The 71,222-nt window shown below is 51.3% G+C and overlaps 1 pseudogene across 1 annotated transcript; it reads left to right on the forward strand.

Moving 5' to 3' along the window:
- The first annotated feature begins 36,461 nt into the window (after positions 1-36,461).
- LOC308640459 (nucleolar MIF4G domain-containing protein 1-like) lies at positions 36,462-52,143 on the forward strand (annotated as a pseudogene). Its single transcript, XR_014024350.1, has 11 exons — positions 36,462-37,348; positions 37,563-37,690; positions 39,144-39,339; positions 41,901-42,219; positions 43,623-43,733; positions 44,372-44,539; positions 45,685-45,796; positions 47,404-47,536; positions 47,978-48,109; positions 49,857-49,966; positions 50,491-52,143. The product of XR_014024350.1 is annotated as a nucleolar MIF4G domain-containing protein 1-like (transcript).
- Positions 52,144-71,222: the final 19,079 nt, after the last annotated feature.

Consider the following 71,222-nt stretch of genomic DNA (forward strand, 5'->3'; position numbering starts at 1 on the left):
AATGTAAAGAAAAGCAGTGGACACTCTGAGACAGGAAGTCAGAGAAGGGGTTGTTGAGAGGCATTTGGGACTACAAATAGATCAACAATGCTCTTTTGAAACTCAAGTGGGTAGCTCACAGCTCTGTGGTGCTGTTGTTCTTTGCATCTTATGCATAATGTATGAACTTAATACTTAGCATTTTAATAAGCATCACCCTCTGGTAGCCTAAATCGTGGGTTTTCTATGTCAGCTTGGCTTATGGCTAAAGACAGCATCTTAAAGGGAAATAAACCCCAAGCAAGGATTCTGGAAACTAGGCTGCAGTTGTTCCATGCATCAGCCTTTGAGGCTTCAGTTAGATCAAAGATGCCTGAGTTCCTTCCAGCACTGATATTCTGTTTTGGGACTTCGTCCAATTTCTGTTGTTAAAACAGAAGATCACTGAAGATCTCTATATAATGGAAAGAGATTTATTTTAGCTCAGGGTTCTGGAGAGTGGAAAGCCCCAGAGCATGGCATCAGAGAAAGTATTGGGCTAGTTCAACTCTGGAAAGCAGAATGACAAGTGACTTGTGCAGAAGAGATGTCCCTGACAGCAGTCTGAGGAGGTCCCTCCAAAGAGGAAAGTGGGACCTCAACCTGGCCCATGTGGGTTCTTGACTTTTGTCTCTGAAAAGAATTTCAGGGCACATCAGAAACAAAGCACAAGCAAAGATTTACTTAAAGACAGCAAAGATGTGCACACCTGAAGGTGGGGTGCCCAGGCCCCTCACTTCTCAGAGAAGACAAGACAAATGGCCAGCCCAGGGTAGCACTCTTTGTTTCTGGAAGAAATGTGCAGGTTCTCAGGAAAGCTTCGTGACAATCAGGACCACTGGCAATCACTGTATTTTGGGGGTTCAAAATATTTCTCTTTGGTCAGTTATGAGCACATTTGAAGTCTTTGAATCTGATGACATTTAAATTAATTATGTTTTTGCTCTAATTGATCTGTTGCAAGTATACACTGTGGGTTTTATTATCTGACGAAGAGCATGACATCATGATGTTAGGTACAAGTCTCTGTCCACTTGGGTCTCTCTCCCCAAAAGCCCCCCTAGCTCAGAGAGCAAGAGAAGTTGAGGAGGTTAACCAAGGCTTTCTGACAAGCCTCCCTTGAGATTACCAGTCTTCTCCCTCAGGAGAACCCATGAGCTTGAGAAAAGAGTCAGTACTCATGAGGACTTTACCCCGTGACCCACACACTTGCCGCTAGTCCCCACCTCTCCACATGGCCACCAGGCAGTCACATTTCCATTGGCTTTTCAGGGGGCAGACCTGAGCACCCTCTTAAAACTGAATGTGGAAGAGGTCCACACCAGCTGGCGTCTCTGGGCGTTTCCACAGGCTATAGATGGTGAAAAGACAGCCCCAGAGCGTCATCCCGAATGACGTTTTCCCTAATATCCCCCGTCAGTCCACCAGAAGCACCATGGGCCCTCCACCAAAGCACATCTCGATGCCGGCTGCTGCTCCCCACCTGCTCCTCCATTGTGATCTGGTCCAAACCACCCCACCCATACATGGTCTCTAGCTGGTCTTCCTACCCCCTCGTTCTCTCCTCTCCTATTCCCTCCCTCATGATAAGCACGTAGATCAGAGGGGCCCTCCCCTACAGCCTCCCATCTTTATTAGCCTCTGACTCCTTACCAAAACCTATAGAGACCCTAGGACCTGTCCCGTCCACCTCTCCAACCTTATCCCTGCCCCCCCCACTGTGCTGGTCACTGCCCTCTGCCCAGGGAGCCATCCCCACTGCCCAACCTTATCCCTGCCCCACACACTCACTGTGCTGGTCACTGCCCTCTGCCCAGGGAGCCATCCCCACTGCCCAACCTTATCCCTGCCCCACACACTCACTGTGCTGGTCACTGCCCTCTGCCCAGGGAGCCATCCCCACTGCCCAACCTTATCCCTGCCCCCCACACACTGTGCTGATCACTGCCCTCTGCCCAGGGAGCCATCCCCACTGCCTCCCCTCCTCCCTCTCCTCACGCATTACATAGGACAGGGCCTTGGAGCTATCTGGCAAGACCAGAGCTACAGCAGCACCCAAACAAGTCTGCTATGCTCACCCCATCATTGATCCTTTTCAAAATAGAACCACGAAGTCATGGACACATGGGTGGCTTTCTGTCTGCACAGTCTGGACATAGCACGGTCTCATTTGCAGTTTTTCCAACACTGGGAGCACAGTAAGTCTTTGTTGGATAAATAAGGCATTAAATATGTGGATGAGCTGGGCACCATGGCACCTTCCTGTAATCCCAGTGGCTCAGGAGGCTGAGACAGAAGGATCACAAGTTCAAAGTCAACCTCAGCAAAAGTGAGGTGATAAATAACTCAGTGAGATCCTGTCTCTAAATAAAATACAAAATAGGGCTGGGGTGTGTCTCAGTGGTCAAGTGCCCCAGTACCAAAAAATATAAATATATGTGGATGAGAGCAAGATAGGGTACTGGGGAATCAGCTTTTGTGGAAAAACTACCGTATTCCAGGCACTTTGATGAATTATCTAATTTAACCATCACATGACCCTGTGAAATAAATGTTGTCAGCTCCCCACTACCATGAAGACACTGAGACTCAGAGAGGTTAAGTAGCCTGTTCTCGTTCACATAATCAAGAGTCAAACCCGGGGCTGGGGATGTGGCTCAAGCGGTAGCGCGCTCGCCTGGCATGCGTGTGGCCCGGGTTCGATCCTCAGCACCACATACAAACAAAGATGTTGCGTCCGCCGAAAACTAAAAAATAAATATTAAAAAATTCTCTCTCTAAAAAAAAAAAAAAAAAAGAGTCAAACCCAATATCAGGCATGGTGGCACATGCATGTAATTCCATCTTCTCAGGAGGCTGAGGCAGGAGGACCTATGCCGGGCAATTTAGCAAGACACTGTCTCAAAATAAAAATAAATAAATAAATAAAAAGGGCTGGGGATGTAGCTCAGTGGTAGAACTTCTCTATGTTCATCCATAGTTAAAAAGAGAGAGAGTTGAACTGAGATCTACCTGACTCATTGCTACCTGTCCTCCTCTCTGCCCTAGGCTTCCTGTCATGCAGTAAAAACAAAAACCTGACATCCCCATACATGACACAAAAGGCAACTCTCAGGTCCCTCTGCTGGGATTCTACCCTAACTGCCCACTTTCCCTTTCCCTACATTTTCCTGCACTCAGGTTCAAGGATGCAGATGAGTACAAGTGTCCCCTCTTCCCGGATCAGTGTGCTAGGGCTCTCAGAGAAGCAGAACCTGAGGATGCCTGGGCCCATATGTGTGGACCAGGATTCAGCTCACACAGTTTGCAGGCTTCCAAGTCCCAAGATCTGCACTCTGCAAGCTGAAGGCCCAGAAGAGCCAATGACGGGGTTCCAGTCTGAAAGCCAGCAGACTTGAACCCAGGAGCAGGTATTTCCTTTTGAGGATAAAGACGGTCAAACAGTCAGTCAGGAGTTCCCTTCATGCATTAGAACTCCTCAGGCCTCACCTGATTGGACAAGCTTCACTCACATCAGAGAGTGCCATCTGCTTTACTCAGTTCCAAAGTTCACATTACTCAGAAATACCCAGAACCACGACTGACCAGGGCCAAATGAAGTGGACCTATTTAAGCATGACAAGGTGAGACGCCTAGTTTTACTCCACTCCTCTTAATAGGTGTGGGGAGAAAACAGCCCCTGGTGCTTGTGCCCCCTAGGCCCTTGCTGTGGGGCTACCTGTGCATCTTCCCGAGGGTGTTATATGATTCCTTCACACCAACTAACAGGACTGCTGGTCATAAGGAACTAAGAGTACCATTTCTAAAGCTGATATCACCCAGGGACATTAAATGCGTCCCAGGTTGGTTCCAATCCTTTTGTAGCTCATAATGAAGTCAGTCCCATGTCTTTCTCCTCAGGCTTTACTCATCCATCTGCACCCTTGTTTTCTTCCAGCTTCAACACACACAATTTAGGAGGGGGATGAGACAAAGGTTGTAACAATCAGTGGAGTGAAACTTTCATATTTCCAAAGGAGCAAGATATGTGTGGAGCACCAGAGAACCCACAGGAGTGTAAAGCCGAAGGATGAGAGATCTCCTAGCACCGCAGTAGCCACAACCCAGAGAAATTTAGGGGGTTTCTGATAGACCCAACCTGATCTTTTCTTAAAATTGGGCATCTCGCCATAAAACCATGAAAAGATAATTTCGGCTTTACTATAAATTACTGTAAATTCTGAACCTACTTGGAATGCCTGCCCGTGCCCTGAACTCACCCATGTCCAGTTTTCCCTGACCAGATAACAACCCTTTCCTAAACCTTAGTGATGCCTCATAAATTCTGGCCTTCCCTGGCTGGATAACGACCCTCTCTGAGTCTCTAAGATCTCCATAAATTCTGATGCCAGGGCCAGCAAAAATGTAAACTTGTGTTATGCTCCTCAGAGTGTTGTTATCTGTAACCCCCCTTTGTGTAACTTTTTGGGCTATAAAACTGGGCCACAAAGAGGCCTCGGGGCTGTCTTGTTCCCGCTGTTTTGGGAGGGAAAGGCAGCCCGGCCGGTCGAAATAATAAGCTTGCTTTAATTTGATTTTAATTGGAGTCAGTGGTCTTTTCTTGCGTCCTGGTCTAACATTTCCTAAAGAGACAACTGACCACCCAGACAGCCCAGACCCGCTGCCTCCTAGCCCATCATTCTTGCCACAGCACCCCTCTGGAGGAAAGTGTGTGCCTCACCAGCCCAAACCCACTCCCTGGAGAGGCCCTTTACCATTCTAGCCCCAGCCCCGACAGGAGGCACCTCCAAACCAACCCTCCCCCCATTCTTACGAAGGGCTTGGGTGGCAACAGCTGCTAGAGTGAAGGCCGGCCTAGAGTCTCACATGTTTCCCCTCGCAGGCACCTCCAGACCTGCGCTGCTGTCACTCCGCCATCTCTAAGACCTCCCCACATTGCAAACTCATTTTCCAGTTGAAATGTTGAACATTTTCCACACCTGCTGTTCCCAGAACCACGCTGACAGCCGTACATGTACTGTCCAACTCAGTGTCCACTTCCCGCGGCCACTCTGCAGGCTTGAAGACTAAAGCCTAGAGGAGGGGCCAGGAGTTGGCTCAAGGTCAACCAGCAAATAGATGAAAATCCCAGAATTGAACCCCGCCCCCTATTCCAGTGCTTCCACCACTGTCACGTCAGCCTCCTAAAGCCCAGTGCTCCCAGAGAAGGAACACAGACAGCAGTGGAGGTCCCCCGCCAGCCCGACTTTACGTCTCCTTGGTGGAGACTAGGTGTGATTACCTCACTCCTCAGCAAGCATTTGAGGCAATTATAAAGGAAACAGATGATAGATGACAGGTAGATGATAGATGTATAAATAGAAAAGATGGTAAATATTTTTAAAATAAGACTCAAATAAGATGCATATTAGAATAGTTAATGAAGGAAAAATTCAACTTAGCAGATTATAAAGTAATCTGATCACAATTTCTGCATTTCAAGTTTCTGAGCTTCATGGCATCAAAAATGAAAAAGAAAATGAGATTGATTACATCCTTCTCTGTAGCCACCAGGAGGCCTCTCGGCTCCTCTGGAGAAGCAAGGCTGTTCCCAGAACTGTACTCCAAGAAGAAATAATTTCATATATCTCACATAGGCCTTCAGGTCAAGAACACTACAAGATGCTGTGGAAAATATCCTTAAAAGTACTCCATCAGGGGCTGGGGTGGTGGCTCAGGGGTAGAGTGCTTGTCTAGTATCTGTGAGGCACTGGGTTTGATTCTCAGCACTGCAAATAAATAGATAAAATAAACATCCATTGACAACTAAAAAAATTTTTTTTAAAGTACTCCATCAACAAATAAAACAAAAACTTCATAAAACTGTTTAGTGTACCATTCTTTAATTTTAAAAAAGTCAAAGTAATAATAAGGTAATAATCTCAAAACAAAAATTATTGAAAGCAATTATGTGAGCAATTTTATCACAGTTCTCCTTTACAAGCAATAAAAATTAACCCTGACTAATTTAAGCAGAAAAGAGACTTATTAAAAGAATATTTCCTCACTCCCTACACAAGTAGACACAAAATGGTGTCTGCCAGAATGTCAGAATACAAGACCTCCGAATCACCTCTCCTCCCTAATAGCAGGGGCGAGATGGCTCTCCAGGTCCACCTTCCCAGCCTTCCGGGAATCAGTGTGAGAGTTCACAACAATTCGGAGAACACTTGTGCAGGAAAAGAGCTGAGCGTTGGAAAGAACGGCAGGCTCCATTGTGAAGAAAACCCAGGGTAGGTCTTCATCACCTTCTTTCTTAAACACCAAAAGCAGAAGCCACCACAAACGATGAGTCAGACTTCAACACCTAAAACACGTGCACAGAAGACACTGCGTGACAGTGAAAAGGCCACCCAGAAAGGTCCCACAGGAACCAGCACTCGGCTTCCCCTGGCACACAGGGACAGCTGTACAAGTAGTGTCAGACACACATGAGCAGCGGATGCACGTGCTCCCTTGCCCTGTCAACCAAGAGGCAGGAACAGTGACACTCCAGGAGTGATGAACACTCATGGATGCAGATCATGGTTTCTAACACCAAGCTCTATAGAGACACCAGGCTCCTGGGAGAGCAGTGGATTCTAGGACTGAATCTGAGAACAGACAAGATGAACCCTGGAGCACCATACAACGCCAGAAAATAAGAAAGCAATAAAAAGCCAAGTCACTGAGAGTGTGGGGGCTAAGGGTGCAGCTCAATGGCACAGCACTTGCCTAGTGAAGGTGAGGCCCCAAGTTCCATCTCCTGTACCGGGTAAAAGGAGAGGGAGAGAGAGAGAGAGAGAGAGAGAGAGAGAGAGAGAGAGAGAGAGAGAGAGAGAGAGAGAATGCCAAAGAGACACAGCAGCCAACCTGAATGAGCCCCCAACAGTCAAAACTAGAACAACATGAAAAACAAAATGAATATCAAAGCATTGGATTAGAATCCGCAGTATAAAATAAATATTCATGAGTCAATCTGGGCAAAAATATGAATGGTTGAATAAATAATACCTTAATTTAGATAACTCCCTCCGCTGCATGGAAGTGGAACTCAGCTCCCCACCCAAGTGTGGTCTGAACTTCCTGAGCTGCTTCCAAAATTTTAAGATGAAGCAAAAGTATCTTGAGAGTGGAGAAGCTCGGCAGACCCTGCCTGGGCTGGGTGGCCAGGGTGACAGGCTCTGGGAAGCCACACCCACAGCTGGCACTCTAACCAGGGGGACACGGGGTCTTGCAGTGTGGCTTCCTCTCCAAGCCACACCCTCCTTCTAGCCTTGAGAAAAATTCACATAGAAGAGCATGCTAGGAGATACCAGACCAGGACGCCCCAAGGTCGTCAAGGCCGTGGAAAACCAACTCCGAGGCCCTGTCCCCATCCAGAGGTCCAGAAGAGCTCATTATTGTGAGGAATGTTCTGCAGCAAGATGTTGACAAAGGGGAGCCTGGACTGGGGAGTGCAGGGACACTTCCTACTGTCTTTGTCAATCTGAAACGATTCTAAAATCTCTAAGTGCGCTCAGGCAGCTCCCTCCACTGACTTCTCTGGCCCTGTTCACTCCTAATCTCTTCTCACTTCTGGACCCTGAATGTGGCTGCTGCTATGAGTCCCACATGGTCTCCTCTACATGGCTGGAGAGGCATGTCAGGATGGAAGGGCCTAGATGCTGGGCATACTCTCCAGGGGCAGCAAAGGTAAGCGTCTGCGGTTCTGAGCTGCTGTCTCTCCCTGCACCATAAGACGGGGATTCCCTTGACAAACAAGAGGCATCAGATTCTGTTCATCCAGAAAGAACTCTATGGTCCAAATGCAAGGTTCTCTGAAGATCCAGCAGAACCCAGGTACAAAACCTAGACTCTCAAAAGAAATGAGCAGACTTGAGAATTTGGCAGGGGTGAGCAGCCCGTGCTACACCAGAGACTGCTCACTGGCTGCAAGAGCTGGGAACTGATTTTTAGGAATTTTTCAAGTCAGCTGCCCAATGCAACGCTTATTGGAAATCACATTATATTTTTACAAGGTAATAAACACACAAGCTCAGCATGTCCTGATCATCTTGTTATGCTGTGCACTTACCTGTGCTCTTAAGGCCATTTACGTCCACTGTATCACGGTGCGCTCCTCCATTATATCCAATAATGTCACCTCAGAGCTACAGCTGGCCACAGGGAGGACACTTACAGGATGGAAATCACCTAAGGCCACATATCAGGGCCCTTTGCCCCCAAAGAGGCAGTCATTAAACTTGTCATCATGGCACACCTTGGAGCCAGAAAAGCCTGCAGAGGCACCTGACATGCAGATTCTCCATATTGGGGTTTCAGGTTGAAAGACCAGGTAGTGAAAACGAGCATCTCTGCTGGAAATGAAGGGGATTGGACAAGACCCCCAGTGGCTGACCACCCCACATGTCTGCAGAGGTGCATCAGGGGAGTCCCAAAGGGAAAACCAGTTCCAGATCTGTCACAGTCCAGCTGAGTTCAGAAGCGCCTCCCGTCACAGCGTAGAAGCTCGTGTGAGCCTTTTGGGCCCTCTTTCCAGGGATGAGCCAAACGTGTTTCTCTACTGCAGCAGGCAGTGTGTGCAGACAGGCAGGGGAAGGCACCTAGGAGTGGTGATGCTTGGATCAGCTGGCCAACCATAATGTGCCCCAGACTGGGCAGCTTAAACAGACCAGCCCACTTCCTCACAGTCCCAGAAGCCTGAAGCCCAGGGTCACAGAGGTCAAGGGCTGCAGGGCCATCTGTGGCCTCTTTCCTTGGCTTGCAGATGGTGTCTGTGTCCTCACGTGGTTGCCTTTCTGTGTGTCCTGACTGCCACTCCCTGTAAGGACAACAGTTGTTTGACCTACCCTGATGACCTCATTTCAACTTGGTCTCCTCTGTGAAGACCTGTCTCCAAAGCAGCTGCATCCTCAGGTGCTGAGGGCTTGGGGACCCCACTCGGCCCACGACAGGCAGCATGCACTCTTTCTCCTCTGCTTGCTGCTCTTTTCTCAATGAAGTAGGTAGCAAGGTCAGCCACCACAGGGAAGGACTGGCAGTGGGAGAGTCCTGCAGAGGAAAGGTAAGAGGTGATTTCGGGGGGAAGTGAGAGGACCAGGAAATGCACAATGATTTTCAGGCAGCACTGAGGTTCCTGCTGTGGGACAGGCACCTGACTCGGCACTAGTGGCCCATTCACCCTGTAACTCCTGGGGCCGAGCTCAGCTTGGCATCGTGGAGCATGCATGGGCAGCATCGAACACAAACATTATTAGACGAGCAGACACTCTGAGGACCAAGCAGGAGAGTTGTTCAGAATGTGGGCTCAGAAATCCGAGTTCTGGGTCTGAAGTCCAGCTCCATCACCTCTCAGGGCCCGGACCCTGGGCATGCTGCTTATCTCCTCTGCACTTCTGTTTTCTCATCTGTAAAATAGGGGTGGGGTTATCTGATATAGTAATTGTAACTATGTGATATAAAGTCGTCTGTTGGTATCATCATTATCATTGTATCTAAAAACCCAGATCTAAAAATCAAAGGGAGATCAGTAAAGGAAGGGACGGGGGAGGGGGAGGCCAGGAGGAGGGAGTACTGGGGAGTGATCTTAGTCAAATTGCATTGTTAATTGTGTGCATGTACAGATATGTAACAACAAATCCCACCAAATACACAACTATGATGCAGCAATAAAAATGTGGAAAGAGGAAAACATATTTTTTAAAACCTGAATCTAACATGGATTGCAACCCAATGACATACATTGGGTTATTATGCAGATAAGTAAAGTGTTCAAAAGTTTCTAAGAAATTCATGGCAAAGACTAAAAGCGCACTGAAGAGGGAAGGGAGGAGCTTTGATTTGTGAAGAAACTTGTGGAAGAAGTGCTCTTATGAGCTGAGATTTACAAGAGCCATCAGAGGAAATGGATGCAGGTGGGACTGGAGCTGCTCACGGAGAGCTACCAGAATTTAAAGGCACACATCAATTCACCCTCCTCAATGTCCATGTCAGCCCTCGGGGTCAGTCTCTGATTTTAACAAGATTTTTATCTCAAGACTACTAGTGTAAATTTCACCTGCCCCTGACTATCTCTCAGTGAAGTATAAAGAAACACATGATAGAGATTCTGATAGCAGAAGGAAAAAAAAAACAGAGTCGTGTACAGGTCATGTGTGATCAGAATCTGAAGCTATCTGCTTCCTGTGTGGCTCAGCTTAACACCTGCAGCAGGCTGCAGATGCAGGTCACACCACAGCACATCGAGTTGCCTCAGGAAAGCAGGACCCCACCAGATCTCAGGTAAGAGATTGGCTAGACCTCATTCACCCAGAAACGCCTTACTGAGCTTCAGCCTTAGAGAAGCCTCATTTCTTCACAAGTTAGCAGAACAACCTGGGTCCATATGCCACAAGACCATGCGTCAGACTCACAGGGAAAGGAAGGAGCACGGCTGTGGCAGGCTCCCCAACAGCCCCTGGCCCTCAGAAGCCTTGTCCCTGTCGGCCTTCAACTGTTGGGGTGAGTGGAGAAGGCTGCAGCTGGTAGAGGTGGGCCCGGGGCTGCTGCCGAGGCTGTCCACCTAACGTGTCACACTCTCTTGTCACTGTGCCAGCCAGCACGGTGAGCCCTTTGACCTTCTTCCCTGAGACGCTGGCCTCTGGACAGCCCTTGGATGAGGTTCAGGCTTCCTGTGGAGGCCTGTGGACAGGGAACCAGGCCTTAGGAGGGAGCCAACTCCCCAGTCGGCAACTGTGTCACTGAACCGACAGCCCCTCCCTGCTCTCATGAACACGGCTACTGTGCATCAATCCCTCCTCCGATGGGCCTCAGGTCTTCCCCGCCATAGAGCTCTGAGCCGGGAAGCCAAGGGTCTGAACCATGAAAACGCTTCCAGGTGAACGAGCCTGGCCTGGAAACCTCCCTTTGCCCACTTGCCCATTTGCCTGGCACCAGGGCAGGGCATCGCTTCTCAGAAGCCTCAGCCAGGAGCAGCTGTCAAGGCGAGAGACAGGGGAAAGAAGCAGGTACGGTAGGAAGACTCCCTGGCTCCGCACACCTCCGCAGGGATGACTTGGGGACCTTACCCTGACTCCAGGGCTTACAGCCCTGGGCCTGCTGTCCTCCTTGGACCACCTCCCCCCCAACCTAACCCTTTCCTCTCCTCAAATGCTCACTGCCACCCTACTGGCTCTTTTTGTACCCATTTGCACATAAAGTAATGCTACAAATAAAATCTAAATGGGGAACTTAACCAGAAAAAAATAGCAGTCAGAATATTCCAAACCACTTAAGCTCTTCTGGAAAAGTTGAAGAGACAATTGTAGAAGTTTAATGTTAATGCTCAATTGAGACCACATTTCAAAATGTCAAGTTTGTATGTGATGGTGCAATGAATTTAAACTGAGGAATCATTGTAACTGTACTGTAATTTACGACTGTACCAAAATAAACTAGTAAGATAAATAAATACTGTTGCTTATGCCCAATTGACTAATATGACCCAAATGGAAATAAAATATTGGATGAGAATGAGATGCCAAGATTAAACTAGATTAGTGACAGAATCTCAGTGTGCTGTTTTGATATAATTAAAGTGGTGATTTAATGTGTTTTCAGCTCAGAATCATTGTACAATTTTTTTTGTAATAACATAGAAATGAATACACACTTGCCCGAGCTGCAGAGGAATAAAAGGTTGTAATATTTTTGAGTTTTCTGGCAGAGTAATCCATTCTCATCAATCTCACACACTGCAGGAGGACATGAAGATGTTTTTCTTCTAATCATTCATGGTCATTATTTAATGCAGGGTAGCAGCCACAGTCTTCATTAATATGTTAACCTATGACTCCAAAAGGCCTTGCAGTAAGCTACCGACAGCTCCTTGTGACAGGTTTATGTCATAGGGCTTGGGGATGTTAACCATCTGAAATGCTGGCCTCTGGGAGAAGCCCAATGTTAACACCCACTGAATATGGCTTACTGGCGTGGCTCAGTGCTGTTCTAGAGGAGCTGGTCAAAATGTGCGTGAGCGAGGTATGGTAGTGCATGCCTATAATCCCAGCAACTCTGGAGGCTGAGGCAGGAGGATCACAAGTTTGAGTCCAGCCTCAGACACTCAGCAAGACACCGCTCAAAACAAAGTTTTTAAAAATGACTAGACCACATGGTAAATAATTCACAGCTTCAAATATAGTAGCATTGTATGTCCAAAAATGGAACAAGTGTCAATAGATGTGTTTACATGAGAAAGACGAGTGTGTGTAATGGGCTCTCGTCAGCATCCAGGCTGACTCCTGGCCTGGTCCCCCAGAGCAACACCCGCCACGCTCCCTGGAAACAGAGCAGGCTTCTTGAAGTCTCCAGCTTTGAGCCACACTGTCACCAGGCCGTGAGCTTGTTTCTGTGGGATCCGTCTCTTTATTTCCCAGTAAATCACAGTGCAGGGCTCGTCACATCCTGAGCCCAGAACAAACATTTGTTAGCAAGGGAGCAGACTTGAGGAGGCCGTTGTCCCCACCCCATCAAGGCAGGTGCTGTGCCACATGCCCACAGCCATCACTGGAAAGGGCCCTGGCCACCGGCTGACACCAGAGGGGCCTCCGTCTTGTCTAGTCCATCCTGGCAAAGGGCCTGCCGCTGCCCTCCCTCAGGTGGCTCTGCCCACCCCCCGGGAATGCTCTGTGGGTTCCAGGAGGTCCCTGTCACCTGTGCCTATCCCTGCTGTAGAAACACCTGAGCTCTGGTTTCAACAGAGCTGTGGGAACATGGTCTAGAATGTTCCTCACATTAAGAACCTGGCATGGGGCCAGGGCCGGGGCTCAGCGGTGCAGCGCTCCCCAGCCCATGCGAGGCCTGGGTTCAATCCTCAGCACCACATAAAGATAAGCCAAATAAAGGAATTGTGTCCACCTACAACTAATGATGTGTGGCATAATAGGCAAAAATAAATATTAACAAAAAAGAATTGGCGTGGTTCCTGTTTCCATGGATGACAGACAGGGAAACCACGCACCCTCTGGTGATGCTCTTCTCAGGACCCTGCAGCACCCGCCCCGGGCACCTTGGGAGTGGGGTGGAGCCAGGCCCTGACAATGTGCTGGGCAGCCCACCTGCCTGGGCACAGGGACCCCTGCTGCCAGGTTGGCAGAAGCAGTGAGGCCCTCCCAGGGCTCACTCTGCTGCCTGGAGCAGGGGCAGGTCGGGAATGACCGTGGCCATTATTGCCGTGGTGAAGGGGAGGAAGAAACTCTGCAGGGCTGATGTGTGGGGCCGGCTTCCCCTCCTCCCGATCTGCGCCCGGGCTCCACACGCCCCATCTCCAGGTGCCCAGAGCCCAGGTCACTCCCCTTCGATGTGGGCCTTACCTTCCATCTAAGGCGCCACTGGATGTTCACACCTGGGGCAGGTGCCTTAGTGTCCAGCAGAGACCCAGGAAAGCCCTGGTCCTAGACCCTGAGCAGGGGGTGGAGGGGCACTTCCCCTCTCCCAGTGGCTGGGCTGTCTCCCACACAGCTCACTCTCTCCTCTCCCTGCTGAGAGGCTGCAACTCCCTCAGCTTCAGGACCGAAGGCCGGGGATTCACAACCCCAACCAGCTGGTGCCAAATCCAGATGGCTGCACCCAGCTGCCCGACTGCCTTCTCCCTGATGGGTCTTCTCTCCCCTCCCTCCATCCTCCAGAGCCTGATCAGCAGGCCAGCAGCTGGGCACTGCCTGGACCTTCCCAGAAATGCAGGGGAGGGGCTGCAGGGAACAAGCACCCTTCCAGGACGCCCCCCAAGCTCCACCTCCTCCCGCCACGCCCTGCCTGTCTAAGCGGCGACCCAGTCAGTCCTCTCACACGAGGATGGAGGTCGTAGCTCTCGCCATGCAGTCGGCTCACCTCTGAACATTCCTGTGTTATAGGAGCTTGGGGGACACCTCAGATCAAAACCATGACCGAGCTGTTCGACTGTCCCACCACAACTCAGGGTGGTGAGCTGTCCAAACAGAAGGGAGCCCGTCAGCCAGATGGCCAAGGCTGACGACGCACACCTCCCACACTGACAAGAAGGAGGTGTGCTTGTGACAAGGCACCTGGAACGAATTACGTTTCCACCTGCGAACCAAGTCAAGGCACAGTGGTGTGCCACTCAGCCTTTACCTGCTTCTCCCAATTTAATAGCTTGCAGAGCTAGAGAACAATATCCCAGCCAGGTGTTCACACTGTACAGCCACAGGGCCACCCACACTATGTCCCCTGCCCTGCAATGCCCACTTCCTACCCCTAGACCCACTGACCCGGCCTCCACTTCCCTACCTGTGGCACTGCATGGAGGTCTGTGGGAGGGGTTGTGGTGTGGGAGGTTTAAGGGGGGCTTGGCTTCACTCGGAACAAGTTTGTTTCTGCTTTTCCTCTTTATTCCTGTGTTTTCACCCGCCTTCCTGTGCGTGGCCTGGGGATTGTTTGGAATTTCATTCTGTTTCCTGCGCGGTGCTTTGAGTGTGCTTGCTGGGCCTCACTGTCCCTCCCCTGGAGTCCGGGAGGACGTCATCTTCCCATGCAGTGCCACAGGACCCTGAGACCGGGTGTTGTTGCTGTTGTTGGTTTGCTTTGCTTTTCCTTCTCTTGTTCCTTAGCCCATTGCTGCCTCTCCGTTCTGCTGGTGGGCACAGCTACTGAGCCTTTAAATTTTGGCTACTACATTTTTCATTTCTGAAATTTCCATTTGGTTCTTTTTTTTCCTTGCCTACTTTCTGAGTTCTTTATTTTACCTGTTGAAGCAGTTACATCAGAGCTGTGCCTGACAGGCATTGTGACATCTCTGCCAGGCAGATGCAAAGTCCAGGCTGCCCACGCGGCCTCCTCCAACACCTCGCAGAATAGACACTGGGCAGCTCCTTGGGCCTGAGAAGGAATATGAATTCCAGTGACCAGCATGGACACGGGGCACCTCGTTATGGACAAACAAGGGGTCATCTTCACGCTCACTCCACAGGGGCCACGCACCTAGTTATGACCTCACAGGGAACACCTAGGCCCCCACTCAGCATGACACATGTCCCCTCCTGTCCCAGCATTGGGGAGACTCGGCATGGAGTCAGCCCGCACTCGGCTCCTGCCTACGGCATCAGAGGACAGGACTCTCGGCGTCTGCGTGACCGCCCTCAGCTCTCCCGCCTCACTGCCTGGACATCCCCCTTCCTCCTGCGATTCATGGGCAAAGGAAGTTTTTTGGCTCCTGGCCTCGAGGCTGGAAGTCCAAGCACAGGCCGCTGGCTTCTGGTGAGGGCCTGACCTGGCAGAAGAGCCGCAGAATCTGCAGTCGGTGCAGAGAAGAGAGGGCAGACCCCGGCCTCGCTCCGGCCCCCACGGCCACGGTGGCTTCCTCTGTTCCCAAGGGCTCTCCTCCCACCACCTCAAGGTCCCACTTTATGTCGTGTTTGTGTGTGTGTGTGTATGTGAGTGTGAGTGTGTGTGTGTATGTGAGTGTGAGTGTGTGTGTGAGTGTATGTGTGTGTGTGTTTGTTTTGTTTATGTCTGAGTGTGAGTGTGAGTGTGTGAGTGTGAATGTATGTGTAAGTGTGTGAGTTTGTGTGTGTTTGTTTTGTGTATGTGTGTGGTGTGAGTGTGACTGTATGTGTGTGTGTGTTTTGTTTATGTCTGAGTGTGAGTGTGAGTGTGTGAGTGTATGTGTATGTGTGTGTGTGTTTTGTGTATGTGTGAGTGTGTGTGTGTGTACTGCTGGGGTTTGAACTCAGGCCTTGTGCATGTGAGGCAGGCACTCTACCAACTGAGCTGTGTCCCCAGCCCCCATTTTATGTTTGAATCCTATTAAATTTCAAGCTGAGTTTTGGAGGGGACTTCACACCCCACCAAGGAAGTGACATGGAACTCTTCCACATGGCTGTCCTCATCCAGTGACGGTGACAGGGATTCAAGGATGGTCTGGCTCCCGTGGAGGGTGAAGGAGGGCACCCCCTCAGGCCCACACATCTCCACAGCCTCCACATCATGTGGCTTCACCAGTGCTGCTGCCCAACACCTGCAAACAAGCGTCATGGCTTTGCAGCAAAACCCTGCTTGAGCTCTTTAAAAGCTGGCAGCTGGGAGTGGTTGTGCACACCTGTAATCCCATGGCTCAGGAGGCTGAGGCAGGAGGATCACAAGTTTGAGGCCAGCCTCAGCCACTTAGCAAGATACTCACCATTTAGTAGGATCTTATCTCAAAAAGGGCTGGGGATATAGCTCAATGGTACAGCGCCCCAGGACTCAACCCCCAGTACCGAAAAAAAAAACAAAGCTAACTGGCTTTCTATTTTTCCATCCATCTCTAAAATTCAAATTGATTAAGTGAAGTGTCCAAGTAATCCGGTGTGTGCATATTGACATCAGCAACACTGTAAAGCCATTAGACAGTATTGTCAGCACAGTGGGCTCTCCACAGTCCACACTGTGGGTGCCACATCTGAGGATCCAAACAGCCCTGGGTTGAAATACTGGAATAAAGTGTTGGTACTGAGCATGTGCACAGTGATTCTTAAACAATCTAGCACACAGATATCTACATAGCCCTTAACATTGGATCAGGAACTGTAAGTGATCTAGAGATGAATTAACGCATACGGAACAACAGACATATAGGTAAGTCATATGCCAAGTGGACACCATTTAGATAAGAGACTTGAGCTTCCATGTTTTGGTCCCTCAGGTGTCCAGGAATCAATTATCTGCAGACCCAGGGGTGGGGGACTAGCACCAGTTAAGATGCCAAATCCAGCCGGACAAGAACAAGTGTTTTGATGTCAGCAAAACTGACATTCTGCTCTCTCTCTCTTTCTTTCTTTCTTTCTTTTTTTTTTTTTTTTTGGTACTGGATATTGAACCCAGGGATGCTTAACTACTGAGCTACATCCCCAGCTCTTTTGACATTTTATTTAAGACAAGGTCTCGCTGAGTTGCTTAGGGCCTCACTTTCTTGCTGAGGCTGGCTCACAATCCTCCTGCCTCAGCCTCCTGAGCCGCTGGGATTACAGGTGTGTGCCACCGTGCCAGGCTGCTGTTTCTTTTGCTGATAGTTGGCATAGGGTTAGTGGCTTCTTGAGGCCTTCTGGGCCCACAGCAGAAGCTTTGTGTTCTCAATATGGAGGAGGGTCTCCTACTTATTTAATTTTAGAAGCCATGTGACCAGCTTGGTGAGAACAATTGTGAAATCATGAGGTGTAGGGCCATGTAAAGAAGAGCCATTGGAACCTGATGAAACATGGAATTTAGTGTCAGAAAACCCTTCCCATCCACTCTAGTTTTCTGGGTGACCTTACGACAAAAGCAAAAGGTGCATTGGACGCTTTGGATCTGTGAGTGCCTCCTAAAGCTGCAGCCATGGACACTCCTTGTCCAGGGACAGGCAGAGATCAGACGGAGATCAATAAACTCATGAAACGTTCAAAGACAGTCCCAGGCAACTGCTCTGTGAAGCTGCGGTGAGTGCTCACTGGTGGAACAGAATCAATCTCTACGGGTCTGTAGTGACCCCAGGCCGGCAGATGCTGGAGACTTTACTCCTGCCTCCTGAGGTTACAATCTGATGCCACTGACCTGATATCTAGTGATGGCAAGTGTTTGCAATCAGAGAGATGCCTCTATTATTGCAAATCAAACGATTGTCAACATGCCAGAAACAAAACAGAACAAGATGTGGGTTGGTGGATGTTCAGCCTGGATCTGAATAGACTGGAGTGACCCACTCTGAGTGACACCCATGCAGGTTTCGGTGGCTCTCCAACAGGCAGCTGGACCCAAATCAGTGGGAGCCATCATCCCACTGTCCTGAGGGACTCTCCGATCCACACTCGATCTCCCCACCAGGAAGCACACTTTCCTGGCAGCAGCAAGGGCACCCATGCACTTCACAGAGGAGGCTGAAGCTCGGTGGTGCCCAGACCTTGATTTACATGGTCTCCTGAAGTATTGTTGTGTACTTCTGAACCATATGTAAAACAGCTATTTCAAAAGCTAGTGTCCAGACACAACTTGATTGTTGCTGCAGGCTTATTCTATGCCAATAGGAAAAGGTATCCTGGATGGGCTGGATGGCAGATCAGAGGCGCCCAGCACACACCTGCTTCTTTCTTCACCATGTGCAACGAGAACAACAGGCGTGGAGCCACAGGCAGAGGGTCGTGGGAAAGCTCTGGAGAGAGCCAGGGCCAGTTAGCAGGTGAAACCAGAAACTTTGGCTCTTAGAACAGTAAGAGAAACAGAGCACCCAGCACTGAGTGCCGGTGGCAAGGGGCTGGAGGTGGAGCAGCCCTTTGGCAGGAGCACAGATGAAGAGAGTCCTGGCGGTTCCCACAGGCACAGAGCCCAGCACACTGCAGACGTATGGTCCAGACAGCCGAGAGGCCTGGGACCTGCCCAGCCAGCTGGCACTGCAGGATCCGATCTCTGCACCCGGTATCCACACGGGGCCGACGCTGAGAGCCACCTGGAGAAGGGCACCGTGTCTGTGCCCAGTGCTGGGCGGGTCAGAAGCCCTGGTGCTTTCTGTCTCAGGTCTGCTCAGCAGGAGTCACTGACACAACTCTGCTGCGACCTGCGTGGGAAGGGGGTAGAATGGAGGGAAGGCCAGGTGCTTCCCTTCAGGGGCAGTCCCGGACCTGCAGAGGGAAGGGCTGTGTGGGACTCTACACAGGATCTAGGTCTGGGGGCTCCAGGATTGTGGGTGGAGGGTCTCACAGAACCTGCCACACACCAGCATGAACCTCTGTGGACCCGTGGCCTCTCCCCATCCCAGGGACGTGGAGAGAATCCTTACCAACAGGCAAAGCAGCGGAGAGGAAGAGCACCAGCCATGGATCCCGCCTGCAGTGCCCGGCCAAGGCAAGCAGCCCTGAGCCTCCATTCTATTGCTTTCTGTTTTTGTTTTTCTTTCTCTCTCTCTCTCTCTCTCTCTCTCTCTCTCTCTCTCTCTCTCTCTCTGTCTCTCTCTCCCCCCCCTCTCCCCCCTCCCTCTCCTCTTTCCTTCTTATTTTTCTCCTGCTTTCTTTACCCTTTAAAAAATGTATTGAATATGATTAGCTGGGCATAGAGGCACAGGCCTGTAATCCCAGATACTCAGGAAGCTGAGGCAGGAGGATTATGCATCAGATCACACGGCAACTTGGCAAGACCCTGTCTCAAAATAAAAAAGACTGGGATGTAATTCAGCGTTAAAACGCCCCTGGGTTCAATTCCCAGTATGCCAACATTTTATTTTCAACTTTATTTCATCTTTGTATTTGATTCTATTTTTTCTTTTTTTATTTTTTTATTTATTTATTTTTTATTTTTTTTATTGGTTGTTCACAACATTACAAAGCTCTTTATATATCATACTTCATACATTAGATTGAAGTGGGTTATGAACCCCCAATTTTACCCCAAATGCAGATTGCAGAATCACGTCGGTTGCACATCCACAATTTTGCATAATGCCCTATTAGTAATTGTTGTATTCTGCTACCTTTCCTATCCCCTACTATCCCCCCTCCCCTCCCCTCCCTTCTTCTCTCTCTACCCCATCTACTGTAATTCATTTCTCTCCTTGTTTATTTTCCCATTCCCCTCACAACCTCTTATATGTAATTTTGTATAGCAATGAGGGTCTCCCTTCATTTCCATGCAATTTTCCTCTTCTCTCCCTTTCCCTCCCATCTCATGTCACTGATTAATGTTACTCTTTTCTTCCTACTCTTCCTCCCTGCTCTGTTCATATTTGCTCTCATTATATCAAAGAAGACATTTGGTATTTGTTTTTTAGGGATTGGCTAGCTTCACTAAGCATAATCTGCTCTAGTGCCGTCCATTTCCCTGCAAATTCTATGATTTTGTCATTTTTTATTGCTGCATAGTACTCCATTGTGTATAGATGCCACATTTTTTTTATCCATTCATCTATTGAGGGGCATCTGGGTTGGTTCCACAGTCTAGCTATTGTGAATTGTGCTGCTATGAACATCGATGTGGCAGTATCCCTGTAGCATGCTCTTTTAAGGTCTTCAGGGAATAGTCTGAGACGGGCAATAGCAGGGTCAAATGGTGGTTCCATTCCCAGCTTTCCCAGGAATCTCCAAACTGCTTTCCAAATTGGCCGAACCAATTTGCAATCCTACCAGCAATGTACAAGTGTACACTTTTCTCCACATCCTCGCCAGCACTTGTTGTTGTTTGACTTCATAGTGGCTGCCAATCTTACTGGAGTGAAATGGTATCTTAGGGTGGTTTTGATTTGCATTTCTCTGACTGCTAGAGATGGTGAGCATTTTTTCATGTACTTGTTAATTGATTGTATATCCTCCTCTGAGAAGTGTCTGTTCAGGTCCTTGGCCCATTTGTTGATTGGGTTATTTGTTATCTTATTGTCTAATTTTTTGAGTTCTTTGTATACTCTGGATATTAGGGCTCTATCTGAAGTGTGAGGAGTAAAAATTTGTTCCCAGGATGTAGGCTCCCTATTTACCTCTCTTATTGTTTCTCTTGCTGAGAAAAAACTTTTAAGTTTAATTAAGTCCCATTTGTTGATTCTTGTTGTTAACTCTTGTGCTATGGGTGTCCTATTAAGGAATTTGGAGCCCGACCCCACAATCTGCAGATCGGAGCCAACAAATCCTCAATAAAATTCTGGCGAATCGAATACAAAAACACATCAAAAAAATTGTGCACCATGATCAAGTAGGATTCATCCCTGGGATGCAAGGATGGTTCAACATACGGAAATCAATAAATGTTATTCACCACATCAATAGACTTAAAGATAAGAACCATATGATCATCTCGATAGATGCAGAGAAAGCATTTGACAAAGTACAGCATCCCTTTGTGTTCAAAACATTAGAAAAACTAGGGATAACAGGAACTTACCTTGACATTCTAAAAGCTATCTATGCTAAGCCTCAGGCTAGCATCATTCTGAATGGACAAAAGTTGAAGGCATTCCCTCTAAAATCCGGAACAAGACAGGGATGCCCTCTATCTCCACTTCTATTCAATATAGTTCTCGAAACACTGGCCAGAGCAATTAGACAGACGAAAGAAATTAAAGGCATAAAAATTGGAAAAGAAGAACTTAAATTATCACTATTTGCAGATGACATGATTCTATACCTAGAAGACCCAAAAGGGTCTACAAAGAAAGTACTAGAACTAATAAATGAATTCAGCAAAGTGGCAGGATATAAAATCAACACGCATAAATCAAAGGCATTTCTGTATATCAGCGACAAAACTTCTGAAATGGAAATGAGGAAAAACACTCCATTCACAATATCCTCAAAAAAAATAAAATACTTGGGAATCAACCTAACAAAAGAGGTGAAAGATTTATACAATGAAAACTACAGAACCCTAAAGAGAGAAGTAGATGAAGATCTTAGAAGATGGAAAAATATACCCTGTTCATGGATAGGCAGAACTAACATCATCAAAATGGCGATATTACCAAAAGTTCTCTATAGGTTTAATGCAATTCCAATCAAAATCCCAATGGCATTTCTTGTAGAAATAGATAAAGCAATCATGAAATTCATATGGAAAAATAAAAGACCCAGAATAGCAAAAGCAATTCTAAACAGGAAGTGTGAATCAGGTGGTATAGTGATACCAGATTTCAAACTATACTACAGAGCAATAGTGACAAAAACAGCATGGTACTGGTACCAAAACAGGCGGGTGGACCAATGGTTTAGAATAGAGGACACAGAGACTAATCCACAAAGTTACAACTATCTTATATTTGATAAAGGGGCTAAAAGCATGCAATGGAGGAAGGATAGCATCTTCAACAAATGGTACTGGGAAAACTGGAAATCCATATGCAACAAAATGAAACTGAATCCCTTTCTCTCGCCATGCACAAAAGTTAACTCAAAATGGATCAAAGAGCTTGATATCAAACCAGAGACTCTGCGTCTGATAGATGATTCTATTTTTTCTTACCCTTTTTTCCCTAGGGTTTGAAGCCCAGTCCTCGCACATCCGGGTGCTCGGCCACTGAGCCACACCCCGGCTCAGCCCTGCGTCCAGCTCCAGGCGTCGCCAATCCTGCCTGAGCCTTCAGCTCAACCACAGGGACTGAAGCTTCCAGCCAAGTGGGCACAGTCACCCCCGTGACAGCAAGAAGAAACGAGACAACTGTGGTGACTGCCACCCCCGTGAGGGTCCTTGGCTTCTGTGAATCCTACTCCCCATCAGATAGTGCCTCACCAACAAGACCCAGTGCTGCGGGAGAGCAGATGAGCACCGGGAAGAAATCAGAGACCAGGGCCAACTGGTGGTGCTCACAGAGCAGAGGATGGACTGACCAGCCCCAGGGGTCCAGCCAAGTGGAGAGGAACCACAGCAGCAGATCCACGAAGGCGAGCACCAGAGGGTCCTGAAAGTCTGCATGCTAATGAGTTGGAACCTCGAAGAAGTGGACGGATTCCTGGGCACATGACCTACCAAAACTGAACCAAGAGGATATTTTTTAAAAGCCCCAATAAATCAATAACAAACAATGAGATCGAAGCAGGAGTAAAACACTGCCCAGAGGCTTCACAGTACCTGACTTCAAAACACCGCAGGTCCGCAACAAGGCCACAGGAGCTGGCCGCAAGGAGGCCAGGAGACCAGAGGGGCCCGGCCCAGGACCCAGAAATGAACCTCTGCCCCTGGAGCCGCGGGCTGCTGACTGCGGTGCCAACGACCCAGGGAGCCAGGACGGTTCCTCCACAGACGGCGCTGGGCAAAGGGGCATCCATGAGTAGGGGACCAGGGCTTGAGCACCTCAGTCGCCCTGTGCAAACCAACTCAAAATGGATCCCAGACCTTCATATAAGACCCGGAATCTGAAGCCACTGGACGAAAACCAAAGGGGAAACACTTCAAGATACTGGCCCAAGCAGTGATTTCCTGGGTAGGACTTCAACAGCTCAGGGACAAAAGCAGGAATTGACAAACAGAATGACATTAAATTGAGACCTTTCCCTTCAGCTAGGACACAATCTGAAAGGAAAAGAGGCAACCTGTGGACAGGAGGAAATGCCGGCCAGCTCTCAGCTGACAGAGCATTCGTGTCCAGAATACAGACATGAAGAGCTCAACAAACAGAACAGCAAGTCGTCCCATCGAAAAAAATGGGAAAGTACTCTCAATAGACACGTAAATATACGAAAAAGATGATCTGCATCTTTGGCATGAGGGAAATGCAAATCAGAACTACACTGAGTCCACACCCCAGTGAGGGTGGCCATGATGAAACAAATGCTGGCAGGAAGCGAGAAAGAAAGCCTCATACAGCTGGGAGCAGGAGTCAGGGAGGACGAGCCGGAAAGCAGCGTGGAGGTTTCCCCAAAACCCAACAGAGCTGCCAGGCTCCAGCTCTCCCACTCCTGGCCTCTCTCCGCAGGAGATGGAGTCAGGGTGCACACCAGGCTTACCATGGCACTCTGCGTGACGGCCAAGTCGTGGAGTCAGCCCAGGTGCCCGTCAACAGCAATGGGAGCTGGATTCCCCTGCGTGGAGTGGGCTACTGAGAAACATGGTGAAAAATCAGACAACACAGAAAATAGTTATAGAGTGGGGGCAGGCAGCTCTTCGACCTTAAGGGTCGAGCATTAGCTGTATGGGGGAACTTCAAAGGCTTCCTACAGAATGTTCTTAACCAATTAAGGTAGGAGATGGACTGTCCAGTTCCCAGTGGGTCCCACCCAACTCCAGAGCTACGAGATCAGTCTTCCTAGCGGATGGGAGACAGAGGTCACATGCATTGTGCAATCCACTAGGTGGGAGGAGCCACAGAACAGCTTGCAAAGCCAAACCAAAATCTCTTTGGCTCCAAGGCGGAATGAAGGCACTCAAATAGCTCAGGGTGGTTCCCCACACAATGTGGTATATTATCCAGCTGTGAAGAAGGACAAAAGCCTGTCCTTGGCAGGAAAGTGGGTGGAACTGGGGGAGACTGATGGGAGGTGTTCACCGAGTGCAGCATCATGGTGACAAGCGGAGGCAGACACAGACAACGTGCGTGGTTTCTCCCATGCAGAAACAAAGACCTGAAAATACAAGAGACACTCCAGGGGCTAGGAAGGGTTGGGGGAAGGGGGACGGGTGGGGCTTCGCATGGCAGGAGTGTGACATGTGCAGGTGCACAGTGGGACCCTTCGCTGTGCAGCTGACGCCTGTGGACAGCGGTGCTGAGCAGTCCTCAGATTAAAAAAAGAGAGAGCTTCCTGGGTCCTGCTCCTCTGTCCCCACCCCTGGACAGAGCCCACCTCGGACAGAGTCCTCTGCCAGGGATGGACGCTGGTGATCTGGCACTTGCTATTTGGCCTTTGTGTCACCAGCACAAAGGGAGCATGTAAGCCCTGAGGTGGCCTAAAACGGGCCTTGCACCCCATCCCTCTTCCTGAGTGGAGAAACTGATGGTCTCCATGAGGGCCGGCGCGGAGCCTGTCATCCGCGTACCCTGCCGAGGGGGCGTCGTGGGCCAGGGTCTGCTGGCAACACACCACTTCCTCTGGAGGCTTGGGGGGCATTAGAGGGACGAGTCCTTTGTTTGTCACTTGGTAGAATAGTGCTTGGATCGTAGTAAACACACACTAAACATCAGGATTCTTACGGTTGACACCAAAAAATCAAATTCTACCCAAGTACATTGTGTGCTAAATATGGTCAGTACCAGACACTGCGCAAGACTGTTCAAGAATAAAGATGGCACTGAAGTGGCCCCCCTTTCTCCTCAGAAAAGCCCTCTTCACCATGGCTGATTTTGGGACTGTCAGCAAAAGAGTCTCTGTGAAGGAGTCCAATGTAGATAAACTTCCTATTTTTGTGTCGCCCTGTTTACTTGGCCACTGGACGAGAAGATACCAGAACTCCAGGTGCTGGGCACCCCCTTACTAGTTTTCACAAACGTATCCAGTATAGTACTTTGAAGAAATGTGCAAACAGGCCTCTGGCCTTGAGCTGGGCTTCACAGAGAGGGAGGCCTACATTTTAAGATAAGTTACAATTGGGCTCATGGTAACAGCTGCAGGGGGAGGAAAGAAAGGGGAGAAGAAGCTCTCCCCCTCTCAGGTGTTGTCCTGGAAGAGTTAACTTGCCCAGAACAGTGAGAGAAAAAGCTGCTTTTATGTGAACTTCTGCAGACTGGGAACTTCTGAGCCCCTCCCCTCACAGGCTGGGTATAAAACTCTGAAACTCCCTGAACTCGGGGTTCAGGGAATTGATGGATCCCAGTAAAAGCTGTGCCCTCTGAACCTGGCTGCAGCCCAATGAAACTGTCTCCTGCTGTCTTCGGAGCCTTGCCGCGTCTGTCCCTACCACAGCACCACAGGCCAAGACTACTCTAATGGACCTGTCACACTTTTCTAAAGATTTTTAGATATTACAGAGAGAATAAGTAGAATAATTAGAAAATAACACACCATTTCCCATATGAACCTCGACATCAACCAGGGGTCAGGGATTCCCAGCATCGGGAATTTTTATAAAATTTAGAATATATCCAGTCCAACCACCCAACAAACACATGCTTTCCCAAGGCCCTAAAAATACAGAAGCCTGGAGAAACGGAGGGCAGAGAGAAGCCCCGTGTGGGTGGTGGGTCCTAAGTGCGCGGCGTGGGCGGGTGTTGAGCCTCTGAGCGAGAATGACGGCTGGGTATTGAGGGGCTGCAGGGGAACATGCCCCATGACACATCAGCAATGTCATCTGCCCACCCATCCTTCCCCACCCTCTAGGAACTCATCCCCCGGCTTCCTGACGCCGCCACCAGCCAAGGACTCCTCACAGGGTGGCTACCTTCACCATGACCTGGGCACAGGGAGCGCTCCAAGGAAATGGTGGGGCTGAGATGCAGTCTCCCCCCTTTTCCTTCAAAACCGTGTGAGCCTGTGAGAAAGAACCTTCCTCACCAGGTAATGACTGTAAAGCTGGCTTGTGTAAGTCAGCCACCACCATCTGCCCGGGAAAACCATAAGGCACAAAGTGATAGATGACTTACACCTGTCAACCTATCAGTCGGAATCAGGAGCACCTGGACTCAGGGCCGTCCTAAATCATGTCAGGAATACCAGCCTCTGGAGTCTACCAACCTCACCAGGGGCAATCCCCTCACCACAGACCCATAAAAGGAGGAACCCCACAGGACTGTCCACAGCGGCACCCTGACCCCATCACCTGGTCACTACCATGAGCCCCAGCAATGACCCTCCAATGTCCTGTGCCCCAGGCTCCACTCTCCTGCCCATGACGCTCATGCCCAGCCCACTCCAAGTGGACAATCTCAAACCGACACTGCCCTCCGTGGAGACCCTCTGCCTTGACGACTCTGCAGAACTGCTTGGCTAAGATCCTCACCTGACCACCCACAGTGGCTCTGTGACTCTGCCTTCAAGCCTCTGCCTGTGCTCCTGGCTCAGCATCCTGTGATCTTTTCTTCTCTTTCTTAGTCTATGTATGCCATCGTGTGAAGTCTCCTCTGTGACTTGAGAGTTAGAGATGTTAGAAGTGAAGGCTGTAATAGAAGAACGCGTCACCTGCTGGTGACCGTCAGCCGAGCATTCGGTGACCTGCCACTGCTAGGTGGTGCAGCCTGTGACATGATGGTTCCCAGTGAATCCTGCCATTGTGGAAAGACACGTTGGGGGTGTGTGTTGATGGCACAGCCACCTCAGGACGCTGGGGTTTGGGATCTGAAGTTGCTGAGTCAGGTGAGTCCTTCCAGAAACAAGCCTGGGGACAAACGCTTTGATGCAGGCCACCAGCTACACTGCTCCCAGAAAGCCCTGACACGAGGTGGGAATGGGGACAGGGAACAGAGAGACTCTGGAGGATGTGCAACGAGATCACTTGCCGGTGGTCAGCTGGAAACATGGGGACGGACCTCAGTCAGCCCAGCACAGGGGAAGAAGCAGGGGTCCTGAGATGCCCAGCCCCAGGGCTCGGCCTGCCAGGCGCTGGCTCTCCAGAGAGGAAGACGCTGCTCACACCACTGGGTGCTGCATGGGAGCCAAACCTTTAAATTGCCTGAAAATCTTATGGCCTCTCATAACATAAAAGAAAAAGGTGTTCTCCCTCAGGACAAAGGAGATGGGCCTGGACATTACCACGGTTTCTGTTTGGATGCAGCGTGTGATCTAAGTGATTCTAAATGGTGTGACTTTGTCCAGGGACAATGCCAAGCAGTGTTTTATGCAATTTGAAAGAGCTGCACTCAAAGCCGTCAGTTCGATCCAGGCCCAGGGAAGACAGCCCCCAGGAAGACTTCGAGGGCTAGGGAAGCAGCAGGCGCCCTCGGCCGAACATCGTGACATGGGCCACACTCAGAGCAAGTGTCCGCACTGGGGTCAGCCGTCCCCTGCGAGAATCCTAACAGGAAACAACCTGCATGTGAGGCTGCCCTGTGTTAATACAAAAGGCAACAAAGTCCTGCTTTGAAACAACAAACACAAAGAAACCAGTGAAACGGCGTGAGAAAGCTTTATGACTAACAAAACAGCCCTGTTAAGGAGAGGGTAATACATGCATGTGTTCAAATCAGAGCTAAGGTTCATTCAAGGGCTTTTAGGTGGTATTTGCTGCAGATGGGGAAAGCATCTCTAGATAATAGAAAAACACAGAGAGGGAAGGAAAAGTGTGCGGAAGAACAGGATGATGCATCTGAAATTCAACCAGAATTAGGTATAACTTTGTGCTTCTCAAATGTGTAAGAACAGGCCAGTGGGCCTGCACCGGGGAACAAGAACTTTGGTCATCAGGGGTGAGATTGATAACCACAATGAAAGCCACAGCATTAGTAATAAAGGGATCAATGACACACATAAATATATTTACAGATCATTGCCTCAACTTGAGGCCTGCAAAGGCCCAGATGTATCACTGCTTTCAAATTTATTTATAGATCCATGTCCTAATGTGATAAACAGTTGACTTGTAAACTAAAAATACTGAAGAGCACAACACAAAACTACGGCTTTTTTTCCTTCTCCGAACTGTGCAAGAGATGTCAGCACAGGCCGCTGGTGCGTACAGGGACAACTCTTACTCATCTGATGAATGGGATGAGCAGTGTCAGAGATGAGCTACCCCTCAGCCAGCCCCTGACGAACCACGGCTCCAGGCCTGGGGACACGCTCAGCAGAGACGCTGAAGTTTCACTGGACGCTCTGTCCACAGAAGTGTCCTTCCCCAGGTCTAACGCGCTCACTCTGCTGCTGGCCGAGCTTGGGGGGGGGGGGGCTGAACCTCCCAGTTCTTGTTTTAGCCATTATTCCACAGGCGATTAATACACTAAGAGGAAAGGTGTGTCCAGCTCTCGGTCCATCCAGGTGTGAGCTGCCTGGCACGCTCCCCGAGTCAGCCCGGCCTCTCCCTCCAGTGTCCACCCGGTTGTCATGGGCTGCTGCATGAGGAGTCGAGGCCCTGGAATGGAAATGGGTGGCTGTGGCAGGTTGACTAAGACCGTCTGGGCCTCCTCTTCAGACTCCAAGTCTGACCAGGGAGACAGGTGAACGCAGAGGAAGCCTCCCAGCAGGGTGCTTGTCGGTGTGGGGGAGCGGCAGGGGCAGAAACAGGGATGACCACCATGGGCAGAGTCAAGGCTGATCAGGCGCAGGGGCCAGGGCTCCACCAAAGGGCAACCAGGAGCCGGAGGCCGGAGCGTATCGGTCCTGCAAAACACAGTCCATGGGAGAAAGGAAGGTCCTGCACTCCAGCCAGGAGTGGCACTGGTTTGGAAGACCTAGAGCAGGGGAAGGGCAGGGAAGACAGGTTGGAGAGAGCTGTGGCAGCCAGGAGCCTGGGGATGGCCATAGGCAGGACCGTGGGTGAGCGCAGCTCTGGAGGGAGACACTGCTGGAGCGTTCCCCTCAGGGTGGGCAGATGGCTGCCCCAGAAGGACCTGAGGATACACACACGTCCCTGGGGGTGGCAGGGTACAGGGCGGACACTGAAGAAGGGGTTTGCTGAGCTCTGGGCTGCTCCCAGAGGCTGGCTTCTCTCTCCCGTGGGCAAAGATGAAAACACGTGAGACGCCTTGGGTGGCTGGGGGTCCGGCACTCACTGCCCTGGGAGTGCAAATCAACACAATTCGGGGGTCAGCAATTTGGCATTGTCTGTTAAGTTTAGAAATACCATTCATACGCTTTCCCTAAGCAATCTCCCTGGTGAGATCCTCCTGAATCTTCGCCAACTCTGCAGGCGCTCCCGCGGGGCGCGCTATGTGTGTCTTAACAGGAGACTGTCAAATCTTGGCCCTGAGCAGACAGGTCACACCTGGAAGGTGTCCCCAGTGCCCGCAGGCTGCTGGTTAAGAAGCAGGTCACCGTGAGCCTGGAGGGGGCTGGGGTCGGCATTTCCTCCATCCTCTAGGTGGAGCGCTACTGCCCGGGACAGGATCCACACAAGCAAAGGGAGACGTCTACGTACTACGTTCTGTGCATGCTGGAAAATGGAAAGCTACATATATACTCTATGTGGGTTAAAAAAATCGTAATGCGAGAAATAAATGTGTAAATGCCCAGAAGATGTGTTTCTGGAAGGGAGAGTTTATGGTGGGCTCCCCTCCTTGTGCTTCATATGAACTGAATCTTCCAATTTGTGTGGTGAGTGTGTTATTTTTATAATCAGAAAAAAAGACAATATTTTTAAAGTAACCATTCAATAAATGGATACACCAGAACAACACCAAAAAGTCTGTGAGCCTGAGTTCAAAATCACGCTTTAAATGGCACATCCGCCCACTCGTGCTGTCACTTTTAACAGACTGTGGCAGGCAGAGCCCCAGCCAGCGACTCCTCTCCAGGCCGCTGGGCAGCTGTCCCGTGCAGCCCACCTCAGTCTGCGCCTCCCTCAGCCCCAGGGCGCCTGGGTGATCCCTCGAAATGCCAACCATCACGGCACGCTCCAGGTCTCACCCTCACGCCACCTAAAACACTGCAGGGGCTCCCCACACTCCCAGAAGAAGTCGCCACACAACTCGGTCACCAGGTATTGGTGCCTGGAGCCTGCCCGCCTCCCACCCCCACCACAGCACTCTGGCTGCTTGCAGCCCCCCCCCACACTTGCCATAGACCCTCCCTAGCATAAGTCAGCCCTGGGTGGGCAAGGGACAACCTGGTGACGTTCCTCATCTTACCAACAGGCGCAGTCCCTCTGTCCCCGTCCCTTTGGGCAGCACCAGGGAAATAAGACTCCTTATGCTTCTCTGCACAACTGTCTGAGGCCCAGAGAGAGGAGCTGTGGCTGGTGGGGCTGGGATGCCAAGGCCTCCAAGGGAGAAGCAGCCCAGATCAGCACCAGGGCCTCCCTCGCGTGAGGACTGGGCTGGAAAGGTACCCCATGATTGGCACACACCAACTCCAATCCAAGTCTGAGAAGTCTGACTTCAGAGCAAAGAAATCTGCACCCCAAGGAAGTCGAAGGGACTTAAATGGATGGCTTCAGCCTGCCTGGCCTCAGAGAACGTGAGCAAGTGGAGGACTTAAGCCAGCAGTGGACTGGGAGCCAGCAATGTTTCCTGGGCCAGACCCAGAGCTGAGCACTTTGCCTCAACAATGACCCAATGCTTCGGTTCCCCTCACAGTGCGACAGTGGCAGGTTATTGGCTCCTTGTCCCCAGTTTGAAAGCTTATTGAACAAGAAGAGGTGTGGCCTCCTGAGGCCCCTGGGAGGCTGGGCAGGGGGGGGGTTCTTGCTCTGCACCCTCCTCCCCACTCTGTTGGTGCCCTGCAGCTCTGCAGAACAGTCCACAGCACAGGGCAAGGAGGGGTGTGTTGGGCCCAGAACACAGGGGCGGGCTCCAGGGCCTGGGGCGGCCACAGCAGGAGACCCCCTCCGAGATGCTCCCAAGAGGAGTAAGTGGGCAGGGGACAGGTGCCAGCAGTGGAGGGTCCTGCAGCCCTGCAGTGGGGTCACCACGACACAGGCTCACAGCATCAGCCTCTGAAATACTGTTTCCAGGGACCTCAGCCTGCTCAGTGGGTGTCTGGGAGTGTACCTGCCCCAGGGGAAGACAGCCAAGAGGACAAGGGCCAGCCTGGGAAACAGGGGGGAGGGGACCAGAAGGGGCCAAGCTGGGGAGCCTCTGCAGGGGGTGGGGACTGGCTTATGTCCCAGGGTGGAGCATTGGGGGCTTTGTTGCTTGGGTTCTGAGAAATGGATGTGACAGGGTGTGAGTGACCTAGGAAGTGGCAGAGCCCCAGCCTGCTCTGAGAGTGGTTCCCTGGTGGTCTCCTGCCTGCGGCTCTCTTCCCTGGTCACCTCTGAGCCCTGAATACTGCTCCCCCCACATGCCATCCATCACAGATTCCTGAAGGACCCTGGTCCTGAGCAGTCTGGGGGACCTCCTCTGAGGCCCCGACTTCCAGGTGGCGCATCCTGGGGAGGCGCCAGGAGCCCACGTGTACTTTGATCCTGCAGAGAGCAGGGCCACGCCCGGCTGCCACCTGGACATGACAGTGGGAGGGCAGGCGAGACCCAGAGGGCGCTGCGCAGATTCGCCGCCTTCCCTTCCCACAGCGCAGCAACTTGGGCCATGCCTCGTGGCATGTCATGGCCCTCTGCGAACAGGAAGGCTGGAAGGCGGGCACAGCACATTCTAGAAAGATGGCCATGGAGACAGATCACATGATGTGTGTAGAAGGCAGCCTGTGCCAACCTGCTAGATGCAGGGGTCACCGTGTCTCATTTCCACTCTCAAGGTCTGCTCTTGACCCAGAAGAGCAGAATGTGGTCAGAGGAGGTGAGGGCTGCAGGCCTTGAAGTGGTCATCAGGAGAGAAGGCACTTGGAGCCCCGGGAGGAGCTCCTACCTCTACTTTGAATGGGGGGGGGCGGGGGGGCATGGTGGAGGGGCAAGTGGGAAACAAAGTCACTTCTCTGGCACCTGGAAACGTCCGTGCACACTTCCCTCCCCCTCTGGACAGCGCCACAGGAACCTCAGCTCCCTGCTCCTCAGCTTCAGGAACAGCCTTGCGGGCAAGGTCCAGCCACATGCGGATCAAGATCTCTTCTCTTCGCCTGCCCAGACCCCCTGCTCAGGACTCTGCTGGGAAAGAAGGTGGGCACCTTTTCTTCTCCCTCCCCTTTTGGCTTCCATGTAAGTGCAACTGGAGTTGGGATGGGGCTGGGTGCTGCCCTCTCTCAGAGCCACCCACCCCTGGCTGAGACGCTGCCCCCCACTCTCCCCCGCTGCTGTTTCCCACCTGGGGACAGGGAAGGGGAAGAGCCCCAGGACCTTCGCCTCTGGCACACTCCTGCAGCTGTTCTGTGAGCTGTTTTAGATGAAGGTGACACGGCTCTGGAGGAAGGTGAGCCTGAGGCTGAGGACTACAAGTTTGAGACCAGCCTCAGAAACTTCAAGATCCCATCTCAAAATCTGAGAAAATTCTGGGGGCGGAGAATGGAGCTCAGTGGTGGAGCACCCCTGGGTTGAATCCCCAGTACCTTAAAAAAATCAATGCGGTCATTATTCTTCCACCAAAGTGGCAATGGACATTCACTGATACAACCTCTATGAATAACCCTTCAGCCATGTGTATCAAACTTGCAAAATACTCACCCTTCAATTCAGAAACCATGCATCTCAAAATATAGCCCTCAAATTCTACTCTGACGAATGTAGGCTGCTGTGTATTCAAAGATACTCACTGTTGCATCATTTTTAATATGAGTATGTTGGAACCATAATGCCATGGGGGCCCAGGCTGTGGTTCATGGTCCTCAGAAGACTGAGGCAGTAGATCACTTTAGTCCAGGAGTTCAGGACCGGCCTGGGAGGGGAAGATGGAAGGAAGAAAGGAAAGAAACGAGGTCAGAGAGGAAGGGAAAGGAAAGAGTGCAGTCAGTAAAGAGCAGCCAAGCATCGTTTCCCATCGTCCACTTACCAAGTGTCCTTTGGTGCCAGGCTCTCTCAGGCCTGGAGACAGACCACAGGACAAGAACCCATGCTCGGGGGGCCCACGAGGTCGAGGGAGCAGACAGTAGCCAGTGAGGTGCACAAGCAGGTCTGAATGGGGAGTCAGGGTAGCTCAGGGAGGACACTGACAGAGAGGGACCAGGGACCCAGGAGCTGGGAGGAGAGCAGGGCAGACCTGGGAGAAAGGGAGGGAGTGAAGGCAGGTGGGCAGGCAGAGCCTGGACCCCGCCGGGCTGATGAACCGCTGGGGATTGGAGTGCTGGTGCCGAGCGATGCTATTTTTGTATTTTAAAAGTGTCACTGTGGAGTGTTGGTGAGGATGTGGGGAAAAGGCACACTCAGACATTGCTGGTGGGACTTCAAAATGGTGCAGCCTGGGGTGATTCCTCAGAAAACTTGGGTTAGAACCACCATTTGACCCAGCTATCTCACTCCAGAGTCTATACCCAAAGGACTTAAAATCAGCATACTATCGTGACACAGCCACACCAATGTTTATAGCAGCTGAATTCACAATAGCCAAACTGTGGAACCAACCTGGATGCCCATCAATAGATGAGTGGATAAAGAAACTGTGGTATATACACAATGGAATATTAATCGGCATTAAAAGAGAATAATATTATGGCATTTGAGGGTAAATGGATGGAGTTGAAGAATATTATGCTAAGCAAAGTAAGCCAATCCCCAAAAAACGAAAGGTCAAATGTTTTCTCTGATTAGTGGATCCTGAGCTATGATGGGGGGAGAACACGGGAAGAATGCAGGGACGTTGGATTGGGCAAAGGGGAGGGGGGAGAGGGGTCACATGGATAGGAAAGATGGTGGGATGAGATGCACATCATTATCCTAAGTACATGTATGATTGCACGAATGGTGTGTCTCTACAACCAGAGTACTGAAAGGTTGTGCTCCATTTGCGTACAATGAATTGAAATGCATTCTGCTGCCAAGTACAACTAAGCAGAACAAATAAAAAAATTTTTAAAATACAATCTTATGTAACCAAAATGCTTTTTAAAAAGTGTCACTGTGGCTGCTGTGCTAAGACTGAAGCAGGGGGCTGAGCAGGGAGACCAGAAGCCTTTGCAATGGCCCAGGGGATGGCCAGGAGGGCTCTGGTGGCCTCTGCTGGAGGGGGGTCTCCCAGGCACACTGGACAGTGAAACAAAGCAACCATGCAGAGCAGTCTTCAGTGGGCTGTCAGGAAAGGCAGCACATGTGCCCCGAGGGCCACTCGCAAGATGTCTCAGGGCACAGGTTACTGCTTCCTGGAGGAGAGCTGGGTGCTCAGCTGGGTGCTCAGCAGCAGGAACAGGAGGAGAAGGACTCTTATTCACATCTTTTTGCACCTCTTAAATTTTTACTCTGTACGTAGAGTGCATTGTCTATTAAAATTAAGTGATTTATGTTTTAAAGTATCTTGAATATTTGAAGGAGGAAAATATTTACACATAGGAGAGACAAAGGATTGTTCAAATTTTTTCCTTGTAAAAATTCCTAAGATGTCAAGGGCTGGGGTTGTATCCCAGTGCTAGAGTGCTTGCCTAGTACATGGAGGCACTGGGTTCAATCCTCAGCACCACATAAAAATAAATAAATAAAGGTGTTGTGTCCAACTACAATTAAAAATGTTTTTAAAAAAAATCCTAAGATCTCTAAGGAACTCATGTTCATAACATATGGCAAAGGTTATAAGCCAGAGAGAAAATGTGAATTGACAAGGTACATATAAAACAACACTCACAGAAGGAATTAAAATAATGAGATACCAGTTTGACAGAAGTGGGCAAAAATTTAAGACTTTTTAAAAATATCATGGAAGAGACATGGAAGTTCTCAAACTGATTCTGAAGTTGTACAGACACCCTGGGAGGAAACAGACCTGTAAGGCTGGACACCCCAAGCCAGCAATCCCACTTCCCCAGGAAGACGCTCAGACCAGAGGGCTCCATGAAGCAGCGTGTTATAGAGAGACACTGGAGCCAGGCAATCCCAGGGGCTTGGGCAGGAGAATCCTGAGTTCAAAACTAGCCTCAGCAACTTAGCAACGTCCTGAGCAACTTGGCAAGACCCTGTTTCAAAATAAAATATAAAAAGGGATGCAGGGTGTTGGGCAGTGGTTAGCACCCCTGAGTTCAACCCCTGGTACCTAAAAAAGAAAGAAAGAAAAGAAACACTGGCCACACACTAAATGTGTTCATTAGATCACATTAACACCTCGGTAGGAAAGACCTGGTAACAAAGTACCACAAACTGAATGGTATGAAGCAACGGAAATTTCTCAGATTTGGAGGCTAGAAATCCAAAATTGGATGGCAGGGTTGGCTTCCTCTGGGGACTCCCAGACAGGACTTGTTCCATGCCTCCCTAAAGAAAAGGGGAACAGTAAGACATGACCCTGGACGCCCCTTTCTCTTCTCCCCAAACCTGCCTAGTCAAGGGGCACCAGGGCAAGCCTGGGCTGCAGTGTCAGACACACACCATCTTGAAGGACTGGCTTTCCTCCTGCACAGTGGGAACCAGGGCCGGTCAGTGTCCCCTGGAGAAAGCCACTTTCCTGCATTGCCCAGGACAGCTGCTCCTCGGGATGCTGGTCACACCGGCAGACTAAGCAAGCTGATGCCCGTGAGGACAGCCCTCCCCCGTGGTGAGTGGGCAGACCTGCAGGCACTGGGTGAGGACAGGTGTCACTCATCCTGCTGGTGTCCTTGGACAGACACCACGAGGGACAGAGGTGCTCCATTCAGCCTGTTGCCACCAAACTCTTCTTGGGGCAGTCACTGATGTCTAGTAAGTGCTCCCCAATAAATCTGTCTCACAGGCTGCCTCTGGCACGTTGGCCTCCCACTGCCCTGCCACACCTGGGCTGTGGACGAGACATGAGGCTTGCAGACACATGAGCCCCATCTCCACCCGCACATGGCCAGCTCCCTGGGCGTCCAAATGCCCCTCTTCTAAGATGCCCCAGTCCCTGGATTGAGGGCTCACTCCAAATCGGTATGCCCTCATCTAAACTTGACTACAACTGGAAAGACCGCATGTCCACATAAGGGCACATCACAGGCTTCAGGTGGACACTGATTTCATCTCAGTGCACTACCAACAGAGGACCGTTGAATAAATGTGTCGCATCCTCTTAGGCAGGACTACACTACTCTCAGGAAAAATGAGTCCTTAAGGAGCCCCAAGGCAGAGCGCAGGGAGCAAAAGGCAGAGCTGTAAGGCTGAGCACGCTGCTCCTCCCTAGGATACAGAGAACCTGCACGGGGCCTTTCCCCTCGGGCACACGTGCGTACACGCCACCGCGAACACGCACGGCCCCGCGACCCGCAGCCGCCGCGAGCTCTGGGAGGGTGTGGCCTGACACAATTCACAAGTTCCCTTTGAGACCCACTGTTCTTGTGTCCGCTGCTGCGGCCCCCCCGGCCGGCAGGGGGCGGCACCCGCCACGCCCCGCGCTCGCTCTCGCCCGGAAGTCTCGCCGCGGCGGAAGTTGTGGTCCGAGATCGTCCCGGAAAATGGCGGCGTCCGTGACCGCGACAGCGGCCAGCTCGGGAGGCGGCCGAAGGCGAGTAGTTCGTAAGAAGCGCGGCGGCGGGCGCGGCGGCAAGGGCGCTCTGCAGCGGCTGCGGGTGGCTGTGGAGGGGTTCGTGCGGGCCACCTCCGGGGGAGAGGCCGAGGGCGCGGCGCTGCGGTGCGCTCCCGGTCGGGCGGCAGGAAGAGCCGCAAGGAGCTGCGGAGGGAGAAGCGGCAACTGAGGAAAGCGCGGCGCCTGCAGAGGACCGCGGGCGCCGCGGCGGGGAAGCAGGAGGGCAGCGCGGGGGAGCCCGCGCCGCCCCCGGCCCAGGCCTCCGCCCCCGCCAAGGGCACGCCGTCCCCGTCCGTGGCCACGGCTGTCCCCGTGGCCACGGCTGTCCCCGAGGCCGCAGCCCCAGCCAAGGCCCCGGCTCGCCCGGGCCAGGCCAGCCCCGCCGCCGCCGCCCGCAAGCGGGCGCTTCTCACGGCCAACGAGGAGGAGGACCGGGAGATCCGCCAGCTGGAGCGCTGCCTGGGCCTGAGCAAGCGCAGGAAGAGGGCCGAGGGCAGCGCCGTGCCGCCCGGCTTCGCGCGCGACGGGCTGGACTACATCCTGGGCGTGCTGGGGTCGGGGGCCGGCGGGCTGCACGCGAGCAGCGGCGACGAGGAGGAGGAGGAGGCGGGCGCGCCGCTCCCCGAGAGTGACCTGGACAGCGACTCGGAGCCGCAGAGTGCGGAGGACGCCGAGGACGCCGCGGAGCCCGAGCCGGACAGCCGGGAAGAGCCCGAAGGCGGGGCGCAGGAGAAAGCCGGGAGGAAGAGAGTCCGTTTCGCAGAAGACGGAGAAGAGAGGGCAGGCTCTTCGGGGGCGGATGGCACGACCCCGCAGGTACCACGGAACTTCCCTGGGTCCGGGGATGGCCGTCAGCCCCGGAGCCAGTGCACTGCAGTGGGGCGCTCGGGGTGTGTTAAACAGTCAGTAGAAACAGCTGCGCCGAGTTGGTAGTTCTGTGTATGAATATGCACATAGCAAGGGAACTGTGAGGTTTGTCCAGTGTACTTTTTTTTTCTTTTTTGTGATTATATTATTCTCTTTTTTCAAGGAGAGGCTTTGTGAAAGTGGCGAAAAGTACATCCCACCTCGGCTGCGGCCAGCCCAGGAGACTGTGGACGAGCGCAAGAAGGAGGAGTTAGAAAGGCTGAAGAAACACGTCAAAGGCCTAATTAACAGGTGACCTTCCAGAGTTGTTGCGCTCTCTCCCTTGGAGCAATGCTCTGTTTCTAAAACACGGAAACTGTCCCAGAATGACAAGATGCAAGTGATGGGCAGGACTTGTAGCTGTTTTCAGATCCTTTCTCTGCCTACCTTAGGGCAACCACATCCTTATGTTGAGGAGATGTTGCCCAGCTGTTTGGTATGGTGAGTCCTTACAGGGTTTGAAGGCAGCAGGGGACTCCTACTGCCACTCTGAGGCTGGAATGGGGCAGGGAACATCCCCCCAGGAATAGTGGAGGAAGGCCTGGCAGGGATCCCCCCTTGCAGAAAAGAGTGCACCTGGTCAGGATGCTGGTCCTTCATCCCCCTATGTTGGCATTTAGACTCTAAAAGGGTAATTGGAAGCCATGTAGCTGGGACCACACCACTTAACCATCTACAGTCAGCCTGTGGTTTTAAGAAACAAGTTCAAGTCCTTCTTGCACTAATGCTGTCCTCCAGTTCTCCCATAACTCTCACCAGAAGACCCTCATGCCCCTCTTCTAAATCCTCGAAAGGCAGCCACTCTTTTAAATGTATATTGCTCTTTTTTTTGGTAGATTCATAGGGTACAGGGCATTCCTGCATGCTGTACACCTGCTTTCTCCCAAAGGTTACATTTTCTGTAGCTAGAGTACCATTGAGAAGCAACCAGGGGCTGGGAGTGCAGCTAGTGGTGGAGTGCTAACCTAGTATTCATGAGGCCTGGATTCCATCCCCAGCACCACACACACATATCAGGGAACTGATGTAACAACTCCTAGAGCTTGTTCAGGTTTCACTGTTTTTATGTGCTTGTGTTGTTTAAGAGAAAGAGGTTCTGTGTAGTTTATTACATGAAGATTTAGGTGACCACTGCCACAATCAGGATACAGAACCTGTCCTTTGTGCCGCCTCTTCCCCTATGTTACTTAATTGAAATTGAAACATTGTCAGTGGAGTGTCCTAGAAGTTTTACTGAAGCATGCTGTTGTGATGTCCCTTTTAGTAGTAGCACAGGTGTGTGGTGAATAGTCTTCCTTGCACAGTTCTCTCTCGCTACTCATTCAGACAGAGCACCCTCTTCAGTGTAGAAACCGTGCATGTGTGCCATCTAAGAAGTGGGTGAATTGGTGGTTTTCCTAATGATACACTACTTAGATGGTTCCTACACCTGGGAATGTCAGATCAGGATACCCAGGTTTCTGCAGACTCACAGACCCTCCGTGGCATACCTCACTGGTTACATTTCAATTGAAAAGACAGTTGTATTATTTCAGAACTCCATAGTGTTCTGTGGTTATGAGCAGAATATGCTGGGTTATTGCAGCAGGGTCAGTTGTTTCCGGGTCAGAAGCATATGTAAGATAGGATATATTGGTAGTATTGATAACTGAGTTTGAACTGGAAAATTATATTTAATTGTGTTTCTGTGTTTACATTCCTGCAGGTTGAGTGAGCCAAACATGGCATCCATAAGTGGGCAGCTGGAGGAGCTATACATGGCCAATAGCAGGAAGGACATGAATGACACACTGATGGCTGCCCTCCTGGGTGCCTGCGTCACTCCCTCAGCCATGCCCAGCAGGCTGATGATGGAGCACGTCCTCTTGGTCAGCATCCTTCACCACACTGTCGGAATTGAGGTACGCTCCCACCTTTTCTCCACCCGATGGCCCTGTCGCCTGGGATGGCCTTGGTCCTCCATGGTGTAGGTCAACAGTTACTACATGTGATGACCATAGGAAAGAGGCTGGCTCATTAAGTGCTTGCTGAGCCCACTTACAACAGGGAAGGAGATTTTCTTGTTGCAATTCTGCTCTTCCCCTTTCCCTGCTGCCGCACTTCTCATTGCTCTTCCTGGGAAGTTTAATGAGCCATGGTTTTCTTAGCCAGCAATGGCAGCATTGTGGCAACATTTGGAAAGGTGGTGGCCTTACGACCAACTGGGCACAGGGAAGCTGAGTGCAGAAGAAAGTGGCCCAGGCCCCACAGCTGGTTCAGGAGTCTGCTCAACTGTCTTGGGATCGTTTGTGGAAACTCTGCACCACCTACTTGGAGAATTGCTCTTTTTTAAAAGTGTTTTTTTTTCCCCCTAAGAGCCACACTCGTGTTGACATATAAGTGTGAAAGTCCATTTTTTTGCCATTACAAAACATAATGGAAGCTCTGGACATCTTTGCTGGTGCCCCATGATGACCATAATTCAGTGCTGTTATGTGGCTAGCTTAGTCCGTCCCCCATCCTTCTAGATGTCTCTGGTGTACTTTAGCAGACTTAATAATCAAACTGTGTTATAGACAGTATTTCACAGTGAGTTACGTAAAAGTCATGACCCTGATCACCCGTAGCACGTGGGTAGTCAGCTTGATGTGAAAACATGGGGTTAGTGCTCCTGCTTCTCATTCACACCTTCACTAATAGCACGAAGGACAATGAGGTGGCTTGTTCCAAGGGGAAGTCCTTATGGTACTTCAGCTAATGACAGTCTCTAAAACTTCTGCCAGATAGGACAAGCGCTCAGGATGCTGGTTCCATTAAACTTCTTTCAGAGCTATACTAAAAAAACACCTCACAGAAATTCATGGGAAGAAAAAAAATGTGTTAAAGATCATGGTGTCAGCTGCTGCATTGCTCTCATAATCATTTACAAGGAAACAATCAGATCTGTATGGGTTGGTGTTAAAATTTACCAAACTTAATTTTAGAAAAATGAAATGTTTTTTTAGTTGTAGATGAACACAATATATTTATTTTTTATGTGGTGCTGAGGATCAAACCCAGTGCCTCACACATTTGAGGCAAGTGCTCTAGCACTGAGCTACAGCCCCAGCCCCTAGAAAAATGAATTTTGAACACATTAAGTGGAATTATTTTTGTGGCTGTGACGCACCTGCTTTCCCACCGCACCCTGCAGTCTGCTGGAGCTCCTCCTCCCACGGACATTTATGCCTGTGCACGTCTGCAGCCTGACCTGCAGTCAGAGTGTAGTAAGCTCACACAGACAGTCCAGCACCCAGCTTCCTCCCCACCTGCTTAGAAGTCACCCAGATTGAAAGCCTGGAAATCACACACACCTGATGTGTCGGATCAGGCCTGCCACACCCTGCCAGTGTTCCTAGGGATCACTGGCACCCAGCCCTTCCTTTCTGACCCAGCATGGCTGCCCTGGTAAGGCCATCTCTCCTGTGGATTGCCGGCATCACTGGACATCCCCGCTCCCATCTGCTTCCTCTGGTCTCAACTTGAGTTGGGATTTGAGAGAAAACACTTACCAGATAGTAATATGGCAAGATGACAGCTGCCAGTTTTGAGTTAGGTCTCAGTCTTACAGAGTGACAGGATGGAAGTCCTTCCTCCTCCAGGACATACTTAAGGAATCTGGACTAGAATGTGCCAGAAGAGCAAGAGGATGGCTCTCTGGTGAGCTTGCCCTGTTTCACCAGGCCACTGCTACTTCTTGGCCTTGTGCTCTCCCCTCTTTGTGATGGTCAGCCTACTTACTGGTGCCCCAAAGAACAGCACACCCACATCTGGACCCTGAGAGTGGAGCTGAGCCATTAGAGCTCCTGTCCTTCCTTTAGCACCCTCCTGGTGATGAAGCACTTGCCTGTGGGGACCTTTGATATCTGTTGAGAATGTGCTGTTTTCTTTAAAGTTCACTTACACTGCTTGCTTATTCAGAGGACATTAACTTGAAATAAGCAGTTCTGAGAATGAGTGTTACTGGGTGGTAGAGCATTTTTAGAGATACAGTTGTGTTTTAACATTTGTGGGGGCAGGTACTGGGGATCGAACCCAGCAGCACTCTTCCACTGAGCCATATTCCCATCCCTTTTTAAATTTTATTTTGAGACAGGGTCTCAGGCTGGCCTTGAACTTTCGATCCTCTCTCATTTCAGTCTTCCAAGACAGATATGGCCTCCACACCTGTCTTAACACATTTTTAGCAAGTTTATTTTTCCAAGGAACCAGCATGGCCATTGCCCCCCAAATTACGACTTTGTACTTGGCCTAAAGCGGAGACCCTTTCAGCACAGGTTGGTGCTCAGCTGCTTACCGTGTGCTCTTGTGGGGCAGCCGTACTTGAGTTCCTGAAGGCTGCCCTGTTGGAGTTTATGTCCTGCCTGTGTGCAGGAACTTATTCAGTGTGTTGAAGGAGAAGTCCACAGAACATGTGCGACACGCTTGCTGTTGTCCTGCTCAGGTTGGTGCTTGCTTTCTGGAGGCCGTGGTGAGGAAGTTTGATGACGTCTACAGAAATGGAGGTGAAGGGAAAGAGTGTGATAACCTTTTCACCATCATCGCCCGTCTGTACAACTTCCACGTGGTACAGTCTCTCCTCGTCTTCGACATTTTGAAGAAACTTAACTTTCACCAAAAAAGACATTGAGCTGATCCTGTTGATGCTGAAAAATGTGGGCTTTGCATTGAGAAAAGATGACGCCTTGTTGCTGAAGGAACTGATCACAGATGCCCAGGCCAAAGCCAGTGGGGCAGGCAGCATGTTTCAGGACCAGACCAGGGTAAGAGTGCCACTTGACCTGCTTCCTAAGTGCTTAACAATGAGTCCCTGGGGTAAATAGGACACTTCCCTTCCTCAGTGGTCTCTCTTTTCAGCCTTCTCTAGCCCCTGTGCAGCAGCGGGACCGAGTCTTGCGGGCCTCTGTTTTCCCATCTATAACTCGGGGCTCTCGGCTTCGCCCCTGCAGTCGTGAGGGGTGGGGAGCAGCACCTGCTGTGCCTGAGGGGAAGAAGACGTGATTGCTGAGGAGGAAGGAGAGGGCCATGTTAGACCTGGGGACACCACCAGGAGTGAGGAGGGCCGGGCCTGGGGAGGACCCAGAGGGTTCTCGGCAGGTACTCCAGGGGTGGAAGTTGTTTTAGGAGTCACTTTGGTGACAGTGTAGAAGAGAGGGGAAGTGGCTGGAGGAATTGGGGGGGATGCTGTAAGAGTCTGCGAGATGGTGGTGACATGGGCACCCTGGCAGTGGATGTGGCCTTGGGAGTCAGAAGCAGCCGAGTTTAGTGGGGAGCAGGGCTGAAGGAAGTAAGGGCAGAGGGCCCCCCTTCAGGTGCACGGGAGGAGGTGCAGGAGGAATCCACATCTCGAAGGGCAGTGAGCCAGGGGGGATTTGGGGTCACCCTCATGCCGGGAATCCTGGAAGCCATGGGGGTATGTGGGACCCCCACTAGGGTGAAGGGATCCCTGTGGTTACAGGCAGCAGTGTGGAGCTTCAGGAAGGAAGAAGAGCTGGTGGGCAAGGTGGCAGGATACTGGGGGGTGGGTCACAGAGGCCAGAGTCCTGAGAAGAATTTACTCTTTAGGTAGGATGTTGAGGTCAAGGGAAAGGGACTGGATTTTCATTTTGGTCATTGTCTGATGAGGAGCATTATTGTTAGCTGCTCCTTGTGCACCAGGGCAGCATGTCTGCATAGGCAGCAGGGAGTGAAGTGGGGAGTGGGTGGGGTGGGAGGGAGTGCAGATTACACTCTTGCTGGCTAATGCCCAAAAGCTGACAGCAGAGGTGGCCGCCTGGGCAGGGAGGTGGGGAATGCCAGCGGCTATTGAGGGATTGGAGTTCCTCTTCTGGGCATTATGCAGATTCTAAAGTGATTGTTGCCTAGCTTGGAATATACCCGAAATCACCTACTTGTTTATTTTAAAGAGGTTGATTTTATGATGTGGAGATTGTATCAAGAGTTAATATTTGAGGAAGGTATGTAGACAGACTCTGTGCTGTCCTTGTAACTTTCCTGTAAGTGTGTTACTGTTTCCAGTTGATAAGGATTAAAAGACCACCCAGTGGTCCTGGAGAGGCTGAAAATCCAGCAAGGGGAAGATGTCCAGGAATGTTCAAACTGCTTGAAATAATGGGAGATTTCATTTTGGTTTTGGGTTTATTTCTCCCCTTCCTTTTCCTTAAAGGTTCGATTTATGCTGGAGACGATGCTGGCCTTGAAGAACAATGACATGCGCAAAATTCCAGGCTATGATTCCGAGCCCATGGAGAGACTGAGGAAGGTGCAGCGAGCTCTGGTGAGTGGCCGCCTACTACCTTGCCCCGAGCCTCAGGGCAGCACGGCCCCATTGGGAGAGGGAGCGGGACTTGTGAGTTGGGGCCTGAGAGAAGACAGAAGCTGCTCTGTGAGTGGCCCACGCCCTCCTGCACAGCCCCTGTAGCTGGTCCTCCCAAGGTGCTCAGCTTGCTGTGCAGTAGGAGCCTATTGTCACGACTGTGCCTAAGAGACGTTACTTGGGTGGCAGACCCACAGACCTCACACAGAATATGGTGAGTTGACTGCTTATTTTGGCATTATTCCAAACAGACTAACTATCCCAGTTGCCAGAGACTCATTGCAATGTTCATGTACCAAAAATTCCATTATCAAAAATATGAAAGTGAGCCAGGCACAGTGGTGCACGCCTGTAATCACAGTGGCTCAAGAGGCTGAGACAGGAGGATCTCGAGTTCAAAACCACTCTCAGCAACTTAGAGAGGCCCTAAACAACTCGGCAAGATCCTGTCTCTAAATAAAAGATACAAGGGGGCTGGGGATGTGGCTCAGTGGTTAAGCACCCCTGGGTTCAATCCTGGTACAAAAAAAAGAAAGTGTGATCACAGTACAGACTATGAACCAATTAAAGCATCTCATTAAACCTTTTTCTCTAATCAGGTGCGCAATGCCAGCTCAGGTTCTGAGACTCAGCTTCGCATCTCTTGGGATGGTCTTTTGAATGCAGAACAAACTGGGCGCTGGTGGATCGTGGGGTCTGCTTGGAGCGGGACTCCGATGATTGACAACAGTCATCATGCACTTCAGCAGAAGCCGCCTGTGGGCACGGTATGGAGACCCAGTGCTTGACTGTGGGCACCCTGCTGTGCCGAGTGCCCGCTCTGCTAGAGGAGTTCTGATTATTCCTGAATGGCTATGGAAGTGTGCCACTTAGGTTTATTTGAAGGCCTTATAAAAATTGCCAGTGTTAAGGTATGATTTAAATCCAGGCATGTGGCACATGCCTGTAGTCCCAGCTACGTGGAAGCTGAGGTGGGAAGAACACTTGAACCAGCCTAGGCAACATAGCAAGGTCTTGGCTCCAGAAAACAAAACAAAACATATAATTCAGTTTTTGTTGTTTCTTTTTTAAGGATTTTAAGAGTCCCAAAACACATTGTGCAAAAGATCTAAGAGTTGAAGGGAGTGTGTGAAAATCAAGACTGACTTTGCAGATACCCATTCTTGAGACTGGGATGTGTTCTGTATCCTAGGAGATGTAGGTTCCAGCCCATTAGCATGGATGAAACTTCTTCCCACTTATTTGTATTTATCATTATTAGCTAGAGTCGGAGCTGGGTGTGGTGCACACACCTGTAATCCCAACTGCTCGGGAGGCAGAGGCAGGAGGATGGCGAGTACAAAGCCAGCCTCAGCAATTTAGTGAAGTGCTAAGCAACTCAGTGAGATCCTGTCTCTAATAAAGTACAAAATAGGGATGGGGTGTGGATCAGTGATCAAGTGCCCCTGAGTTCAATCCCTGGTACCCCACCCCCCCAAAAAAAAATAAATAAAAGTGGAAAAAAATATTTACTAGCATCTGTTTGATCCAGATCTCCTTCCTTGTCCCCAGTGTCCTTTCCTGCCCTGGGCCCTTGGCACACCTGATGACCATGATTCCCATATCTGAACTTGATCTGAGATGCTCAGGCTGATGTCCCACCCTCCTGAGAGTTCCCAAATCCAGTGCTTCTCTCCTCCAGTGGCTTTTTATCCTGCCACATTTTCCCTTTGTGGTGACCCAGAAATAAAGATTTGGAATTTACCTACAGGTATTCACGTGCAATTTAGTTATACTGAGCTGAAGCCACAAAATTGTACAAGTTGTTCTTTAGAAACTTTAGGAGCACACTCAACCAAAGGTGGCATGGTATTTCTCAGGAAACAGCTCTCAGGACCTTTGTATGACCCACACACTAATCTTCCTTTTTCAGATAAGCTCAAAGATGTTGGATCTTGCTCGGAAGCAGAGAATGAACACTGACATTAGGAGGAACATCTTCTGTACGATGAGGATTTTTTGGATGCTTTTGAAAAGCTGCTCAAGTAAGCATTTGTTTTGACCTGTCAAGTTAGAAGTTGTGAAAGAATTAATTTAATCTGGGGTTTGTGTTTGGAGGACTGAAAAACTGGAATTTTGTTACTGTCCTCTCACCTGGGTGGGCCACGTGTCTCTGGCAAGCCACTCATTCCTACTAGTGTGCCCTGGTAGATCCTCAGTGGAGCCCTGTAGGAGGCTGCAATTTGAGGGCTTTGTAGCCAGTATCTGGTAGCCAGCCACTGTCTTCGGCGGCTGTTGGTTGTCATGGATTGCTTAAAGTGTATGAGCCTTCATGTTGAAGCTGCCTCTTGCTTCTCATTTAAAATGTCCCAGTATGGTTCTGTAATAATTTGTTGTAGCAGGTTTCTAAAACATTTGCATACTTTATGCAAAGTACTTAGTTATCAGATAACAATTAAGTGAACAGTTTAACTCATTTTTCTTTATTTGCTTCAAACTCATAATGCAATACAGGAAGAAATGGCTCATTTTAGTATTCTGATAGTTGGGGTTTTGTAAACTGGGGTGGCTTGTCGGGGTGGGAACACTGAGCATACCTCTGTGTTTCCTAGTCAGTCTTCATCTAACAATGAGTTTTTTCCCCATTTTTATTCATCACAGTCATTGGCTGACCTGGGGTTGAGGCTCAGTGGCCTAGTGTGCATGAAGCCTGGGTTCCATCCCCACTACCAAAAAACCCACATGCCCCTCTGGGAAAAGGGTGAACAAACCAGGGGTCCTTGCTGCAGTGGGTGGGATCCTTACAGTTCACTATTACAGAGGGCGAAGTACCAGTCCCACAGCTGCATGGGTGACTCTTAAGTGTGTTCTGCCAGGTTCAAGAGGCTGGACACCCGCCTGCTTTGTGGCTGTTTGTGTGGCATTCTGGCAGAGTCAGAACTAGAGGACTGGAAAAAAGATTGGTGGTAGCCCGCAGCTTGGGGAATGGCTGTCTGCACAGGCGTGTGGGGGTTTGGGGGCGATGGAATTCTTTTTCCAGTGTGGTTGCAGTTACCTGACTCTGGGGGCTTATACAGCTGCACCCACAGGACTTTACACTGAAGAGGATGGAGTTTACTGTGAATTTTAAAAATGAAAAAGTGAGCCAGGCACGGTGGCGCACGCCTGTAATCCCAGTGGCTCCGGAGCCTGAGACAGGAGAATCACGAGTTCAAAGCCAGCTTCAGCAACTTCGAGGTGCTAAGCAACACAGATCCTGTCTGTAAATAAGCTGGGGGTATGGCTCAGTGGTTGAGTGCCCCTGAGTTCAATCCCTGCTACAAAAAGAAAGAAAGAAAAAGGGAAATCATTGTCTTAGCAAGACCTGGCTTCATTTGAGTCCTGCCTGTGTCAGTTGGACTTGGGTCCTGGGCTTTGTGGTGGGGTAGAACTCGAGTCCTGTTGTGTCCTCCCAAACTTTGCCACATCACTAGAAAAATGAGGCCAAAAGAAACTGGGGAGGGCCAAACCTCTGGCTTGTGTCTGGTTGCTGCCACCCGCCTCCTGGCTCACTTTTAACCACACTCTTCCAGGCAGGAAGGACCTGTGGGCTCTTTGGCTGTGGAAGAGGGAAGTGGAGTGCTGATTTAGCTGGGCTGTTTCTGTGCTGCAGGCTGGGACTGAAGGATCAGCAGGAGAGAGAGGTGGTCCACGTGCTCATGGACTGCTGCTTGCAGGAGAAGACATACAATCCCTTCTATGCGTTCTTGGCCAGCAAGTTCTGCAGCTATGAAAGGCGATTCCAGGTAACTTGGTCAGAAGGTGCCAGTTACCTGTGTCCTGATGCTTTTCCTCAGCATTCTGTCTGGCTCACATCCTAAACATGAGTTCTTGGAGCCAGAAGTACTGGGTAGAGGGACCACCTGCACTAGGAGGCTAGGTGTGACCAGTCTCTTGATGTCACTTGTCAAGAGCTTTCTTCAAAGTGCTTATCTGCTGGGGTGGGGTGGGGTAGGGTTTGCTGGTGCTGGGGATCCAACCCAGTGCCTCATAAATGCAGGGGAGAACCACAACCAAAAGATGACTGTAAAGCTGTTTCAAGCTCCTGACCATTTGAAAGGACAGTATAGTTGCTCCTGAAAATCCTGAGTTTCAGAATATTAAAAATAAGTGAATGAGAGCATCTTAGTGGTTTAGTCTACTGATTGTTGAATTTTAATTTTTTTCTTTTTATTAAATGTTACTAGATGACTTTCCAGTTCAGCATATGGGATAAATTTCGGGACTTAGAAAATTTGCCAGCCACTAATTTCTTGAATTTGGTTCATCTGGTGGCACACTTGTTGAAGACAAAATCGCTTCCGCTTTCCATTTTGAAGGTTTGTAAGCAATTAAAAATCACTGTGTAGTTGCTTATTTTTCGTACTTGTAAAGCATGAATTTTCCAAGATTCTGGAGAGTGTTTCATTGTTGTGATCATTGTATACACAGTATAAATTTACCTAGAACATTAGGGCTCGGTTCCAGTTTTCTTGCTAACTTAAGTAAATCTTTTCTGAGTTTGAGATTAATCTTAAAATCCTGGACCCGTCAGTGCTCAGTAGACTGGCACCCCATAGAGGCCTGGTACTGGGTCTGCAAAATAGGGTGTTAGAAAGCTGCAGGCTCCCCACTCTGTGTTTGGGACTTCAGAGCCATAAAAACATAGATGCCCGATGTTCCTCTGGAGGAGATGGTGGACCTACCTGTAGAAGGCAGGATTTGAGGTTGGCCAGTAAGGCTTGGGTAGTGGAGCCACCAGGGTGTGGGTGCCCTAAAAAATTGTGAGCATTTGAAGAGCCTGAGGGTCAGGGCTGGTCGAGGTGCAGAGAAAAGTCGTCCTCTGTGCCCTGTGTCCGTGGGTGTGCTTCCCACCCTGGTCAGAGCATCTGCCCATGACTGCCTGCCTCTCTAGGGTGTGGGATGTGGGGTTTCCCACTGCACTGAAAGTGTGGGTACAGTCTTCACACCCCATTCCAAGAACTGGAGTAATTTAGAACACTAAGATAACATCTTCTCATCGTTGAGCTACATCTACGCTTCCCTACTCAAGTCGGGCTCAATGTAGAATGGGTTGGTGTGGCCCCGGGTGAACAGGAGCAATGGAAGCTCACTCGTGGGCAGTAGAACTTGGGTTCTCCCTGGCTCCCAGCCCTGCCCTCCACTCTGATGTTCTTTTTGCTTGTTTTCTATTTTGATACTGGACTGGAACCCGGGGTACTCTACCGCTGAACTACTCCCCAGCTCTTTTTATTTTTTATTTGAGACAGGGTCTGGCTAAGTTGTGGAAGCTGGTCTCAGACTTACAATCCTCCTGCTTCGGCCTCTGATATCACTGGGATTATAGGCATGTGCCACTGCACCTGGCTGAGGGGCCGTCTTTGATCAGAATCTCTCCCTGGCATGGTTTTGTACTTCCTGTGCTGTGCATCTACAGCCAGTACATCATCTACCCTCTGGGTAGAACCGTGTGGTCATCTTGCTCTTGTGACTTTCCACAGTTCTTTTTTAAAATTAAGTTTGCAATTTATATATGTTAATATCTGTAATTCTCTGATCTTCTGTGTGATCTTACTTCCACTGTATAAGTCTAGTACGTTTATTTGTTACACTGCTGAAATTTAAAATTATTTCTGGGGTTTTTGATAGTTTTCTAAGATGGAAGCATATCTGAGTTCATCTTTCCTAGACCTAAGCTCTACACAAAGAGGTGTTGATAGGGGTGGTCCAGACTCTACCAGAATGCCACACAGACAGCCATAAAGCAGAAGCTGCAGTGTCCAGCCTCTTGTACCTGGTGGAACACACTCAAGAGTAGGCTTCTGTTCTAGAAACTACATTCCTGGCTTGTGAAGTATAGGCCCCCTAAGCTGTGTTGTGCTGCCAGGTTGACCAGCCACCCCTGCCAGCTCTGCAGGGTCCCCATGGCACCACTTCCTTACTAACAGCTGTTCATTTTAAAAGACCTTCTTAAACCAGGGTGTGTGGGCAGTGAGGAAGGGTCAAATGCCTACTCATTAGCACTGTTTACAGATCACTGGAGAGTTGGCTAAGCTAGTGTCACTTTTTTCTGTCTCCTGACTATAGGTGGTTGAGTTCAGTGAATTGGACAAACCCAGAGTCCACTTCCTACGGAGAGTGTTGACTATGCTGTTAATGGAAACAGAAGTTGAAGACCTGGGTTTAATTTTTGCAAGGTATGTGCCCAGGTGTTTCATTAAACATGAGAAAGGGACAGAAAGATGTTTTCATTCCGGTTAGTTTACAGAAGCAGCATTGTGCTTCACGTATAGCTACATAAGTCATGTCAGTCTTAATGTTAAGCTGATATCTAAGAGTGCTTGTTGTTTTCTCAGTGCTGGGTATGCAGTTCTAACACTGAGCCACCTCCTGCCCTGAAGTTCTTCGTTGAAAATTCTGCTTTACATAGAGTCAGGCACAGCAATGTACATCTGTGGGTTCAGCTTCTTGGGAGGCAGGACGATCCCTGGGGCCTAGGAGTTTTGAGGCCAGCCTGAGCAACGTAGAAGACCCTGCCTCAAAAACAGAAATAAAAAGGAAGAGAAGGCCTGGGGGTTTAGCTCAGTGGGAGACGGTTTTGTGTGTGTAAGAGGCCCTGGTTCCTTCCCAGCACCACAGGGAACAGAACTAGGTTACGACTGCCTCCTAGGTACCTGCATTGAGATCTGTCCTGACACGCGTCTGTCTGATTCTCTTCCAGAGTGTCTGAGAACCCAAAGCTGGGGATGTTGTGAGAGGGTCTGAAGCTCTTCATTGGCCACTTCTTACTGAAGAACGTGCAGGCCCACCAGAGTCCCGAGGAAGCCAGCATGCTGAGAGAGAGGGCAGGCCTTGCCACGCGGTCCTTGCAGGGCAAAGCTGCCCTGAGAATGTAGGCATGTCCAACCCACAGGTGTCCTCAGGATCTCCAAGGCCTGACCTGCTCAGTGAAGAGGGGGAGGGCTAATGTCACAGTCTGTCACATTGTAAATGTTATTTATTGAGATGATTTTTTTAATCCAAGATTGTATCGTGTTGGTGTTTTTTATAACTTTATTATTTTTTTAAAGTGGTGCTGAGGATCGAACCCAGGGCTTCACATGTGCTAGGCAAGCGCTCTACCACTGAGCACAACCCAGCCCTGTTTGTGTTTTTAGTAACTTTCAGACGATGCATTGGAGGTGGCAGGAAAAGGCAGGGAGGGGCAGGCTCTGAACTGTGCACCCTGCACAGTGAGACTGGTGTGGTGTTTTGGTTTTGCTTTTTTAATGATGGTGATTGAACCCAGGGGCACTCCACCTGGGTTCAGCCATATCTGTAGCCCTTTTTATTTTTTTGAGACAGGTCTTACATGTTGCTGAAGTTAGCCTTGAACTTGTGATCCTTCTGCTCAGCCTCCCACGTTGCTGGGATTACAGGTTGTCTTAATTTTTAATAGATAAAAATAGGCCACTAGAGGGTGCAGTGATTATAAATGATACATTTCTGGTTTTTTTTTTTTTTTTAATTGGCTAAAAGTTCATTGAGGTCTAGTTGATTATTCTGATGTGTCCTCAGGATCTCCAAGGCCTGTCCTGCTCAGTGAATGCAGGTGGGTTTTGAAAAGTTGGTTGATGTCCAGACCGTGAGTGTCCTTGTGTAGTGTGGTGTGGGTGGGTTTCCATTGCTGTTCACCTGACGTGTTGACACCAGAGAGGACACTCTGCACAGTTTTATATCTCTCTCCACTCTTCAGTTCTGCATCGCTGCGGTATTTTGTTAAATAACTCCAAAGTCACCAAGTAGCTGTTGGATACTTGGTGGGTGCTGCTTGCTGTTGCTCCTGGGTCCTAGGAGATGTGGATACGAATTAAACAGTTACCACATGCAGGGAGTTGACAGGGCGTGTCCAGTCCCCCTCACCAAGTGCAGGGAGTTGGCAGGGCATGTCCAGTCCCCTTCACCAAGTGCAGGAAACTTTGGGAATCTGGGGAAAGAGAAGTGTCCTCTGCCTAGCAGCCACTAGGGTGCACAGGTGTGGATTGTTTCACAGTTGCTCCTTTCAAATGCTGCAGGCTTGGCCGGCCTCATCTTCAGCTGCTGAGAAAGCCACTGGGGTGAGTGTAGACATTGTGGGTCAGAACCTGTTTCCCAGCAAGAGTGCCGTCATCTGGGCAGGTGGTCACGAGCTCCTGTGCAGAGCACTCTTGTCTGGTGTGGATGGCCCTGTCGCAGTCAGCGTTCCAGGGTCACCATGCGAGGTCTCAAGTCTCCATGTATGTCCCTGCCCTGAAGGTGTAAGCTCGGCAGTGAGTGGGCAGCCTGGAGAACCTCAATGCTGGGGTCGGAGCTCACACTGCGCAGGCCTCCTGTCCTTCCACTGCCTCCGCCCCAATCCAGAAAGCATCCTTTGGCCAGAGGCCTAATTAAAACCCTGTGCCTTCTACCAGGTTGCAAATTTAGGTGACAAAGGAAGAGGGCTGCAGCTGTTGACATGTTAGTGAAGCCTTCACTTTGTGCAGGGCTTTGAACAGAAAAGGCCTCATCTTGGCTTAGGTGAGTCAGGGTGTGCCATCCGTGCCACTGGGGCCGGCCCTGGGGTCAGGAGTGGAGCTGCGCTGACCAGGGCTACTCCTAGAGCGGTCAGAGGGACCAGAGAGCTTCTGGCAGTAAGGAAGACAAACTTCTGTCAACAATCAAGCTTCTATATTGTCTTTTATTATCAAAGCAAAACTGCCTCTTCCTGTGTCGTGGACTCTTGGTGACTTTTCTCCCTGCCTGAGTTTTACATTATATGGGAGGTTGCCCACAATATGTGTACTTTCTAACAACATAATATGGTTACACGTGACAGTAATTGTACTACAGTGTAAATAGTAAATACACCCTGACCAAAAGCTACTATAAATTCAGAATTACTTTCAAATATGTAGGTTTGAAAATGTATTACAGTGACAGCTACATTGGAAAAGTACTGCAAGGCACTTGGACAGTCGGTGCTTGGTGTAGCTATGTATTTGTGGATTTCTTGCAATGCAGGTGGACAACTGTTAAAGTGTATGGAATTAAAAGGAAGCTATGTTTTGGGGATTTCATCCTTAGGGGTACTAGAAACAAGCTTTAATGTGTTAAAGTATGTACATAAAATCTATTTTTTCTCCTCTACAGAGTGTATATAGATGTTTATTTTGAGAGAAGAGCTTTGCTGGTGTACTAAGGTCTGTATCTTTCCGTTTTAAGAAGTCAGAGGTAGAGGGCTTGCCTACCATGTTGTGAGGCACTGGTTCAATCCTCAGCACCACATAAAAATAAAGATTGTATCCACCTATAATTTTAAAATAAATATTTTTTTTTTAAAAAGTCTGCCTAGCTGTGTGGTTGAGGAAAAATTCATTCTTCATCCCATCCTCAGAGAAAGCAAATGAGAAAATAGTAACTGCTGGAGGGTGGGGTGAAGTCTATATAGTTGTAACCTTGCTCTAAATTTAAAATAGTTTTTATTTTTAAAGCATTTGTTATTTAGAACTCATTCTAAACAGATGTAAAATACTCTAATGTTTTTTCACAAAAATAATTCAGCAAACCAATTCAGATGGCCTCTTCCCTTTGTTTTTTTTTAACTCTTTTTTTTAAGAGAGAGAATTTTAATATTTATTTTTTAGTTCTCGGCGGACACAACATCTTTGTTGGTATGTGGTGCTGAGGATCGAACCCGGGCCGCACGCATGCCAGGCGAGCGCGCTACCGCTTGAGCCACATCCCCAGCCCCAGGCCTCTTCCCTTTGTGAAGTGGGGTGGGCCCGGCTGAGCTGCAGATGGCTACCTACCTTAAGGCTGGGTGTCCTTCAGCCCGGTCAGCTGGCCGCTGACTCCTTCCACTCCCAAGTTGGCAGGAGGGGAGGCCAGTCGCTGGCCTCAGTGTGGAGGACTACACCGCGGGTGGGGTGCTGTGGGGTCCTGTGGCAGGGCGGGGCTTTTGAAGGGGCCAGAGGAGGGTTCAGACTCAACGAAACAGAAGATGCCAGCACACACCTGGTCAGTAGGTCCCAGGACACGTTCCTCATCCTCTCGGGAGGAAGGTGAGTAGGTTCGGGGTAATGTGTTTTTGGTTTTGTGGGTTTTTTTGGTTGTTTTTTTTCCTGAATCACTTGGGAGTTCTGTTATCACATCCTTTCACCCCAAGTGCTTCTGTGTGTATTCCTAAGAACAAGAGCTTTCGCTTCTGTAGCCAGAATAGTCACCAACTCAGTGCTGTGGATAGAAGGCCAAGTACCTCCCTGGGCTTTCCTGCCTTTCCTGGTGGGCTGACGCCCTTCCCACTGCACCTCAGTGCGTCTCAGTTTACCCCACCTGTTACATCTGCCTTGGTCAACTGTTAAAGTGTATGGAATTAAAAGGAAGCTATGTTTTGGGGATTTCATCCTTAGGGGTACTAGAAACAAGCTTTAATGTGTTAAAGTATGTACATAAAATCTATCTTCCAGGGGACTATCTTCCAGGGCTCTCCATCGAATGCTTATTACCTGTCCCCTTGGAACTGGTAACAAGTCGAGGGAGCACCCTGACCTTGCCCCACATCAGGCACCTGTCTGCTGGGTCGCTTGGTAGGCATCTCTGGTTCTGAGTCAGGGTCTCAAGGATGTGTTCAGGTCACTCAGGCCTGCTGCCCTCTGAAGCTAGGTGGGGGCTGGAGGAGCCATTTCCCAGCTGACCCCTGCTGGCAACTTGGCTGCCAGCCGGTAGGTACCATGAGGCCCTCAGGGTTCTGTGTGAGGATCTCAACATGGCTCCAGGCAGCCTGCAGGACAGGGAGTCCCAGCCCAGGGCTATTATGACCTGGCTTGGGAATCCCAGGGCGGGAGGGTGCCTTTGCCGTCCGCAAGACCCAGGCTGAGCCTGTTCCTCACTGGCTGCCCCTCATCGTTCTCCCTGGGCTCTTGTCGAACTGTGTGGGCTGGAAGAGCGCATCCACTCCTTTAGAGCTTGTTCGCATTCTACAGCCAAAGGCATCCCTCCCTGCCGTCCTCGGTTGTAAGCTAGGACTGTGGTCTGTTTTATATTAATTAGTTTTGGGGTACTGGAAATTGAACCCAGGGGCGCTTGACCACTGAGTCACATCCCCAGCCCCGCCCTTTTTAATTTTATTTAAAGACAGGGTCTCACTGAGTTGCATTGGGCCTAACTTCTTGAGGCTCGGCCTCCTGAGCCACTGGGATTGCAGATGTACTCTACTGAGCCTGGCTGTGATATGTTTTATTAAACCATGTTTTGTACAGTTGACATAAGAAAAGCTCCATGTGTTTAATGTATACAACTTTTTTTTTTACATTTTTTTAGATGTTGATGGACCTTTATTTTATTCATTTATTTATATGCGATGCTGAGACTCGAACCCAGTGCCTCACACATGATAGGCAAGTGCTCTGCACTGAGCCACAACCCAGCCCAGCTAGAGTGTACAACTTGATGAGTTGGGATGAGTATGTTCCCGTGCAGCCCCACCTCCTTGACTCCCAGGCGCAAACCCTTCCTCACAGCTTCCTCCTAGCCCTGCCACTGCCACCATGGTGATTTGTGAGTGTGGGAGGGCACCGTGCAAGGCCCTCCTAGCAAAGAGGAAGTGCTGCCTGCGGCCCCCGCGGTCTGCACAGCCCAAGCCCCGTCCCTCTGACCCTCACCTGCCCTCCCCAGGCCCTGTAAGCACCACCTGTGCTTCTGAACGCACTGGCTTCAGGTTCCGCACGTAGGTGGGACCACACAGCATTGTCCTTCTGTGCCTGCTTATTCCCTTAGCGTGGTGTCCTCAGGTCCATCCACGTCTCGAAGGATGGCACCTCGTGTGCTGTGCCTGCTTTCCTTATCTGTCCCTCTGCAATCTGCTGGGTGCCCCCTAGAGAGCAGGTGTCCCTCCAACCTGCCAGTTTCAGTTCCTTTGGATCTGCACCCAGGAGGGGTTCTGGTTCAATGTCTGAGGAACTTCCCTCCTGTTTTCCATATGGCTGCATGAATTTCCATCCCACCCAGCCTGCACAAGGCTACCCTTTTGTCTGCACCCTGGCCAACCTTGGTGTCTTTTGTTATTTTAGGAGCAGCCATTCAAACAGGTGTGAGGTGACAGCTCTGTGGTTTTGATTTGCATTTCCCTGACAACTAGTGTTGGCCAGCACCTTTTCATAACCTGTGGGCCTCTTGGTCTCTTCTCTAGAGAGATGCTTCTTTGGGTCCTTCGCCCAGTTTGTAGCAGTGAGTTCCGGGAGGGGACTGTTGGTTTTTCTGTTCTGTTGTATCAGTTGTCTGTGCTTTTAAATTCACTTCCCAAAACTCAACAGACATTTAGATCTTTACCCCATTTTGAGTACTGACTCTGTGTGGTTTACAACAAGGGCCAGCTCAGTCTCCCCTGTGGACGTGCCCCGCTGCAGTGTGGATTCTCCCAGCAGCGTTTACTGAAGCGCTCCTCTTTCCCCACCGAATGTGTGCTCTTGTCACCCACATGTCAGAGTAGTGGGCTGTGCCCGAGGGGCTTGTTCTCGCTTCTGTCCACTGGTCTGTTTATGCCAGGGTCATGCTGCCTGGTGGCCATGGTTGGTAACCAGCTTGAAGCCAGGACGCCGGTGCCTTCAGCATTGTCCTCTCTCCAGCTTCGGCCCTCGGGGCCTCGTGTGGTGCCCAGGCAAGTTTAGGGCTGTTGTACTTCTATGAAAAACGCCGTTGGGATTTTGGTGGCGATGGCCTTGAGTCTGTAGGTTGCTTTGGGTCGTGTGGACATTTAACAGTTGTAAATCTTCCCATCCATGAACGTCGTGGGCTTCTAGGTATGTAATCGCTTTCCACTGATCTGTTTCTGCTTAAGTTTCCTTAATTGGTATTTTACACAAGTCTTTCAGCCTCCCTCCCGGGTTGAGTTGATACCTAAGTATTTTGTTTGTGTTCTTCAATAGTTTTTAGATCGCTTGTTGATAGCCTGCCACTGTACAGCACGTGCTCAGTAGGTCTGACGAGTGCTGTGCATCCTCCTCCCCTGTCCCCAAGGGTGAGACAGTGGTCCTCCTGGGCAGCGTCCACGTCTGGGAAGACCGTGCTCCTTAGCCCTCACTTCCCCTTTAATGGCAGGCTGAGGGCTGAGGGTGCAGAGCTGCAGGGTGCCTCCTCGTGGGTTTTCTCCCCTGGGTGCTGGAACCCCTCAGCTAAATGCCAGGCTCCCACAGATTCTTGTCAATGAGCAGTTGCCAAAATCAGTGGGTGAGGGCTTGAGCTGTGGTTCCGCATCTCACTGACCTCTTTCTGTTCCAGAGTTGGCCTGTGAGGTGGCTCCTCTGGCCTAGAGGTGTCCTCGACATCCCTGAGCAGCATCTTCTTTTCTGGCTGAAGGTTCCAGGCCCCTGTACTTTCTCAGCCCTGCCCGGAGGCGGCATTCCCACAACCACCTCCCCTGGCAGTGCGCGGTGGTATTTAGAAACCAAGACGTGGGTGTCAGGCCACCCTCATTTCTGGGTGTCACTCCCATTGATCTCCTTTAGAGGACAGTTAGGAGAGGAACCATATGAGTCACATGTGACCCCTGCACATATATACACATGCATCCATGTGTGGAAAGCCAAGTGCCCACCACTGACTCACCAGGCCAGCCTGTGGGCACTCACCAGCCTTTCCATGCACATGTGCATACCCCCTGGAGAGCCTGTCTCAGCACATGGACACACAGACCTGTTTGCACAGTCCCAAGTACACAGCGCTGTGGTACTGCTGGCCTCACAGCTGTGAGGAGCCAGCAAGGGTGGTTCAGGACATGTGTGTGACTCTGTCCCGGTGCTTTGAGATGGTGATGAAGCCCTGTGCCAGTACCTCGGGCTCCTTGTGCCTGTGAAGCACAGAAAGTATCCTTTGTTTCTATTCCACGTGAGCCCACCCCTCCTTCTGATTTGTGAATTGTGAGGTTTTGTTTCGTTTTTGGTACTGAGGATGAACTCAGGGATGCTGGAAGTCCCTGTATGGGCCACCAAATGCCGCAGTCTGGCTGGGCACAATTCAGGAGCCACTTGTCAAAAGAAATGAACTTTATTTTTAGAACCACACAGGCCAAACAAAACAGCTCCTCAGGAAAAACCCTCAGAGCCCAACTGCCACCACCGGCTTCCCACAAGCCTCTCTCTCAACCACCAGCCTCTCCACCTCCCACAATCCTCCTGCTCTTGAGGCTGAATGGCTGGGTCACGTTGGCGGAGCCAAAAAAAGTCCCCCCAATGAGCAGCTCCGTGGTCTGAAAGGGCGGGGAAACAGCCCAATGAGCATCACCGCAGAGGAGCCAATCAGTTGGCAGCTAGAAGTTGCTGGGGCTGCTGTGAGCCAATCATCAGCTGGCAGCTGGAAGTTTGCTGGGGCCCCTTCGGCTGTGGCTCTCAACATCTCCCCCTCTCTGTTTAAACAACAAGCATGTGGCTTGGGGATCGTGCCTGCCTTAGGTTGTCCAATACTACATATGGTCCTTACCCGTCATCGGATGAGCTGACCTCAGGGCGTCAGCCTCCTGTCTTAGGTTGGTACCATTGCAATTGGATCTTACCCATCACTGACTACTGGTCCAGCATACAGCCACACCTGTGGAGAGGTCTTTGTACCAGCGGGGGGGGGGGTTGAGGTTCTTTGCCTCACCTCTGTTGGCCCCCAAATTTTAGCTGAACGACCATGACAAGCAGAAGAGAGGAAGATACACCAAGCAAATTGACGGCTCCTTTTGGAAAAATTGTACCACCGATGACATCATCAGCAAAAATACCCCAACACTACCACAAGTCACTGCACCAAGAGATAGTTCACAATGCATACAGGTGAGGTCACAATGCATACAAGTGTTACATAGTCCAGGCAAGTTCTGCAGGCGGTTCAGTGATGGCTATTGCAGAAGCTGTAGATTGGTTTTGTCTTTGTCTTCACCAGCACTGGGATGAAGATAGGAATTCTGGCAATAATGGCTAAAGAAAAAATTATGTAACATTCCAGAAGGCACTAAAAGAAAACAATTTTCTTAATAATTTACATTATCTTGAAGAGAATTATTAAATATAATGAAAAGGAAAGGTGAAAGTAAACAGATCTGTTAACCTCCTTTTTTGTTCATATATTAAAACAATCCTCAACAGCTGTTTACCCAATTTAAATTAAACCATTTAAATCACGTGAATAAAAAAAAAAAAATATTTGGATCCATTTTTTCATGAGCGCTCATCATATATAATATATGGACATACGTACATTCAAACATATAACACAAAACACAAGTGTGCACACATAATACATACAACACATAACATAATAGTAAAGGCCTTATAACTTTTTACAGGTGAAATCTCCATTGCAATGTTTAAAAACTCTATAGTCAAAAAAATAGAACTGATCAGCAAAACATTAACCTAGGTCTGTATGAGCTCAAAAAACAAAATAGAACTTCATGATGTGGGAAAGGGCAATAATAAAATCAGGATGAATTGGAATTGAAAAAAAAATCTTTAATATCTATAACTAAAACATACCAGGTTTTTGGCAAAGCAGACAATTGAGGAATCTCCGATTGAGCAGGTCCCATAATAACCATTTCATTATTAATGGCTCTTAAATCTTGCAATAATCTCCATTTACCAGATTTCTTTTGGATGAGAAAAATGGGAGTATTATGGGGAGATACAGAAGGTTGTATATGTCCTTCCACTAATTGTTGTTTGACCAGGTCATGGGCTGCTTGTATCTTTTCTTTAGTCAGGGGCCACTGAAGCAGGGACATTCAACCTCTGAGCCACACCTCCAGCTCTATTCTGTATTTATTTTCTAAAACTCTGAGTTGCTTAGCACCTCGCTTTTGCTGAGGCTGGCTTTGAACTTGCAATCCTCCTGCCTCAGCCTCCCAAACTGCTGGGATTACAGGCGTGTGCCACTGCACCAGAGAATTGTGAGTTATTTTTGCCAAACCATTTCATGTCTGCTCTTTTTTTGTGTGTACAGTTGTAAAACCTTGGTGCTTCTGACAAGATCCAGATTAGGAAACCTAAATTCAGACACCCCGTTTATCCGTGAGCCCAGCAGGGTTTCTGCGGCGCTGTGTGAGTGTGGCTTCCTGGCGGGGGTGGGAGGTAAAAGCATGGGAGCCTGAGGCTGCAGCTCAACACCCTGCCACCTGCCTGCCACCTGCCTGCCACTCTGCCCATCACAGTGGGGTTTGCTGAAACCAAAGGAGGTGGAGATGCTTTGGGGATTCCAGTCCCACAGAACAGAAGTGATGCTACCACAGGGCTTTCCCAGCATTCTCTTGGCTGGACACCACCTGGCTCACCCCAGGGCCAGGATCTAACACTCCCCATCTCCCTGTGTCTTCCTGTCCTCTGGCCCAGCCGCGGCTGGCTGGACTGTGCCAGGCATGGCCCTCAGGCATGGAGTTGCAGGTCACCAGGACTCTGCCCACCACAGCACCCAGTGGGCCTGGGCTCGCAGAGCAGTCAGGTGACCCCTGGATGTGGGCATAAGGAAGGGCTGCCCAGCAGGGACCGAGGGAGGACACAGCCCAAGCAGGAGCCCCAGGATGGAGAGTGGAGGAGGCCGCTGCAGAACCACCAGTAGTGGCAGCCTGTAAGCGGCAGAGGACACCTCCTGTGTGTGGCCCCTCTGACCCAGCCTCCTGGTGGGAGGACCTCTGAGGGCTCCAGGCCTGGCTCCGTCACCATGAAGGTGGCCGGTGTGGTGGCACTGCGAGCTGCAGAGGCACTGGGTGTGCTGTCACCCTTCACCTGGGTCTCTACTGGAGGTGCTTTCCCACTCCACGGGCCCAGAGTCCCTGCAGCTGGCCCTGCAAGCAGGTCACTCCTTAACCTGAAGTCCCAAGAGCAGGTTTCCTGCCCTGGGTGCTGAGGAGGTGACAAGAGCCAGGGTGACTGCATCCTGCTTGACAGCCAAACTCCCCGGGGGCTGCTAGAAAGACCATCTCTGCTCGGTTCCCTGGGGGCTGTCCCCACCATCACCCTGCTGGGTCAAATGCAGCATAAGGAAAGGTCCCCTGTCATGTGGGAGCCACTCCCGCCATCAGGCGCCACTGGTGTGTCCCAGTGCACCCACTGACAGTCCCTCCTGCATCTTCCCCTTCCCCAAGTTCACGCTCAGCTGTAAATTCTGTGCCTGTTTGTGAGGCCACCGTGTCCCTGAAGCACATCAGCTAAAGGTCCCCTGTGGAGCGCTGCACAGGGGGAGGGTTCGTTTGTCCAGCTGGAAACCCACTGCCCCCCACCTGGGGAGTCCTGGAGCTGGTGTGAGCTGCTGCTCCTGCCGAGTTTAGACGCTTGGTTAAACTCAGACAGGACATGTCCCCTGGGAAGTGTGCCAAAGGGGGCCAGGAGCAGGGGTTCCCAACAGGGCAGGAGAGCCACAGTTCCTCCAGGGGGTGCTGTGGAGGGCACGGTGAACAGGGAGAGCCAGGTGGCCACAGAGGGCTGCCACCCTGGAGGGTGAGCCCATGGAGAAGGATGGCAGAGGCAGGAGAGGAGCTTGGTGCTCTGGGAGAACTTCTCCCTCCACACTGAGGAGTGAGGGGTGGATCTCCTTGACCACTGGAAGCCACAGAGGTTATTGGAAATGGGGTTAAATAATCAAGCTGAGTTCAAAAACTGCTGGACAAAGGATGGCGGCTGGATCAACAAGGGCCAGGTGCTACTTCCTCTTGGCTCAGGAGGCTTCAGGAGGCTTGTCCAGTGGACACTGTCTTAGTCCATCCTCTGACCCTGTAACAAAACACCTGAGGCACCAGAGGCTGGGTGCTTATAAAGAAAAGAGGTTTATTCGGCTCACAGTTTGGGAGGCTGCCAGCCTGAGACCAGCCTTTGGCTCTGGACAAAGGCACCCTGGCTGCATTGCAACCTGGGAGAGGAACAGAAGGGAAGCAGCGCAGTGCTGGAGGGCCACACTGTGGAGTGGGTGCCTTGTACGTCCCATTCATGGGAAAATTGCCTCCTAGGAGACAGCATTAGTCCGTCTTGCAGAAGCGCCGCCACTTCAACCTGGCCACAGGGGGACTGTGGCACAGGAGCCCTGGGGAACCAGGGCAGGTGCTCCTCAGAGGTGGGGGGCTGGCATGCCTCCCAGGAGGGGACCAGGCCTGCAGATTTGGAGCAAGGCCATGTCAGTCTGAGGCCTGGAGCCCACAGAGTTCGGGGCTGGCAGCACTGGGAGCCCCTGCAGGAGACTGTGGTTGCTGGTGCGAAGGACCCGTGCCCTCTGGGTGCTTAGGTCCCGTGTGGTGTGCGTGTAGCCTCCGGGCTTAATAAAAGCCGGTGAGGCCCAGGTCTTCCTGTGAAGGTGACGTGGCAGGGCCCCGGGGCTTTTGTTTCTCTCACCCGCAGGTCCCCGGCTATGCGGGAGGTGAGGCTGGCTGCAGGGGAGCTGCTCCCAAGTGGAGCTGGGCGCAATGGAAAATGAGGTCTGCTGCAGAGAGGAAAGTGACATGGCCCCAGGGTTCCGGCTGCAGCAACGGTTTTAGGAGCCCGGGGTGGGCTGCGTGTGCCTCTGGAGGACAAAGCTACTGTGTCTCTGGCAAGCACCCAGAGCTGAGCAATCTCGACCTTGAGACGTCCAGGGGACGGTGTGTGGCCTCCGCTGGCCTTGGCAGGCATGAGCCCACTTTCCCAGCCATGTGGGGCAGTTTCTGGAGATGGCTACCTCCAGCAGGACATCGTCTTGATCCCTGCCCTTCCTGTCGGCCAGCCTTGGCAGACACTCTGACCAGAGGCACTGAGTGGGTAGCAGAAAAGACAAGCAGGCTGTCCTCAGACCACAGCTCACCCCTGTGGCCAGCTCTCCAGGGGGAACCGCTGAGGATGGACAGTGTGTTTCAGGGAAAGGGGCTGGCCCTCCTTGCACGTGTTTGATTGGCCTGTTGTGCTTTCCACTGAGCACACCTGCTTGTACCTGCACGTGTGTGTACAGTCACACTTGGGCTTCTTGGTGGAGTCATTGGACAGGACAGTGCAGAGTCAATTAACTCTCCTTGTTGGCTAGATTTTTGAGGCAGGGTTCACTGTGTTGCCCAGGTGGGACTTGGATTCCTGGGCTCAGGTGACCCTCCTGCCTCAGCCTCCCCATCAGCCTGCTCATCCTACCCGAGGACGCCCTCCACGGAGCCAGAGTGCTGTCCCACACTAGGAACCGCTATGTGGACTGACTCATGTCTGAGGGGCTGTCCAGCGAAGGCCACCCTGTACTGCAGCCTCTTTCTGTGGCTGCCTTTCCTACAAAGGCTTAACCGGGTTTAACTGCGCCTGCTTTGATTTCCCTCTCACTATCGGCACAGCTACCCTCACCAGCACCACACTTTTAAAATCGCCCACCACACGGGTTCCTTGAGGGCCCTGGCCAGCCATCACTTGGGTTGGGTTGCGCGGGGCAGTGCAGCGGCAAGTGGCACTTCTGTGCCGGCCTGGATGCTGAGCCTGGCGCTAGACCAGGGTGAGGCCAGCGGCCCTCTCTGCTATGAAGGTCACTTTGCTTCTAGAAAGCGATATCCAGAGGTGGAGGAAGGTCTGCAGGTGGGGATTCCGTCACACACCTGCTTTGCTGGCTGCGTTTCGGGGAGACAAGCCTCCCACAGCCCTGCCCTTGCTCCCACCTGAACCTGACTGTCTTTGTCAGTGACGCAGCCCCAGGGAGGCTGGGCGGGGCTTGACATCGTCACCCTGTGGCCAGCTCAGGGGTGCTCCAGCAAGTCCTGGGAGCTGGGTGGGCTGCCGAGTGAGCAGTGTGTCTTCCCAGCTGCTCTCCTCCCAGGGTGCCTGGTCTTCCACTGACCCCCCATGACCCCCACTCACAGCTGCCAAGCCACGGCGGCTACCTGTGACCCACGGCCAGGTTTGGGGGGGTTTCTTACTACACCAGTCTGTGGCTACTTAAGAAAGAATAGCGAAGGTGGAAATCGACCACCACCTGTGGGCCTGGCTTGAGGCCACCGCCCCCTGGCCTGAGGGCTCAGTCTCTGCCCCTTCCTCTGGTTGTTCAGGCAGAGCTGGGAGGCCTGGAGCCACTGCCCAGGACCCCAGAGTGGCCATGTCCGATTCTTCACACCGTCCTCTGATCCTGTCCACTGAGGTGCCAGGGAGGTACTCACCTGCCCTGGCTCATCCATGGCTGGGTGGGAGTCTGGATGGGGGACTTGCAGTGTCAGAAAGTCCTGGAAAACCAGGATGGGCACCTCATCCCAAGCACAGGAGACTGACTCCCTGGCATGAAAGGAGTGCTCTGGGAGGTCTGCGGACAGGACCAGAGACAGGAACAAGGAGCCAGCTGCTCAGGACACAGCTCTCGGGGCCACACAGGGTCTCTCCTTTCCCCTTCATTCACATTCTCCTCCCCACCAGGGCAGGGAGCCGGCAGCCTTGCTTATTAGTTTGCTGACAGCCTGACAGCATGAGGGGCACTTGTGACCTTTGAGTCTGAGAGAGCAGCCCAGGAACCCTGTGTCCTTCAAAGGACCCTGTGCTGTGCGAGTCACCAGGTAGTTCTTACCTGCTTATGGCTTGAGGACAGAACCTGGCAGCAGCCAGGACTCTGAATTCATTCTTTCTTGGTCCCCAGTTTGCAAGGGTCTATGCTAATGTCTCTTTACTTCCTGAAAGCTAATGGCTAAGGCTGAGGCAGGAGGATCACAAGTCGGAGGCTAACCCAGGAACTTAGCAAGACCCCATCTCAAAATAAAGGAGGGGAAGGGCTGGAATGTAGCTCAGTGATAAAGTGACCTTGGATTTGATTCCCAGTACCCAATAATAAATAATTCAGTACATACATACATACGGGCGGTTAATTCAAGAGGGTTCTGCTGACTCCAGGAAAATCACTCTTTTTTTATTTTTTGATTTGTTCTAATTAGTTGTACATGACAGTAGAATGTATTCTGACACATTGTGCACAAATGGAGCACAATATCTCCTTCCTCTGGCTGAACATGGTGCAGAGTCACACTGTGGTGTAATCGTACGTGTATATAGGGTCATAATGTCTGTCTCATCGGGAAAATTATTCTTAATAAGATTAAAGCAAGGTGTTTGAAAGTTCCTGACAAGACCCAAGGTGCTATGGGCAAACCTGCCTCCCAGCTTCGAAGTTGAGCCAAACAAGGGAGGCACCCGGGGGCAGCACCCCCAGGCCACACTCTGAGGCCCGAGGTGATTGCCATTATTGGTACTTAGTTTTGCACAGCCACAGCTGAAACTCTGATTTCCTAGGAAGAGCCAGCTCTGAGCAGAAGGGCCCAAAGGCATGACCATCAGACAGGACGCCCAGCAAGGCCTACAGACAGACTTCCTGGGGAGCACCTGCTCACAGCACAAGAAGCACATTACTGCATTTGGGGCATAAACACTTACTTAACTCGTCAAAAACACAAGGTGATTATTTGAGATTTATTTTATCCTTGCCTCCAGCGTTTGGCAAAGGAAATGCATTTCCATCTGCCCCATCTGCCAGACACCCCCCAGTGGTCAGCGAGAGTCCACTCTCTGTTTTCTGCATCAATCTATCAGGGCTAATGGCCTGCTTTTCCACTTGAGCAGCAGTGGGACTGCTGGGAAGTCAAGCCTTTGGCGGCAATGCGACCTCACACCTGAGCAGCAGGGGCCGGCAGGGAAGGTGGGACAGCGGTGGGGACCTGCCTCCCACTGTAGCCCAGAGCTGCACCAGGTGGAGCTGCAGGGCTGATGAGGGCGGGCCTGGGAGGGGACGGCAGGAGGGTGCTGTTCCAGCAGGCCTCGGCCAGGACCGGTCTTCCACAGCACTCGCGCCTCCGGGAGGAGTCAGGAAGTCCTGGCATCTCCACTTTACCATCTGTCATCGTCCAGGGCCCTCCACTCAAGGGCCTGAAGAGTCCCCTCCCGGGTGCTGCCTCCAGACCTGCTGGGAGCTGCACTTCCCTGGGACAAGACCCAGCCACTCCCGGGCCACCCTCAAGAGTGCCAGGCCTCTCCTCCCCGGCCGTGAAGCACAAGGTGGCAGGTCAAGTAGAGACCACTCAAGGCCAAGAGGGCCAGGAGTCCCTGCATAGCACGGTGGCCAGCCGGGAGTCCTGGTGTCGCGTCCAGCCGTAGCTCAAGGGCCTTGCAGGCCTGCTGCACTGCCGCCGGCCCCTCTTGGCACCATGTGGAAGGCCTTAGGAGCTCATGATCCCCCCAGGGTCAGATGTCAGCAATCTCTGCATCTCCTCTGCCTGCCACCAAGAGCGTGAGAGTGTCCCAGGGCCCCAAGTGCCACTGCAGCTTCAGTGGGAAATGACTCCACGCTGGGGCGCTCTCCTGGCCCAGGGCACAATGAAGCACTTTGTCACCTGTGCGCCAGAGGCCTGATGAAAGCAAAATATTATCACAGCATCTGTGATTAGGAGGCAGCTGGGCCCTGGAGACCCAGTGACATTTATGAGCAAATATAATTTGTTTCTGTTCTCTGATTATGAAGGTCAGGGTGGTTTAACCCATGGGGGGGCCTCAGACATTATCTGCCCCAATAGAACTGGGAAAGAAAACACCAGAGTCATTAAAAGTGAATTACTTTGTTTTACAAAGATAGGGGGAGAAGGCTCCCAACTGGAGGTGTGAGATGTGGGGGCCTCGGCCGGTGGCGACCCTGGGGGCACCAGGAGCCGGTGCTTGGAGTGACGCTCTGGCCCCTGCAGCAGGGGAGCAGGTGGTGCACTCCCAGGTGGGCGCAGGTCCTTCTGGCAAGTGTGAGGCTGACGGCAGTGCACCAGGCAAGGAGGGCCTCTGAGGACCTGCCAGGGCCACCTGCCTGCAGCTTTCCTCCAGCACGGCAGGGCCCTGGGCTGTGGACACTGGCTCTTTCTCAAAGGGGACCTTCTGCCAGGGAAAGAACTTCGCAGTCCCCCCAGATCACGCCGCCCACCCTCAGGACCCCTCTGGGGATGTCCCAGTGGGCAGGAGTTGGCGCACTGAGTTAGATGTAGAAACGCTACAGAGGGTGATGGCCTTGCTGAGCTGGAGAACCCCTCACCCAACAGAGACATCCCAGCCCAACCTGTCGGGTCCCTTTTATGTGGGTACCGTGGGAAGTTAGAAAAGAGGCCAGCACCTGGACAGGCGGCTTTGCAGGAACAGAAAGCAGGGCAGAGGTCACTGGGGCCTGTGCAGGGGCAGTCATTTCCTGGGCACGGGAGTGAGGTTGGGGCAAGGACAAGAGGGGTGATGGCTGCTCAGCACTGTAGATGTGCTCAGGGCACTGAATGCCCCCTAAATGGTTAAAATGGACGACACTATACAATACTCCAACAGAAAAGAATCAGACCAATGTGTGTGCAGAGTTGGTGTTTTCCAACGCTGCCCACCGCTCTGTCCTCAGTACTGGACCTCAGACTTCAGTCGGGTCCACGGCCAACCAAACAGGATGGCTGGTTTCCAGTGTCCCTGCAGACTCAGTTCCTGGAGCCCCTAGTGCTGTGGGCCCTCACCAGTGCAGTGGAGGTCAGCATCCACTTTCTAACCCTTGGGAGGTTCACACTCATGGTTCCTGACCCTTGCTGGCTGGACACAGAGCCAGGCTGCCATCATGGGTCAGGGAAGGAAAGTTGTGTGTTTCACGTGCACAAAGAGACAAAACGAAGCACCCGAGTCTCCAGGACCAGAGGCCAGCAGACCAGATGCGAAAGGCTGTGTCTTCAGGAGGGAGGATGAACTTCTGTCTGTCACCACTGGTGTCTGGCTGTTCTGTCCTTGAAGTCACCCTAACCTGATGTGGCCCTTCCCCTCAAGCGGCCAGCAGGTGTGCAGCGGCAGAGTAGGTTCCACAGCAAGCACTAAAGAAGACACACTGTCCACGTGCTCCTCCCGGGCAGCCCTGGCCCACAGTCCGCTCAGCAGGGGAGGTCCATCGCTCACACTGTAGCTGTGCTGTCCGGCAGCGTCAGGTACCTGAGACTTACTCAATAAATATTACTTAAATCAATAAGGCAGGGGTCCAGGTAGCCATTGGCGGGGCAGAGCTCGCTGACACATCTGTGAGGGCTTGGCTGGAAGGCAGGAGCTGTGCCAAATGGGTCCTGACCAGCTGTCCCTAGCAGCATGCAGCCCCGGGAACAGGGGTGCAGGACAACAGCTATCCTGTCTACTCACCTTTTCGTGGCTGTTGGTAATTCAAAGGGTCGGCAGGCATCACCGGTGCGGCTGCTGTAGGTCAGTGGGGGTTTTTGTCTCTGGCCAGCCCTGCCTCTCCAATGACAACTGGTCACCAAGGGCAGCAAGTGAAGGAACGAGGCCCGATTTTAAAAGCTCCAGTCACATCTATTTGCAAGTGTCCCACAGGTCAAGCTGGACACAGCCACAGAAAGGCAGGAGAGAGGGGAAGGACCTCTCAAGGTTCTGCTGCAGGAGGTGCTGAGAGGAGCATCCAGGGGCTGGCACAGGTGTGACCTGCTGCAGAGTCAGGACAGGGTGGCCTGTGGTGCCTGTGCCCCCTGCAGGCACACCCCAAGATGAGACTCCCCAGGGGCACCTCAGAAGCTAATGAGTGTGGCTGCACACTTTGAGACAGACTTCTCCCCTTGCAGAGGTCAGATAATCCTGTAGGCAGCAGATAAAACAGGTGTGGCAACAGTGTCCTGTCAGAGCAGGACACTGAGGCACAGGGAGTTGGATCCTCGTGCCCAGGGCCACCTGGTTGGTAGTGTCTCACCCCATGTTTTCCTCCTGCCTACTATTCTTGGACTCCAAGAATCCCTACAAAGCCGTTCCCTCACATACTCCCTTTCCCAGGCCAACTGAGCTACTTGTGCGCCCTTTCTTTAGCACTCAAGGCCCCTGTAGGCCCTGCTATCTCCTGTGTCACGTGGGTCTGGAGACAGGGCATCCCAGAAGTATGAAATAATCTCTAGTTTGCAGATGAAAAAGATGCTGTTTAAAGGTACCTAATCTGAAGACATGCATGAATATAAACATCTGGAATAAATCCATTGTGATGCTAAACTGACCCATGAGTTGAAAGATAACATGTACAATAGCCAATGTGGTGGCCACACCTGTAATGGCAGCAATTTTAGACCTAAGGTAGGAGGATGGAAAGTTTGAGGCCAACCTCAGCAACCTAGCAAGGTCCTAAGCAACTTAGTGAGACCTTGTGTTGAAATAAAAAGTAAAAAAGGCTGGGGATGTACCTAAGTGACCGGGTTTAATCCCTGGTACTATATATATACAGTCCTGACATGCAGGACCAGGGCCACCCAGGCCTGAGAGGTGGGCTGCTGCTTGCAGGAAGGGACACTGAGAGACGAGGCAGATGAGCCCTGGATCAAGCTGGGCAGCCTGGGAGCCCACCAGAGGAGGGCTGTCCTTCTCTGCCCCCAAATTGATATATTCTGCCCCCTTCTTTTATTAAATATCAGCATATAACAGGAATTTTTATGATTAAGAGAAAAGATACCAATCGGGGAAATGAGCTGCAATATTAAAACACATCAACAAATACAAAAGCTTCAGCATGGAGCACCCCAATGAGACTGGGTCAACTTTCAACATTGACCAGGGGCGCCGGCTCCACGCGTGGGGTGGCCTTGCTCTTCCACTGCGCCGGCCCTGCCTCCGCGTTTTCTTCCCTGGCGCCCGAACTCCTCACGGGGAGCCTTTTTCCGCGAAGGGCACGAACCCGGGCCTCCGCAGCCCAGCACGACTCCTGCCCCGGGAGCCTCCTGCAGCGCCCTGCGCGAAGAGGCCCTAGGGACTGGAAAGCCCGTGGGGGTCACCGCTTCCTGGAACGAGCGGCGGCAGGGACAGCTCAGGTGGCACCAAGGGGTCCCGCCCCGCGTCCCCCGTCTGACCCTGAGCGGCGCTGCGCGGAGTTCTGGGTGGCGGGGAGATAAGGCGCGCGCCTTTGTTCCTCCCCCAGCTGGGTAAACCGCGCCCGCCCTCCCGCGGCCGCGGGAGGGGATCTCTCTTTGTCCCGCCCCGAGCGCCGCCGGGGACAATGGCCTGGAGGAGCGCACATTGTCGGGCCGGTGTGTACACGGGGCGGGGCGGCAGGTGCGCGGGCAGCGGAATGCGGGGTCGGCGCGGGGCCGGGCGCGGGCGGGAGCCCCCGGGACGCGGCCCGGGACGCGGCCCGGGGCTCGGACCCGCCCGCTCCTCGTGGCCCTTCGCTGCGCCGAGCTCCCTGGTCGCCGCCGGCCGTCGCCCGCGCGCCGCACACCTGCGCGTCCTGGGGAGATTTACAAAGTGCGAGTGTTAAACGAGGCCACATCTGGAGGCCCGGCCCGGACTTGTGCGTTTTATTAGGTGTCCTATTATGGAAAATAAACTTTAATCCGACCATAAAATCCAAATCTGATAAACACTCGCCCTGCAGTCGGAACACTGTGGCGTGCTGGGTGGCGGTCACACCTCGGGAGGGATTGGTTTTATTGAGGGAGACACAATGCCCCGCAGGACTTTGATACCCAGGCCGGGGAGCGCCCTTCTCCGGCGCCCACGCCCTGCGCTGTCCCCCAGAGGTCCCCGGGTCCCCTCTCCACGGTCACCCAACCTCTCCTCAGTGCGTCTGGGGGCCACTCCCACCCTGGGGTCCCCACCTGGCCAGCCCCCGGGTCCTGAGGACTTCCGGCCCGAGGTCGGCCTGAGGACGACCCTGTGTCCCTGGGGGACAGCGCAGTCCGCCGGCTTCGTTAACCCGTGTACCCGGGGTGCCCCGCGGAACCAGCCAGATCCGCTCTGCAGAGGCCCACCCGCAGGCCGCTGGGCCGGGGTCTCCCTCCCAGGAACCGCAGGTTTAGCCTTTGTGAGGAGTGAAAAGGAGAAGCGGAGAGGGAGGGGAGAGGGAGGAAGAGGGAGGGAGGAGAGGAAACCTCTGAGGACTGGGACCGTAGCTCGGCGCCGGTTCGTCCCCAGCGCTGCGGGGGTGTGGGGGGGGGGAGAAAATGAAAAAGAAAGGAAGAAAGAAAACCCGTGTAAACCCGCAGTGGCCGTTTTCAGGCGCCCAGCGCACGGGCTGACTATAAGCTGCCCGGTGGGCCCCAGATCCCGGAGCCTGCCGCCTGCCCACGCCCCACTCAACCAGCTCCCCATCCACTCCGCAGGGCCCCTGGCGGCCACCCTTCCACTCTCCAGGGGTTGGACGCCGCTCTGAAAGGTAGCATCGATCTGGGACTGGCTGGTTTCACTTCGCACAACATCCTCCTCGCACTCCTCCAGGTGGTGGCTTACTTTGTGACAAGTGTTCCTTCGGTTGAAGCGGAATCTGCTCCCCTGTGCACATCTACCAACTGGCCACCTGCCCACCTGCCCACCTGCTGACGACCATTGTGTTCAACGCTGTGGTGACCTGACCGGTCCTCCAGGAGTCTGACGTCAGTTCTTTTGGATATATACCAGAACTGGGACTGCTCACTGCCCGACCATAGGATGGTTCTATTTTTCAGTTTTTGAGACACCTCTATATTGTTTTCCTTAATGGCTGCTCCATTTT

Source organism: Spermophilus citellus (assembly GCF_964194105.1).
Source record: "Spermophilus citellus genome assembly, contig: SCAFFOLD_58, whole genome shotgun sequence".
Taxonomy (NCBI): Eukaryota; Metazoa; Chordata; class Mammalia; order Rodentia; family Sciuridae; genus Spermophilus; species Spermophilus citellus.